Source organism: Pelobates fuscus, chromosome 1 (genome assembly GCF_036172605.1).
Source record: "Pelobates fuscus isolate aPelFus1 chromosome 1, aPelFus1.pri, whole genome shotgun sequence".
In the NCBI taxonomy this organism is placed as follows: Eukaryota; Metazoa; Chordata; class Amphibia; order Anura; family Pelobatidae; genus Pelobates; species Pelobates fuscus.
Window position 1 is genome coordinate 390,866,843 of NC_086317.1, and position 56,045 is coordinate 390,922,887.

Consider the following 56,045-nt stretch of genomic DNA (forward strand, 5'->3'; position numbering starts at 1 on the left):
AATATTTTACCAGGATGGATATATTGAGATTTCTCTCGTTTTCAAGTATGTCCTGGGTCCACAAAACATTGCATTGTTACAATAGGATACAATAGTACTAAAAATACAATATACAAACTATATATATATATATATATACACACACACATATGTACATTTAATACACAACAGGTAATAAATATATTCAACCATGACAGGTGCATTCTCTGCTGAGGCATTTTGCCATTGATCTCTTAAAAGATTTTAGATTGAATGAAGATTTGACTGTGTCCCTGAGGTTATTCCATAATTGCGGCGCTCTGTAGGAAAAGGAGGATTGAGCCACCTTATTTTTGTATTGCGGTATGCTAAATATCGTGCTGGTACTGTATCAGAGGTTATAGGAGGTGGGAACAGCCGGGGAGAGTATTCTACTCAGGTAGGGTGGGAGCTTCCCAGAAATGCTCTTATGCACAAGGCTGGAAAAAAGATGAGTGCGTCGGGATTCCAGCGACAGCCAGTTTAGCTCTTTTAACATGTCACAGTGGTGGGTAAAGTAATTACATTCTAGTACAAAGTGGCAGAATGAATTATATAACGTATTAAGTTTATTGGGTGGGTTTGCGGTGCGGGTGCATACATCCCCATAATCAATGACCGGCATTAGCAATTGTTGCACTCACTGTAACATCTGTTTCCTTACTGTTTCCCCAAAAAAAAACACTCTCATAGAAAGTGACCAATAGGATCGAATCCCAGTCCAATCTAAAAAAAGAAAAAAGGTCTTGGAAAATAAGAAAATCTTTATTTATATCTCTTAAAATGCTGAAGTAAGACATCCACAAGACATACCCTAATAAGAAAAGGCAAACATAGGAGAGGTACTAAATGCCTACAGGATACACAATGTATCCAAAACAGAAACAAAACTAGTCAAAAGAAAATGGATCCAAAGATAGCAGATTGGACTATAGAGCATAAGGCAGTTGCTACATAAAACAACCTAAATCCTATCCATGACTATTAGATAATGAATATAGTTGTATAAACATGGCTAAACAAAGCCTAATAATAGTTACTAGAATCCAATGACAGGATAAGTGGTGAACTAAAGATTGACTACACAGTGAACTGTGGGGTCAAGGAGCAACTGTGAAAGTAATGTAACAAGGCAGGATTTGTTTCTATACAGGGCACCTAGTTTTGGGAGATATTTTTTCAATGTGAAGGCCAAAGGATAGATCGGGGTCTAGTAACATACCTAGATATTTGAAAGAGCAGACTGCTGTCAGCGTGCTATTTGAATTTGTTCTGATACACACATGTTGATTTTGTTGTTTGTGTAATTTAGGTACAGTTTCAAAGATCATTGTAGCAGTTTTGTCAGTGTTTAGGAAGAGTTTGTTATCCGCTATCCGCTGTTCTACCTCTGTGAATTGGTTTTGGAGCACAGCCTCAAGCTGCGGTAGGTTGGGTTTACTAGCGTAGATTACAGTGTCGTCTGCATACATGTGTACAGTTGAAGATTTGCAGACATTAGGCAGATCATTTATAAATAATGTGAATAGCAGGGGGCCGAGTATGGAGCCTTGGGGAACACCACACGTGACTGGAAGAGGGAGGGAAGCGCTATGAGAAATGGCCACATATTGCAATCGGTCTGAAACATACGATAGAAACCATGTTAGCTGACTAAATATTGCCATGGTCTACTGTGTCAAAGGCCTTGGTAAAAATCAAAGAAAATAGCTCCAGTTAAGTCTCCATGTTCCATGCCAATTTGGATGTCATTGCAAACTTTAGAGGGCAGTTAAAGTTAAGGGATTTGGATGAAAGCCTGATGGATAGGTACAACTTTTACAGTCTTCCAAAGTTTGGGTATGTATCCTGACACCAGGAATTCATTGATTAGGGTGGTAATTGCTGGCTCACTGAGCTTCAGCAACATTGCTGGGATTTGATCTGGTCCACACTGGTTTTTCCATTTTTAAATTATTAAGATGTTTATTAACGACACTAACGGGCACAGGTCTAAAATTGAATTTCTCTATATGAGGATTTTGAAGATTTGGCAGGGCCTGATCTTTATTTGCGGTCTGAAAATGAGTGTCATTTGTTATATTAGCAACCAGGGTGGTAGCACATTCAACAACATAATTATTAAAGGCATTTGCTACATCTAGGGGGTGTTGCAGTGTTTGTCCATTTTGACAGTGGAGGGTTGGGAGTGGATTGTGGGGGTTTGTATCCTATTTATGAATTTCCAGAAGTTTCTTGGGTTTGATAGGTTGTTCAAATTTTCACATAAATATTGGGCCTTTGCCATTTTAGGAGGTAAGTTTTTGGAACTTTACCACGCTGTGTAAAATGACACAGAGCACTCTGATTGGTTGGATTTCAAGCCAACCAGAGTGCTGTGGCAGGTAAATGTAGAGACTTACCTGTCAGAGCACTCAAACCAACCAATCAGTGTTCTCTGAGCCTAATTGCAGGGCGGGGCAAGGCATTATAAGCCTTCCCCCGCCCTGTGGAGCTCAGTCTGCGTGGTGCCCTGCATGGGTGAAGATGGATTAATTGTTTAGCATCAGGGGTTTTTTTTTGTCAGATTTTTTTGTACTTGTTTTTTTTTTTTTTTTACAAAGTGCAACGGGTATTATGTTTTTTTTATTTGGCTTTTTTGGGGGCTGAAAAAAGAAGATTTTATAAAAAAGAAGACATCAAATGGTAATTTTTATTTCTTTTTTTACAGGTACTTAGTTATTGTCCCCCCCCCCCTCACTATTTTTTGGTGAGGGGGGTAGGTAGGGGTTTATAATTTTTTTGGGGGGGAGAGGGGTGACTAGGGGTTTGGGAACCCCTAGTCACCTGAGGGTGTAACATTTTTATTTAGGGCCCCCACCTGCCGCTCAGGGGTGGGGACCGGAAAATAGGTGTCCCCCCTTATTGGTATTTAGGGCCCCCACCCACCACAACTCTATTGCAGTCTGCCTGCTCGGCCACGCTACTTGCAGTGACCGGCAGGAGGGGAGCGCTGTGCAGTGCCCTCCCCTCCTGCCGGTCAGTGGGAGATTGGGCATCCTGTATTGAAGAGTGACAGCATGTCCATTAGGTAACAGTTGCAGTTTTTCTCTACAATTTGTTTTTGTTTTACAGAAAATAAGAAATAGATTCTTTAGAGACCTCTCCCACACTATTATTATTATTGTGCATTCGGTTTCAAACAAACTGGTATTTGTCTGAATTTTGGGAAACCAGTGGGTCATCTGAATTCTGTAACTCTGAAGCGACATATGGGCGTATCATGAACAAATTAACTGGAGATTAGACAAACAGGTTAATTTGTTTCATGATTCAAAGTTCTGTCCTTGGTGCCAAAAAAGTGATGATTGATGGGAGAAAAATTGATGGTTAGAGGACAGCCCTGAGAAGTGACCAATAGGGGAGCAGTAAAAATAGAACAATCATATATATTTATATACAATATATAAATATATATTGTTTTAATTCTCCTCCTTTTTCCCCGTTTATTGATCACTTTTTATCACTTGATCTGTGAAAGAAATGATGGGGAAATGTGCCTGTGTGCTGGGAAATGTATGCATATGTTATGCCTTTTTTCATGCCCTTTTTCAGTCGTCCAAATTATTTTCTCAAATTATTTGCATGGATGAAAATCACCAAACTAAATATCAGAATCAAAAACAACATTACAGATTTGTACTTTTAATTTTTTTTTTAATGCAGACAGGAATTACAGTACCAGGTAACTATGTCATTAAACTGATCTATGTTAAGTCACTGAGGGAAAATATTTTTGTAAATGTTAGTTATCAATACGTCAATGTTCTGATCCTATGTAACATACCTTAAATAGGGTAATGTACCTTAAATAGGGTAAAGAAGGTTTAATAAGGAAGCATTATATACATTGAATATAATCAGAAGTGTGTCTAATTTTCATGATTGATACTGTACAAACAAATCACAGAATACTGTATATTTTCTTGTAGCTAAACTATCACCACAAGCAGAAAATGTCTATAGATCCGGTGTGGCCAACATGCAGGTGTCTACACTCTACAGCATCTTTGATGCTCAGGGTGTCTGCATTATGTATGTATTCTGCAGTTTGCTTTAATTGTACCTGAACCCTTCCTGGGTTTTCATAAAGTGTGAATGGTCAGAAATTGACAAATATAAGGGTAAAATAGCAAAAATAGTATACTGAGATAATTTTTTCCAATTTTACAATCATGGCCTAAAATTGTAAATTAACTTTTAATTCCTGACAATTCACACTAGTGTATAACCCGCCTTGAAAGAAAATTCTCCATGTTGAACCTATATATATATATATATATATATATATATATATATATATATATATATATATATATATATATATATTCTGAGTTTTATTGTTCGGTTTCAAACTGCATCACCTGCCAGCAGGTGGCAGTACTGACTCACTGATTTTAAAACCCGTATTTTAAATCCACTTTCCTTGAATTTCATTGAATCTAGCCCAGTGCACAACCCATCTTTTCTTCTGTTTTATACAACTTGTGGGCCAGAGTCTGCCCACACATAATCTAATCCAATGAATACAACAGTATTGTATGCAGTTAGTAACAGTTTCCCCTAAATTCTAGACCATGAATATTTTTTTGGCTTCAAAGAAGCAAATGGCACACTCGTTGATGCCAGTATAAATAGCTGTAAAGACTGCTGAGCCATTTTCTAGGTTAAGGGAGCTACCACTTGTAGAGTTTATTGAAAATTATTCTGGAAACAAATGTTTAGTCTTTTATTTCCATTGGCAGATGGGAGTTAGGAAAGTAGATTAGTTCATAACGTTGCTAATTAATTTTTTATCAACTTTCGATTTAACCCCTTAAGGACACATGACATGTGTGACATGTCATGATTCCCTTTTATTCTAGAAGTTTGGTCCTTAAGGGGTTAAAGACTCACATTTTTTTTCAATATGAGTTTTAATATAAATGTACAAAAAATGATAAGTGATGTCATTTCCTGGATGCATGCTTTAGGCCATACATCTAGACTTTTTTGTGAGCTTTAGAACATAATTAGCTTAAGGATTAGAATAGGCCATTGTGGCTTGCTTATGGGGGTGGCATAGCCACAGTTCTCAACTCCCGACTATACTAACAATACTCTCATTTGGTATTTTGTTTAATTTAATAAATACATTTTCAGTTAAGTACAGTAGGTGGAGCTAATGAGGGACATTTATTTAAACAAATTCACATACTGATTCCAACCTTATATTTACTAAGCAGTAAGTCATACTGAGCTGTAATTATATTTAAAATCTAAATTCTTTCTCTAGGATATTTGACCTACATTCTGCAGATCAGATGTCAACTCAGCACAACTCATTGCATAGAATCTAGTTTAGTGGTGGCTTAATTGTGGTACGAAGCCTCATCTGAATAAAAGTGTGTAAAGAGTCTCAGTTGTCTGAAACCTTCTGAATGCAGAACACAATGCTACATGTCTGTGTCAATTCGGTTGAATAGGGAGGTCTGTATTTTACAGGGCAGTTGGGTGCCACAGGCCACAGGGATGAATAATATGAGCCCCTGGCTTTTTTTTTTTTTTTTTAATGTAGTACCACATATTGCCACTGGAGGTGATAGACAAGTACCACTCATTGGAAGTATTTGTATTACATACAAAGACTGATGTTGGAATATATGCGTTTGTTGAAAAAAAGTCTAGAGCAATCTCCAGATTATGCACTTTGCCATGTTACTCAGGAAATAGTCAGGCTTTGTATGAATTCATGACAGACAGATTAATCAAAATACAAATCTCTCGTGCACATTATTTAAAAACTGACCATTGACCATATAACATGCAAAAAAAGATATTTACATTTTTACTTCTAATTGGCTTCATGAATAGCTCTTTAAGTCAAGAGCTGTAAAGTAGTCAGTATGACATCATGATAGTAAGTGCAGATTGTAGTTGACTGGGTGGCAAGTCTCAGGAACCTTTTTCTTCTATAGAGCTGCCATTATGTGTTTTCCTGACTTTATGGCAGTCTGCGCCACAGTGTACAGTGTACATGTTACTTTAATTTGTTCCAAAGTATCCATATTTAGCTTCACTAAACAGTCAAAAGTTACATTGGACATGTCTGACAGTATCAAACTGACAGGTGCTGTGAAAGAACCTATGTAGATATAATTTGGCATGCCCTCAATCAAAATGGTGACACTGCATCCAGCGTTCTGATACGCTAAGGGGGTATCCCTTCTCCACTCTCAGTTGCTTGTTCACGCGCCAGTACTTGTCTCCTTTGAAGAAATAAATCTTGCTGTTCTTCCAGGTCAGAGCAGCGTCCACCTGAGACGGGACGCCAGTGAATAAACTGGAGATTTTTTTTGAGGCAAGGTTACTCCATCCCAACTCGTCCCACTGCCAATAATTCTCTCCCTTAAAGAAAGAAAAATAAAGAGTTCAACAGAACAGCAATACATTGTACACAGAGTTCTAAACAAAACAAGTCTTTCTTTACAGTTAAAAAGCTGCCTAAAATGCTTACCGAAGAGTCATTTTCAACTTTAGGACCTCATTCTATTGGGTGCAAGTTGCTAAAACCATGCAAAATTGATCAAATATTATATGCTTTCTAACATTATTAACCTTTAAAAGCCTTTTTCACATGCTGGGAAAATATATTGGACAATATTGTACCTAGTATCCACAAAGAAAAAAAAATGGGACCTACAATAAATATCACACTTACATTGCTAACTGATAATTATTGTGAATGCGATAAACCTTACTTTATATTAATTTTTTTTGTAGATGAATCTGGGAAGAGCAGGTTTAAACCATGATCACATCAAAACATGTAGCAAGACAGAGCATGGTCATGCACAGGAAACTGCCTTGAATGCCTTGGATCTAACTCAAATTGATAATTACTGAAGTTTCTATCAGAAAATGCCAACAAGCAATAAAGGTGAGCACCAGCCAATCCTCAGAAATTATATAAGAATATTAATATTTTCCTTTCCCTTCTTCTCTTTAGATGCACAGCGAGCGGCATTGAAATTATAGTCCTGAGGGAGATCGTTACATAGTTACATAGCTGAAAAGAGACTTGCGTCCATCAAGTTCAGCCTTCCTCACATATGTTTTTTGCTGTTGATCCAAAAGAAGGCAAAACAAAACCCAGTTTGAAGCACTTCCAATTTTGCAACAAGCTAGGAAAAAAATCCTTCTTGACCCCAGAATGGCAGTCAGATTTATCCTTGGATCAAGCAGTTATTACCCTACATTGAAAGATTATATCCTTGAATATTCTGTTTTTGCAATTATGCATCTAGTAGCTGTTTGAACATCTGTATGGACTCTGATAAAACCACTTCTTCAGGCAGAGAATTCCACATCCTGATTGTTCTTACAGTAAAAAAAACCTTTCCTTTGCCTTAGACGAAATCTTCTTTCTTCTAGTCTAAACGCATGACCTCGTGTTCTCTCAGGATATTTTACTGAGGCACCGCCTGCCGTGAGCTCTAATAGAGCAGGTATATAACATCAAAGGAAAAAGGGGGAAGAAAATATTAATATTTCTATACTGTCTGTATACCCGCTGGGGATATCTCAGGTGGAAGAGGCACTTGCCCTGGGTCACCCTCTGGATCCGCGTCTGCTAGGTGTAAGTAAGAAGTATATCCAGAAAAATAAAGCCACTGCTGGACAAAACTACATTATGGAAAGCACAGAAACTAGAAGGTCGAAACAAATTTAACAAATGGCTTTGTGGAGTGCTTGGGTGTAGACTTGTCCATTTCCAAGATAGATTCTATGGTTAATTGAATTATATCTAGGATAGGCAATAAGGAGGACAAACACTCCTTCGTGTAACCTTCCTGGGTGCAGTGTCCAATGTTTTTTTTATGTCCTTAAATTAAGTACTTTTCTTTGATACATTCAATATGTTAAACCAGACTACCGGACTTCTATAAGAGAAGGCTAGGACCATGGTTGGCTGAGAGATCTCAGGAACACTATGGTGTTTAACTATTTAGGTTACTGTCCCCCTTCCAATCGCATGGGAAAAGTGAGTTTACTTACCTTTTTACCAACGCCACGCTGGTCTCACCGCGGTTAACCCCACCTCCATGGCTGAGATCATCAATCTTGATGATCTCAGTCAATCCAATGCTTTCCAATAGGAAAGCATTGGGAGGCTATTGTGCATGTAAAGGCAAAACACCAGTCTGCGGCTCGTACAGATGTATTCAATGAATGCATCTCTGTGGGGAATGTTCAGCATGGAGACGATGAACATCTTGATGAACATCTAGAGCAGGGCTGCTCAAAAGGTAGATCCCCAGATGTTGTAGAACTATAACTTCTATGGTGCTTTGCATGCCTTCAGAATGGCAAAGCATCATGAAAGCTGTATTTTTAAAAGATCTGGGGATCCACCTTTTGGGCACCCCTAATCTAGAGGAAGCACCTCTAGTGGTCATCTGAGAGACTGTTACTGGAGGTGTCTCTGAAAAGGCAGTGTTTACAGTGCTAATACTGTAGTGACATGCTATAGACACCAAACACTACATTAAGCTGCAGTTGTTCTGGTGACTGTAGTGTCTCTTTAAACATTTACTAGTTAAGTAGGATGGCAGTGTAAGATGATCAAAGCTCAAGATTTTGCAACGAAATAGGAACATTCTTAAGGGAATATTTGTATGCGTAAAATCTAGGAGTCTCCCTTATACTACACAGGAGTCTTTGCTTCAGAAAATGGAATTGTCAAACTCTTTGAAAACATTACATAAAAATATTTTAAGCCCTGTAATTTAGAAGAAAAATAGATTTATGGTGCATAACAGCTTGCATTTACTTCAAATGGCTATTGCACAAAAAATGCAGAAGTTTAAACCCACAAATGCAAAAGTATAATATATAATTCATGCAAAGGCATATACTATGAGGTGAATTGCCATTTATATAGACCCATCATACTTCACCAGGGAATGAAAAAAGGTATTTAGTCCATCCTCCCTCACACCATCACCCACCTCCCACACATTATTAGCCCCCTCCCTCCCTCTCACCATCACCCCTCTCACTCACACCAACATCAACACCCCCCCCTCCTTCACACCATCACCCCCCTCCTTTACACCATCATCCCCTCCTGTCAGTCACTGAGTGTAGCAAGGGCCAAACGGAACGTGGGTAGAGGGGCCTCTGTTTGGATGGGGGGCGGGGGGATGGGGGGCGGGGGGATTGTAAGGTTTAGGGGGGAATTGAGACATATGGAAGGACTGGGGGGGGGATTGACAGCTGGAAGGGACTGGGGGGGGGGGGTTGGGAATTCAGACACAAGGCAGGGCAGCATAATTTTTGCAGTGGGGCCTGGTGATTTTTAGTTACGTCTCTGCATGTGTTGTTCATCTAAGGTTGTATTTTACCTTATTTTAAGACCTGCTAAGGAACAGATGATTGTTATTATGTTCCGATATGTAAAACCATAGAATTCAAAGAGGCTGTACTTTCTTTTTCCTTTGGCTGTATATTTCAGGCATTTAGTAACTTGTTTAAACTAGCAGATTTAGATAAGCATGTATATTAATCTTTCAATTGTTTGTGTTATATATGTGACTTTGTTGCTTACTCCTGCTACTTGGTCTCCACATGCCCTTACATCATATGTAATGAGTGCAGGTTTGAAGAGACACTATAGTCACCAGAACACCTACAGCTTATTATATTTGTTCTGTTGAGTAGAATCATTCCCTTCAGGAGTTTTGCAGTAAATACTGCATGTTCATAGAAAATGCAGTGTTTACATTACAGCCTACTCCACTGGCCACTCCTCAGATGGCTTCTAAAAGGTGCTCCCTGGGGCAGTGCTGCTCACTGTGTAATACTGTCATTCAGTGTCTCCACTCTCTGCATGCAGACACTGAACTTTCCTTATAGAGATGCATTGGTTAATTTCATCTCTATGAGGAGATGCTGATTGGCCAGGGTTGTTTTTGACTTGTGCTAGCTCTGCCCCTAATCTACCTCCTTGACAATCTCAGCCAATCCTATGGGGAAGCATTGTGATTGGCTCAGACCATCACTTCTGATGATTTCAGCAGACAGCAGGCAGGTCAGGGGCAGAGGCAGACTTGAATACAAGTAAGATTTTACTATATTTAGGGCGGTAAAGGGGGATTGGGGGGCTGGTTGGTAGTTTTAATACAGGGTCAGGAATACATGTTTGTGTTCCTGACCCTATAGTGTTCCTTTAAACTACGTAGCATAGAGCATGCAGACTGGCTATCATCCGGGGTTGACCTTCTTAGTTTCCCTACTGAACCGTCAAGCATTGTGTGGTGGAGCAATGAATAGTTAGCCATGAGTTTGCCTTTAGTTCCCATTCCTTATGTGTGGTTGTATTTTTGGTTAAGTGAATTAACAAGTGTGCTTAGGTGTGCTCTCCTGCTCCTTTCCTAACTTATGTACCTATTGCCCTGGCATAAATGTTCAAAAATAAAATCGATACCTCTGAAATATATTTAGGTGCTTGGAGTGCCTTATTTAACCTTTCTCTGTGAAAACAATACATTGTAGTTCACCAAATCCAGCATTATAATATAATGCCTATGTTATGGACTTACGCCCATTAAAATAGGCATCCAAAAAAGAGAACATCAGTTTTAGCTAGATAAAAATTTGTAATATAATTAAAAAAAAAAGTTTTATATGTCTGATAGCAGTACGAAAAAAACAATATGACACTGTAACGCAAAGGATTTTTTTTGTTCAGCCAATAACACAGGGATTTCGGCTTTTACGGAACATGATAATCATTCTTTTTCATGCAGCTGTCTGTCGGCTGCACCAGGTTGTAGAGGGTTTTATGCAATTCTGCTATTTATTATTTACCTTCTCACCTATCCGCACACTGGATGAGGAGTAAGGGGAAGACTCATTTTAGAGGTATTTCAAGGTTGATCGATATCTCACTCAGTCCTATTCTGTTGGGATGGGGAATGTGCTCTTTACTCAGTAGTCATAAATTCTTAGTCTTTTTTTTACCAAAATTATGTATATCTCTTGTCTTAGAATCAATGCCTCAGACTGATCTTACCTTAAACAAGAAGATTTTCTGATTTCCATCCCAGTACAAAGCTGCATTGAGATTGGCTGGCACCCTGCTTAACAGTTTAGGGTATCCATAGTTTAACTTGAAATCTGTGTACCTCCAGAGTTTATCCCCTGGAGATAAGAGACAGATAAAAAAAAAAAAAAAAAACAACAACAAAGAATTAATATTTCAATTACCTATAGAACTTTAATTTAATTTAAAAAAATGGTATGTTTATATCAATTCAAAATACATAACAAGCCTCGTAATTGACACCTTAAAGTGTATATGAGGTTCTATATATTCTGGATAAATGGTAAGATGTCACCATGACAACCGTTACACTGTTCAGTTGATTGCTCAACTTTTAGAACTCTTTCACAGAATAGGTTATGTTACAATACAATCTTATACAGTACATAGATACAAACTTACAAGTTCAATATAACATCCCACATATCTATGAATTCATCCCATCCATTATCTTTTCAGTGACTTACACTAGAGAATGTGAAATGAATTTGGAGGATATTTCTATTTACCAAAAACTTTCTATTGTTAAAATAATTTTAATACATTTCAAGTTTTTCTTTTCACTTAGAAAGAAAAGAATACAACATACCATTATGTCGGTCAATTGTGTACAAACATTTGTGTCTGTCTGCCTGTCTGTCTATCTAATAATCTTATTTATTCTTCTGATTACACTGTAAACTATAAATTATTCTGTTTGTGCTTGTCTAATTATTTTTTATAATGTAGCCACCTCTCCAGCATTTTTCAATACCCTTGCACTTCAGTCCACCTAGAAGTTTAACTACTGTTGAAAACAAATTGCTCTAATTGAATGGGAGTAGCATGACGTGGGCAGCAGTAGGAATAAAGAGATCTTTTGCAAGTTGTGTTCTCTGTGCTGCTGTTCATTTACATATTGGAAAATTGAAGGAACATTGGATCTGATTTGGGCGATGTGTGGACTGTCTGCTGGAAAAAGTGCTTTTCATATTATTTATCAGGTGTGACAAGCAATATACAAGGTGGTCTTGAAAATATTTATTTTATTTAATGTCTGCAAAGAAAAGTTCACACATCATTTACCTTTGAAGAAATAAGTCCTTTTTGTGCGTGGTGAGTGAACTGCTGCATCCAAATTCCCCGGCAACCCTTTCCAGAGGGATTGGATTTTCACGAGAGGACCAGTTCCAAAATCGGTAATAGTCCATACGTAATCCCCTTTAAATGCATAGGTTTTCTTATGAGGTCCTGTATGGTACAAGAGGTAATTTTAATGTGTTGCAATGCATTTTGCATTTATTGTATCTCCTTTATCTATGGCAATGCTGTCCCATACAAATAATACCTTTTCCAAATAAGGTAGCCAAAGATCCATGTTTGTGGCACACTGAAGACTTCTGTATTCTATTAAGCAAGTACTTTGTGAAGAGTTCTGTATATTCATATTGTGGACAGAAGGTATGAAGGAGTCAGCTTCAATCTTTGTCTTTGAGATTGAAGAACAACCCCTGACATGTTCCCAAGAGAGATAACATATCCCTTGGGTTGCTTTCTCCTTTATTTATATGGAACAGCATAAATGGACATGCCTTTTTAATAATTAAGGCAATGAAGTGGCCCGGTTGCAGTGCCCATGTCCTTTTGATCTTGCAATTGCCATTTCTCTAGATACAGCATTGTTTTCATTTCAGGGCAAACACACCTCTAGTGGCTTTCTTTTTGACAGCCAACTGAGAGTGCTTCCACTGGTACAACCGAGTTTGACACTGTAATTTCACATTCAACAGCAAACGTCCTCAAATGCTTATCATATGGAAGGATGGGACTCACTGCTTCCTTACGAGAAGCATTTGATTGGGTAAGTATGGCACTCACAATGCTTACATTTCTCTTCCCTAATGCTTCTATGTGAGAAGCATTGGATTGGATAAGAAGATGAAAATGGGACAGCCTGCAGCATAATGTCATTGAAAGCAGAGTGTGTGGCTGAACGAACATGCTAAACAGATAATGCTGCAGGCAGGATTATACATATATGTTTTTTTGATATATATATTTTTTTATCTATTCGGTGCTATTCAGATTCCAGCAATATGTACTCTTACCCAGTATGATGGCATCAAGGTTGTCACTGCATGGGTCAGGCATGGGACTGGTTGGAGTTGGAGCTGGTACTAGCACTGGAACCTCTGTATCAAAAGCTGTTTCTTCCTCCTCTACATGTGCCTTCTTACCTAAAATATAAATCACACTTGTCATAAAATGTACTAAACTCAGTGCATAATCTATATACACCTAACATACGTACAGGGATACCTTTCATTTATAATTGAAGGTCAGTCACAAAAGATTTAGGGTTCTTAAAGTAAATTACAATGAACTGATGACTACATTGCATAATTTAGAGATACATGCTACTCGTGTGTTCTGTATCAACATCACATGAATCTGAGAGTGTTGTTCAGTCAGTGAAATTATTCCATTCATCCCTAACCTTAAAGGGACACTATAGTCACCTGAACAACTTTAGCTTAATGAAGCAGTTTTGGTGTATAGAACATGCCCCTGCAGCCTCACTGCTCAATCCTCTGCCATTTAGGAGTTAAATCCCTTTGTTTATGAACCCTAGTCACACCTCCCTGCATGTGACTTGCACAGCCTTCCATAAACACTTCCTGTAAAGAGAGCCCTATTTAGGCTTTCTTTATTGCAAGTTCTGTTTAATTAAGATTTTCTTATCCCCTGCTATGTTAATAGCTCGCTAGACCCTGCAAGAGCCTCCTGTATGTGATTAAAGTTCAATTTAGAGATTGAGATACAATTATTTAAGGTAAATTACATCGGTTTGAAAGTGAAACCAGTGTTTGTTTTCATGCAGGCTCTGTCAATCAGAGCCAGGGGAGGTGTGGCTAGGGCTGCATAAACAGAAACAAATTGATTTAACTCCTAAATGACAGTGAATTGAGCAGTGAAATTGCAGGGGAATAATCTATACACTAAAACTGCTTTATTTAGCTAAAGTAATTTAGGTGACTATAGTATTCCTTTAAGACAAGACTTCCTACAATGAACTAGTTGGAATGTTTAATCACAGTGCTAGTCACATTATTTGGTATTGCTATATATCTGTATTACATCGGTTATTGTAGAGATATTCATTCTTTGACAAACGTCCACTCACATTTATGGAACTTTGAGAGTATTTCTTACCATAAAGTGCTTGAATCCCCCGAATATCATCATCATGGAGACGAAAGTTGGGTCTGTATCCATTATAGACAGGGGCCATCAGGGCAGAAGTATACCGAGAGTGTCCAAGACCCAAGGCATGGCCTAACTCATGTGCTGCGATTATGCGCAAATTCATACCAACGTATGATCCCTCTGTCCAGTACTCATCCTGATCAAAATGTACGGTGCCCAACTCAGGGATATCAGCATGTGCCAGCACTTTTCCTGCAACATCAAACAGGCCAATGATTCTGACTATAACATTGTCAACATGCTCTTTAGCTGTGCACATAGTTTTTCATTTAGAACTCTTGGGAAAAAAAAATACTTAATTATTAAATCTGTCATTCAGAAATAATGATTTACTAAAAGCTGAATATAAAACATCTAAAACTGAGTAAAATTTATTTATATAGATGCAAAATGACACATATTATAGATATGTAATTTAAGAATGTATCAGAAATTATCTAAATCAGGTCCTGAATAACAGGCCTGCTAAATAGATACATAATATATAAAAAATAAATTGGGGTCCGCAAGAGGTGGCCCTGTACACCAGGGAAAGGGGCATTTAAATGCCCATAACAATTCCAAACAGTAGGTTGTGGGTAAATAATACAATGTGAATACATCTTCCTACCCACTCCTCCCCGAACCAACGAGGTTTGTATCCAGTCATCCAGTGTTGGTGAGTGGTTAATGTTCAATTAAATTGGTCCACAAGACCGACCAATAACCAGGAAGGAACCCATGAGTTTTGAAGTGTAGATTAAAGTATTTAGCTTCTAGAATACCAGACCAGATAGTGTGTTAATAAGTTCTGCTAATTAATGATAAAGTGGTTTACTGGGAGCTGTGCATCATGATAAAGAGAGTTTCTTATGTAGAACATATCCTGTCCTCATGTGCCACTAGCGGGACGTATTTATACATATTTCGCACTGACTAAGTTAATAAACAATAACTCAGCCAGTGTTTGAGTCATTGAAGATCAAGAACTGATGTTTCCAAAATACATTCACTCGCTGACTCTCAATTCTTCGTATCGCCTCCATCTTTCTGGAATTTTAGTTCGTTATTACTACAGTTTCCTTCCCAGAGCACAAACACCACATCATGTGTTATTTTAAAGCAGCGGTTGTTGGGTTACCTCCAGTGACCATAATAGGGAGAGCAAGACTCCCAAAATAAATATTCAGTAAACTATGTGCTTGCTTTGGCAAGGGTGGCAGCATGAATGAACTGCTGGACTACATTCCCCATAACCATTAACCAGCTAAATTCAGAACCCCAGATCATCCATGATGTGTATAATTCAGAACAAAAACGTGAAGATTATAAAAAATAACTTTCCTCTATAAAAAATGTCTCTTACAGCATTCTATGAGACGGCCTGCACTGCAACCATGTGTTAGTCATAAACAGCTTCATTTATTAAAAAATATGGATGAAGAATTCTTATGGCAGGTCGACAGGAACAGTGCCATGGCTTAAAATAGAGTACTTCCATCTATTTACTTTATGAAAAAAAACTTTGTATCGTATAAAACTTGCACCATTTTAGTATATTGGGAGGATAGAGATTGATGAAATAATCCCAGCCACTTTCTGGTTAACCAGAATCTACAGATTTTCAGCAAATGAAGGGTATTAAGAGAGATGTATAATTTTTACATTTATTTGTTTCTAATATAATTAATATACAGTGTGACGGACCGCCTGGCACCCCGAGCGGATGCCTCCGTCTATCACTGCTTCCTAGTACTTGCAAGCACCATAAGCACTGCACTGGAACACCATAGCCACCGTAAACCCCACAAACCGCCACAGCTTGGTTGGGTCTCGCTGTCCTCCACCCACCCTGGACCCAAGACCAGGATCCAGCTTCCAGTGGGTAGACATCTCCCAGTCCAGATAGCAAAGCAGGCTGCTCTTATAAGAGCAAGTGTTGTGATCCAAGGGATTATAGTAATTATAGCAATCCCCAGAGTGTGAATATAGCTCTCCAATCCTCCAAACATGAGCCTAGACTTCATGAAGTGTAAAACGAATATCAGTTTAATGGTAGCCACAACTGGCCTTTTATGACAGTCTCCATGCAAGGAGCACCCCCCTGGACCTGAGAGTAAACCATAGTAGAAATAAATACACAATCACATTGGCTGTCAGGTCCAGGATACTTCCATACAAAATCAGATAATCCCACCTCTGTGCCTGGGAGATAATTGGATCAGGAACTGTACTAATCTAATCCAATTATCTCCAAGCACAGAAAAAACACACATTTTTACAAACCCCCCAAAATACCTTAACACACACAAAACCCCCACAGAAGTTACATCCCCTGATAGCCCTTATCTGGGTGACCAACATATCCTTAAAATCACCCAGATCAGTTCAGGGGTTCAGGAGTTCAGGAATTTCCTGGAAATCTTATTTTTGACCGACCTTGCACATGGTTCTATGCCCAAAACAGTTCCAGGGAATCAGGGCTAACTGTTGGTCTCTCTGTCTGGAGTACAAAAGTACATAACTCACATGAACAGAGCCTTTTAAAGTGCATTGGGCAAGGTCTATTGCAGGGCCCATAGTCCTGAGGCAAGAGGCTGGCCAGCAGGTCCCTCCAAGAACCCGTGACAAGGTTCAGATCGTCACATACAGTATTATTTATTTCACATCTTAATATTTTTAAAACATGAAGATGCTGTTGGGTAACCACATTTTAACTCCATGTGGGTTATCCAGTAATGTAAGAATTGTTGGGAATTCAAAGCAAATTCAAAGTGAATATAAAAGGAACAACAATATAAATTAAAGGAACACTCCAAAGCCTCCAACAAAGTTTTATAAATCACTATTAATTATATATACCTCAAACTAAAACATGCATTTAGTTATTCAATCTAAAACCAGCCTGCAGGAGCTGCAGATCTCTAATGTGCATTCTTTGCAATAGCTCAAAGGTTCCCATTGAGAATCCTCTGTGTTAGAGAAGCGAGCATGTGTGCACACATGGTCTCAGCTTACCAGTGCTCCTCAATTATACACCTCATTGAGAAGAAGGAAGACGTGCACACCAGCACAGCATGCATGCCACTTCCGTAAGAAAATCTCCCTGGCTTTCTGAATGGCAGCAAGGTAGGGGTTCCTGCCCCCAATTCTAAGTACTGATTTCTATTGAAATTTGCACTTTTATAAACAAATATGACAGGCTCCAGACCATGAACGGTGCAAGGATTTTTGACTGCACAGGCAAAGACGCATTTTGATACTCCCCTGACACCCCCTTCAAAAAAAATGTGTCTTCACCCGTGTGTCTTGTAACTCCCCTTTTGAATTTCTTACCCTCTTTAGTGTATTTTATCCCCCCATTACCATGTCTTACGCCCTGTTGGGTGTCTCTTACAGCCCCTTTTGTGTATCTGTGACTTTCCCCAGCCCCTTTGTGTTTCTCTTTCCAGGGGCACATGAGTTGTAGAGGGGGGACAGATGCTGGAGGGGTGGGTGAACAGGAGCAGGAGTTGGGTGGACAGGAGCTGGAGAGTGGGATGGACAGGGGCTGTGCTGAGGGGGGGGGGGCACAGGGGCAAGGGCTGTGGTGAGGGGTGGGGCAGGGGCTGAGAGGAAGAGGACAGGGGCTGAAAGAGTGGGCAGGATAGCAGGAGCTGTGTTGGGGGGACAGGGGCTGAAAGGGAGGGGACAGGGGCTGAGAGGGAGGAGACAGGGGCTGAAAGAGGGGGCAGGGGAGCAGGGGCTGTGGTGGGGGGGAGAAGGGGCTGTGGTGGGGGGGAGAATGGGCTGTGGTGGGGGGCACAGGGGCTGAGAGCGAAGGACAGGAGCTGAGAGGGGGGGCACAGGGGCTGAGACGGGGACAGGAGCTAAAAATGGGGAGGCTGGAGATGTAAAGGGGGTGAAACAAGTTGGAGAGCACTGGGAAAAGGTGCTGGAGATGGGGGGGGGAGTAGCTGGACATGGTGTGGAAGGAGCTAGGATGGGTATAGGAGCTGGAGTGGGAGGGGGGACAGGAGCTGGAGTGGGAGGGGAGACAGGAGCTGGAGTGGGGGGAGACAAGAGCTGGAGTGGGGGGGGGCAGGAGCTGGAGTGGGGGGGACAGGAGCTGGAGTGGAGGTGGGACAGGAGCTGGAGTGGGGGTGGGACAGGAGCTGGAGTGGGGGTGGGACAGGAGCTGGAGTGGGGGGGCAGGAACTGGAGGGGGCACAGGAGCTAGAGTGGGGGGACAGGATCTGGAGTGGGGGGGAGGACAGGAGCTGGAGAGAGGTGGGCACAGGGGCTGAGAGAGGGGACAGAAGCTCTAGAAGGATGATAGGAGCTGTGGAGTGAGACAGGGGCTGTGGTGGGGTGGACAGGAGCTCTAGAGGGGGGACAGGGCTATTGTGGGGGCACAGGGGCTGTGGTATGGGGGGCGCACAGGAGCTGAGAGGGGGACAGTGACACACAGGGGTGAGAGGGGGACACAGGAGCTGGAGGGGGACACGGGAGCTGGAGAGGGACAGTAGCTGGAGAGGAGGGCACAGGGGCAGAAATGGGACAGGAGCTCTAGAGGGGTGATAGAATATGTGGAGGGGGCAGGGACTATGGTGGGGTGGACAGGGGCTGAGAGGGGAACATACAGGGGCTGAGAGGGGGACACACAGGGACTGAGAGGGGGACACAGGAGCTGGAGAGGGGGCAGGAGCTATAGAGGGGTAATAGGATATGTGGAGGGGGCACGGGCTCTAGAGGAGGATACAGGGGGTGTGGTGGGGACACAAGGGGCTAGGAAAGGAACTGCTTAAAAAAATGGATTACATTTTTTTCCCACCCTCCCTGAGGCTTACCTTGGGCCAGGGAAGGGTGAGACAGGAGTTGGAGCCTGCATCCAGCAGCCATTGAAGTCAGCCAGCCTCTCCTAATGATGTCAGGAGGAGGGCGCATGACTTACATTGCTCTTTTCCCAGACTCCCCAGCGGTCCTGGGAAAAGAGCAATGTAAGTCATGCCCCCGCCTTCTGACATCATTAGGAGAGGCCGTCCGACTTCAATGGCTGCAGGCTGCAGGGAGAGTGAGGTGAGATGAAAAATTTAAATCCCAAGCCAGAGGCAGGGGATTTGGATTTTTGCACCCCCCCTGCTCAGGTGCCTTAAGGCGGCCATCTGAGCAGCCTTATGGATGCGCCGGCCCTGCTCAAGACATATAAATCACTTCAGTGTTTGATAGGTTTTGGTCTCATATTTGTGCTGTGTTTTCTTCCTCACTGGTCTCTTTAGTTTTGTTTAAAAACACAGGTTTATTGAATAGGTACTGTTGTGAGTTATATGTGTAATTTCAGAGTAACTTGTTACTTGACTATTGATGCCATGATATAATGTTTATGGAAAAATCCCCCCCGCTCTCCCTTCCCCTTCTCTTTTTTCCTTTTTTCTTTCTTATGTTTATAGCTTTAAGTTTGAACTCCATATATTTTATAAGTTATAAAAGATTCACTGCCGTTATATTATTAAGGTGTATTGTAAAGAAGACGAGATTGGAAACAATTGAAACAAAGTTAATTATGTTCCGGAGAATAAGATATTTTGTATTTATAGATCGTTACATTGTTTTATTGTCATATTAATAACTATAAGTGAATTTGAAAATTCTAAAGAAAAAAAGAAAAAAAAAGAAAGCTATTTTGCAGTGTTTTGCAAAATAACCCTGTAGATTTAGCCATGCTCCATCTCTTCACCACATACTTTTTTTTACAGCTATTCTGAGTACATACTCAGCCTAGCCAATGAGAGACAAGTGTGAGCTGAGCTTCAGTCTTGACTCCCCCGCCAATCACTGTCCTCTTATTATCTGTATATAATTTCAGTATTCACTCTCCAGTGTTTTATTATTTTTTTTTTTTTTTTTATTCTTTATTTTGGTTGCGCAAGTGAGTACAATAGCAATACAGACGCCACAACAGCGTACTCGTGTATACCAAACATTCAAAACAGTGGCACGGGCAGTAGCGCATTTTTTTTTTTTTTTTATTACAGGCTTATTTGAAAAGTTGAACTCACAACAGTGGCAGAAACAATCACATATGCTAAGAGTTACAGGCTTTATAAATTCAATGTTAAACACTAGCTTAGTGAGAGGGGGAGAGGGGGACACAGGGGTGAGAGGGGGACACAGGAGCTGGAGGGGGACACGGGAGCTGGAGAGGGACAGTAGCTGGAGAGGAGGGCACAGGGGCAGAAATGGGACAGGAGCTCTAGAGGGGTGATAGAATATGTGGAGGGGGCAGGGACTATGGTGGGGTGGACAGGGGCTGAGAGGGGAACATACAGGGGCTGAGAGGGGGACACACAGGGACAGAGAGGGGGACACAGGAGCTGGAGAGGGGGCAGGAGCTATAGAGGGGTAATAGGATATGTGGAGGGGGCACGGGCTCTAGAGGAGGATACAGGGGGTGTGGTGGGGACACAAGGGGCTAGGAAAGGAACTGCTTAAAAAAATGGATTACATTTTTTTCCCACCCTCCCTGAGGCTTACCTTGGGCCAGGGAAGGGTGAGACAGGAGTTGGAGCCTGCATCCAGCAGCCATTGAAGTCAGCCAGCCTCTCCTAATGATGTCAGGAGGAGGGCGCATGACTTACATTGCTCTTTTCCCAGACTCCCCAGCGGTCCTGGGAAAAGAGCAATGTAAGTCATGCCCCCGCCTTCTGACATCATTAGGAGAGGCCGGCCGACTTCAATGTCTGCAGGCTGCAGGGAGAGTGAGGTGAGATGAAAAATTTAAATCCCAAGCCAGAGGCAGGGGATTTGGATTTTTGCACCCCCCCTGCTCAGGTGCCTTAAGGCGGCCATCTGAGCAGCCTTATGGATGCGCCGGCCCTGCTCAAGACATATAAATCACTTCAGTGTTTGATAGGTTTTGGTCTCATATTTGTGCTGTGTTTTCTTCCTCACTGGTCTCTTTAGTTTTGTTTAAAAACACAGGTTTATTGAATAGGTACTGTTGTGAGTTATATGTGTAATTTCAGAGTAACTTGTTACTTGACTATTGATGCCATGATATAATGTTTATGGAAAAATCCCCCCCGCTCTCCCTTCCCCTTCTCTTTTTTCCTTTTTTCTTTCTTATGTTTATAGCTTTAAGTTTGAACTCCATATATTTTATAAGTTATAAAAGATTCACTGCCGTTATATTATTAAGGTGTATTGTAAAGAAGACGAGATTGGAAACAATTGAAACAAAGTTAATTATGTTCCGGAGAATAAGATATTTTGTATTTATAGATCGTTACATTGTTTTATTGTCATATTAATAACTATAAGTGAATTTGAAAATTCTAAAGAAAAAAAGAAAAAAAAAGAAAACTATTTTGCAGTGTTTTGCAAAATAACCCTGTAGATTTAGCCATGCTCCATCTCTTCACCACATACTTTTTTTTACAGCTATTCTGAGTACATACTCAGCCTAGCCAATGAGAGACAAGTGTGAGCTGAGCTTCAGTCTTGACTCCCCCGCCAATCACTGTCCTCTTATTATCTGTATATAATTTCAGTATTCACTCTCCAGTGTTTTAATATTTTTTTTTTTTTTTTTTTTTATTCTTTATTTTGGTTGCGCAAGTGAGTACAATAGCAATACAGACGCCACAACAGCGTACTCGTGTATACCAAACATTCAAAACAGTGGCACGGGCAGTAGCGCATTTTTTTTTTTTTTGATTACAGGCTTATTTGAAAAGTTGAACTCACAACAGTGGCAGAAACAATCACATATGCTAAGAGTTACAGGCTTTATAAATTCAATGTTAAACACTAGCTTAGACGTTGTGTCAAAGGCAGGTAAGTAAATACGTCAGGTCAGACAGTCCAGCAGTATAATGTTTAGAGAGCGGGCTAGTTATCACAGTATGTTTAGTTAGTTCCTAATCTTTCCTGCCTCAATTATGTTAGTAGATATGCTATAAACATGCAGGTTTTCATAGTTGTACCAGTAGCTAATAATCAGGCGTGCTCAATTTTTGAGGAATCTAATCTGTAAACATATTTAAGCACAGCAGCGGTCTGAGTGTGATGATGGTTAAGTAGATTAGGCCAGGATATTCAAGTGGAGTAGGTACGGTACACAGAAAGTAAAACCCAAATAAAAAACATATTGCCTACGTTTGTGGCATACGGTCCACTATGCACGGTTGAAACTTCAAACACATAATGCGCATTAGGGTGGACAGAATAGTGTTACATAGGCTAAACAAGCTAGGCAGGCTAAACAATACCTGAATAATTATAAGTGTACATTTCAATTCTGTAATATTTAATATTAACAGGCTAAGCCATACCATGCAGTATAACTTCGGCTTAAAGTGTTTTATTAAGCTGCAAACAGGCTAGATCTATTCGTCGATCTGGCAATATCATGAGATAGACAGGCTTACTTAGGTAACGCTAGGTAATTACACAGGTTAGTGCTAAGCGCTAAGTGTATAGTAGCGATATGTGCGAGGCCCAGAGGCAACCCTCAGAGAGGAGCCGGACACCTATCACCTAGCCCATGAAAAATCAACGTATATCTGAACGGATCCACTACAGAGGTCTCTAGCCGGAGTGTGATAAAGCTAAGCCGTTATGTGTGGGTAGGCTAATTAAACAGTACGTTGTAAAAACAAATCATAACCTTTCTATCATTCGCCTGTCGCAGGGATGTAAGGCATGAAAAATTAAAATTAAAAATTAAAAATTGGCGGGACATAGTCCTCAATGGCTGCATAGATGTGGTAGCATGACAGCAGTCCAGGCCGCCATGCGGCAGTGAGAGTTAGTGAGTGTCAGCCTACACCAGTGTTCGGCTCTGGCCGGGCACATACCGAAAAGTCCCCTGGGGTCTTGGCGTTGTCGATCATGGTTGCTGGTCTCCGGTAGGCAGCCGTGCTGTGAGAGGGAATATGCGGGTCTGGTTGGACGTCAGCTCTTGGAGCTTGTGAGCAGCTTGTGCGGGAGGCCGGCTTAGCAGCCTTGTTCTCTCTGGTGCAGGGGTCCGGGTGTTTGCTCATGCGGTATGGCGCTGCTTTGCAGGTTTCAGATGTCCCTGGGCGAAAAGGGGTTCTGGCTTGAAGGGTGATCCCCTTCTGGTGTACTTGCAAGCGGGAGCTGGTGCCCGGGAGCTGTATTGATGTTTTCTGCCGTTTGGGTGCTTGGCGTAGCCACCGTCGGGTGGCTGTCCTGGGAGCCGCTGGCAGGTGTCTGTTTAAGTGGCGTCGGGTCGTAGGGCGTATCCACGCCGCTGTTTGTTTCAGTACCATCTTGAAGGTCTGGCCTTTAGTGTGGAGTGCCGACCAGAGGCTTGCGCCAAGCCGGTCAAAGAACTCTAGAGTGTGTATAGGCGGTTTGATGCGGGTTCTCCCCTTCGCGGGCCGCTTCTGAGTCGCCATCTTGGGTGAGCCCATGCATGGTTGCCTTTCTGCTGACTTTGTCGCTTGGTTGGGGGTGGTGACCGTCCCCAGCGTGGACCGGGATAACCCCCGCCGGTCCATGGGGGGGGGGGGGGGGGGGTAGCAGGGCTGTGCGTGTGTCTCGTGTGGGAGCGGGTCCCTTGCCGGGTGATCGTCCGTCTCCCTCATGCTGCAGGCTCCGCTCCGTTTTAGGCCGCATGGCCGGTTCAGGCTTTACCAGGTCGGATCGGTGCCGGACTGGTATCGCTTTGATTCCTGCGAGGTACTGCATCTTGCTCCAAGCACCATAAGTTGCTAGCCCCTGTGGTTTGGGCAGGATTAGTGGATTCGTGTCTGCTGGTGTTGGAGGATTCAGAATGCACGTCCAGCCATCTTGGCTGTCAGGCCCCGCCCCCCCCCCCCGTGTTTTAATATTTAATAACACACCCAGGTGTATTTTATTAGACTTGTGCAAAAATATGTTTGGAGCAGTTCGTCCAAACCAAATTTGTTTAATCCATACTCAAACGAATAGATCAGTCCAGAATTTAGGTATGGAGTCTCATTCAATAAATTAAATCCTAGACCAGGCATAGGCAACCTTTGGCACTCTAGATGTTTTGGACTACACCTCACATAATGCCTTGCCGGGGTGTTATAGCATTGTGGGGGATGTAGTCCACAACATCTGGAGTGCCGAAGGTTGCCTATCCCTGTCCTAGATAGTTCAATCAATTCAGGTGTGGATTAAAAGGAATATGGTTTTGAGGAAACAAACACGTTTTTGCACAAGTCTAATAAAAGATGTCAGGGTGTATTATTAAATATTAAAACACTGCAGATTTAATACAGTTATGATGTTTCATGGAGTGCATTCATTGGCTTAAGGATGGACATGGATTTTTCTTGAGTTTATAGTCCAAGGTCTAGTATTCTCACTGCTATGCTCTAAGGCTTCCACTCTATGGTATGATGTCCCACTGCTATGTTCTAAGGTTCCCACTCTATAGTCTCAGGTCTCCACTGCTATGCTCTAAGGTTCCCACTCTATAGTCTCAGGTCTCCACTGCTATGCTCTAAGGTTCCCACTCTATAGTCTCAGGTCTCCACTGCTATGCTCTAAGGTTCCCACTCTATAGTCTCAGGTCTCACCTGCTATCCTCTAAGGTTCCCACTCTATATTCTCTGGCCGAATGACCCACTGCTTAGAAAACACAGCAGCTAGAGATGCACAGTTGTCCAAACTCAACATTAAGTATACATTTTCATGCTTACCAGGTCCATCAAAAGGTCGGGAGCATCCGACACCACGCTTGTGAAAAGAAATGCGTATATCTGCTCTTCCATAACTGATCTCCTTGAATGTCAACGGAGTGACATCACTCCAGTATTTGAAAGCTGATTTGATGGCAGTGGTGACAGCATCTGGTGTCATGTCTGGAGTGTAATTGTATATCCGATAAGTCAAGTTCTTTTTTCTCCATCGACCTTTTGAAAAGGAAGAAGATCCAAAGTTGCCTACCATATTAAGTTAACACACCACAGAATATTACAAACATAGTCACTGCATAAGACTCACACCTCTGTTATCTTTCACAACACTAAATTGCCTAACATTTAGTTCATTAATGGTGAGCACTCTTTCCATACCTTAGTGTTGTGGACTATGGATTAACTTTATAATGAGTGATGGGCATGGTGCTGGAAGTCTGTACGTGCTCAGTTTCTCTATGGAACACTGCACATGCGGAGTTTAACCCCTGCAGCATCATTGGGGCGTAAATTATTTGTATATTTTAATGCACAGATGGTTATTCATTGACTGAAAGCTCTCAGCTGATCAAGGCTCTAGATTTGTTGTTACTTTCTAAATGCCAGAAATAATAATGAATGAGTGGAAGAATCAGTATCTGGTTTCTACAGTTCTGCAAAAGCCTGATGTCCCAGCTCAGCACCCAGTGTGGACCCAGGTAAGAGGGCAAAACATTATAAAACAGTTTGCCCTGTTTCCGGAGAATGGCACCAGGGTACCTCTATCATCATAACAACTACAGAAGACTTATGATGGTTGGAGTAACCCTTTATCCAGGAGTTTCTTTTCAAATTACATTTTAAATATAGTTTAAATCAAGGATGGCACACAGTGATAATTTTTTCTCTGTAATTCCAAGTCAAAGATTTACCTAACAATAGGTATCGTAGAGTCTTCTGGTTGAAAGGGTCTTCAAGTCCACATCGAGGCTCCCTCATCATTTCCAAAGTGCTTCTATCCAATAATCCTGTTTGAGGTAGGTTAAACGATTGCTGGAAGACACTATGTGTACACAGAAAGGTATGTTTTAAACCAATGTTTATACAAAGCTTCTATATAATACATAAAGCAATTTTAGAATTGAACATGAAAAAAATCCCCACAAAAAATGAGCCAACCTCATTCTAAAGAAATTGAATATGTATAGTAAAATAAATGAATGCCAACAATTTAAAGATTAAAATACAATCAATGATATCAAGTAACAGATTACCAGAAAAAGCTTGGCAAATCTATTAAAACAATTGTATTGTAATTGCTCTGTCCACGTAAGAGCACCTTTGTCTTATGTCTTTGTAAATCTGTATCAAAATGAGTGAATGAGCTTAAAATGATTTTAGCACTAGCCTTATTTCAAATGTTAAGCAATGAGAAATTCAGATACATAATATCCCTTAATCAGCTGGGAATTTCGATGGCAAATCAAATTATGGTATGGGTTTTATTGTCAAAGGAACACTATAGTGTTAGGAACAAAAAGCTGTATTCCTATAGAGTCCCTCCCATAGACCCCTTGACCGTTACAATAAGTTATAGTGATTAAGGCCTTTAAACCTGAGAATGTGCATCAAACACTCTGATTGTACAATATATGATATTCTGAATGTCTTCTATGTAATTTCAGCCAATCAGGATACAAATAGAAACCCACTAGCAAATCACTGTCCTTTCACCTATAAGAATAGATGAGAAAATATTACTTTTGCCTGATTTGCTGAAAAGCTGGATTCCTGCAGCAATAGATGAGAGACTGTACAAATTCACATTTACTTGAATAAAGAGGCTTTTCAGTTATTTATTCTGATATATTTTAATTATTTTACTTGTGCTGCCAAACTATAGAGAATGAGAAATATGGACATCTCCTGCCAACATTATTTGCACATAACGGCTGTACTTTGTATTACATGACATATCAGCAACTCTCGGACATTCTAAAACCAGTTTCAAAGACAGGATGTTTATACATCACAAATGTTATTGCCGGGGAGCTATGTGCTATGTCAATACACTCAGCATATTACTGTGAGTTTATTTCAGGTGGAGTTCCCACTGTACAACAAAAAAATGTCCAAGTTATAAGCATTATGTGTGAGGAAATCCCAATGCTCAAAAGATGTGAGGTGTGTGCATAGAGACACAAGGGGCGAAGTTATTTTTTTTAATTATTATTCCAACAGAGCAGAGGGGATGCCAGCCAAATATCCGAAGGATACCTCTGGCTTAGCTATATTATTGCTGGACATTCGGGGTGAATTGCCACTCACGATTCCAATGCTGTATGTGCATTAAATCCAAAATTATTACCGTGTGGCCTCCTGCACTTCCTCTGGACTGAAATCCTCACTCTCACTTTCCAGCGGCTTTTGTAAATATCCATATGTTTTCAGGTATTCCTATTAAAGGGGGAAAGAGAGATCATTACCAGCTTTGATAACATAGCCAGGTTTGTTCATTGATCAGCAAACTGAAGTGATTTGGAAGCTGAACTACAACATGTTGGTAGTCTATCTATTTACCATCTTTCTGCTCTTGTGCTGGGCTGCTGGCAAATTCTTTTTATCCTCTCTAAATATTAAAACATTTTGAAATCCTTTTCCTTGTGAGTTACAGAATCCCATTGTTTGCCTTATGTAGCCATTGGTTTGACAAGACAGAGGCCAAGTACATTTTATACACAGTTTCCTACTTGCTCTGTCTTATTGTTTATTTTTTTGTTATTGCAAGAGAGCTACATTTTATTGGAGATATTTATAAAAGTGAAAATGGGAGTAGTAAGCAGAAACATACATTCCAATGGTTTCCTTGAAGATACTCTAATTATAAGAATTGTGTATTTGCCCTAAAGTTACCCTTTATACTTAAATGAATACTATATCATCTTATTTCCTTTTTCAAATAGTTTGGCTTCAAAATGTGAAAATCTGCAGAAGTAAAACTTTTTAGATGATTGGGTTCAGATGGTTTGGATAAACCATGTGGTGAGTGACTCAACGCACTGATATATGAGATGAATCATATATTGGGCTCAGTTTTCAAGGAGAGATGCCATTAATGCTCATTTTTTCAAATCCAAATGTACTACAATATTGATAGATGTGTGATGGTGGCAATAGAACATATTTCTGGATAGCTACTTAGAAATCAGCTCTCAGCTCCAAATAAGGTCATTTTGAGGCAAGTAGTTTGTTGTTGCTAGACCAATATCAGCTAAAGGAATACTCCACTCCAATACTCAGACTGAAGTGCTTTATATATGAAGAGTGTGTCCCTTTTTTCATTTAATAAAAGTGTTGATTTCAGTAGATTCCTTGATTCCTGTTACACCTCCCCGGCTGTCAAACAGACAATTGGGAGATGTTTCTTTTGGCTAGCTTAAAGGGATACTATAGTCACCAAAACAATGTTAGCCTAATGAATCAGTTTTGGTGTATATATCATGCCCCTGCAGTCTCACTGCTCAATTCTCTGCCATTTTGGTTTTGAATAACTTTGTTTATGTCACACCTCCATGCGTGTAATGCACTTCCTAAACACTTCCTGTAGAGTGAGAGCTAACGTTTATACTTTCTTTATTGCACAGATTTTCAAAACGTAAATCCATCAAAAGCAAATTCATAAATAATACTACATGCAAATTGTACATATTCTTCTTGTATACATATCACATACATTTATTAGATTCGTTAGTACATTTTGGAGTTTCACAACACACATATCTGTTCATTGAATGAATGTGTGCTTTGTTCACAGAGGTCTTGCTATAGATATGGTAAAATATAAAAATCTCCTATTCAGCGTACAGTCACTTTAAACATCACCAGGTCTAGTTTAGGTCTAGGTTTAGTGAGTCAGGATAAAAATCATAGCATCATGCTTTGTGTGACAGGGTATACACATAACTGGGTGACATACTTAGGGTACCACAGCATGTGTTTATACTGCACAAACACATATGTAATTATCCCAAGTTATATAACAGATCTTTAATGGACCTGATTATAATAATTAAAGCAAATAAAAAAAATATAATATTGTCCTAATAATAATAAAAAACATTATAAAAAATAAAGGTCTGTCATCTCTATGCTGTGACAGGAAACCTTCAGTACTTTCAGAGAAAGGGACACAGAGAAAGTTGCTCAGTGTGATATCCATCATGAGCATTGCTAGAGGGGGGTGCTGAAGCCCCAGACATGGGACTCTCTAGCCCTGGATCTTTACAGTTGTTGAAGGGGTCAGGTGTATATTAGTGTTTTTTGTTTTTAATTCTACATCAGGCAATTGCTTCTCATAGACCTTTAATATATTGCTCCATCATGTCAGAAGGGGATGCTGTGAATGAAAATGTTTCTGTATTTCCTCCTTATATTAGTTAGGCAGCCGGGTGGCATCAAACTGAATGTGCAACATGTGCTTGTCTCCAGCTATGCTTTCATTGAGATCCCAGAGAGCATCAGTAGCATGCTGTTCATGGGTAGAGGAGGAGGGGAGGGGAGTTAACTCAGAAAGGTAAGGGTATATAATGACATAGCCCCACCTCTCTGTTAGAGTAGGGGTCATCATGTTTTCCTGTGGGCTGAACCTCCAGAACCAAGCATCACCTTGGTATCCCCAGAAATAAAGCCTTGAAGAAATCTTATGGTTATAATAACTAATACGACCTTCTCCAGTCCCTTCTGTGTGTGGATATGTGGATATAAGAAGGCTGCATTATAGAAAGCTGCATTATAGAAATCTAACTATACGTTCTCCTATTTTCAAAATCGCTTCAATATTTTGCTATATTTAAGTTAAGCAGTAAAGCAGCCAACTTTGCAATGATTGATTTCAGTGGTTTAAGGTCAGTGGAATACATTTTCAACAAATCTTCCTAAACAGTGACATATAGCCACACATCACACTATACATCACCAGCCCTGGTACAACATAGACATGTCTAGCTGTTAACAGACCAGTAGTCCACAACAACTAGAGTGCTGAAGGCTGCCAATCCCTGGCCTAAACTATTACTATTATTAAATACACATATGCAGACCATTGATTACTTTATTGCATCTGCAAATGTAATACTTGTGTGATACAAAGTTTAATCATTGTGAGATGCAAAGATTTATTTCCTGTTATCTAGCGCAGTTAAAGGTATAACTGAATGCTACATTATTCCAATGTAGTAATATAAGTCTAGTCCTTAAATATCCTTCTCTGACAGGGAACACCCTTTTTATTTAGTAATAGAAGTATTCTGTACAAATTCTGATTCTTAATAATAGCATTTTCCATGAGGCTACATAGTGTCTGCACAAAGCAAATTGCCATGATAATAAACAATGTTAATGGTACTTAAGGAGTTAAGGTTCCATTTGAGAGTTAGCACAGCTTCTAAACAACTGGACTTGGGCACAAAATCTTATAGACCATGTCACAACACAAAACATTAACCTACCCAACACCAACACACACAGAGAAACTTATTCAAGTTACCATTCACTCATCACTAGCAGGCCACTACTTTTAGATTTGAAATTGTGAATTACCCACCATGGCCTCAACCTCGGTACTGTAGGTATTCTTTTCAGAGCTGTAGGTATCCTCTTCAGAGCTGTAGGTATCATCCTTGGAGCTGTAGGTGTACTCTACAACCATTGCACAGGCTGAGAGGGAGAATGTTGCAAGCAGTGGAAAAATCAGCATTTTGTAAAATTGAATTATTTTTTTAGTGCAGTTTGGCTCAGTTGTTCAGTTTGCTGCTGGCTGTCTGCTGCGGGTTCCCCTTCCCAAGCAGTTAAGAACTCTGAAAGAATGACTCACAAACTTCGTCCTCCTTTCTTCCTCCCATACTACCCCCCCTGAATCTTTCCCCTTGAGAAATAGCTATGGAATGCAAAGTTAACTCTCTGCTGCAGACTCAGCATGAATAATTTTAGGAAAAAGTTAAAACATCGTAGATTTTTTGCCTTTGAAAACCTTAATCTACTTTTTCTGTTATTAACTGTTTTGATATATTGGGTCTGTAAATAACCAAATGAATCACATATTGAGTAACTGCAGTAACGGATCCAAGATGTATTCACTGTCCTGATGACACAAAAGATGAGATGCAATGCCTTCACTAGATACTCTCACTGATGTCCAGTCACTTCATCTTTGGTCTTTCACAATGGGTACAAGTTTGAGCAAGATTTACATGTGGCGAATGAATAGTCAAATGCCAATGGTATCATAGTCTGAGATGTACTTTTTCTATGTTCAGTGAATTCTGGTAAAATTGCAACACAGTCAAGACATTTGTTGGATGAAGGGGTTTGAGATGTATGTATAACATGCTTAAATAGAACTTATGAATTCAGTATGTTCTGAAAACTTCCAAATTGCTCCAACAATACTAAAAGCAAGGCATTGATCAATAGTAGTAGCTAGTGGGTCCTGGCTTTTTTCATTATTCTCTACTTGGTCTTAAACAAACCCAACATGACTGTTTACTACAAAAACAGGGATGTCAGCATTAAAGTGTGCTGCAAAAAAACTCCTAATTAGATTTTCTTTCTGCCATCTGGATATCAATGTATTTACAGACTTCATACATTCCCAAACAGCTTTCTTCTTAAAACTCCTAGAATAATGGGATGATCAATGATGACGCCTCATTTACCCCATTATTTCTGCCTCTCTTGAACCAGAAAGATCCAAAGAAAACTCTCTCTCTGATTTATAAAATACAGAGGCTTTAGATAGTAGTTCCAGTTCTAGTATAGGTGATATAGTATAGGGCCTTATGGGTAAGAGAGAATATCATTAAATATGAAACTAGCACAACCATCGAAAAAAAAAAAAAGAAAATTTCTTAGCACTTTTTTTTATTATAAAATCAAGGATATTATCTTGCAGAGATGTGGGCAGATAACCAAGTTTTAAAGGTGGACATGGTCATATGCACAGCTAAGGAGACACAAGACATAGATAGAAGACAGCTCTGATAGACATCTCATGAAGTTCACAATAGACTCTGGGGAGTGGAATTGGCCAATAGCACCTTACCAGAATATCACAGTTTTTATTTGATTTGTAAGTGCACTGCTCTTCACTGACTTATAAGAATTAGATATCTTCTCTTTACCTCTCCATTCTTTCCCCTCTCACTCTATGCAACTCTGAATGCATTTCTTCAAGTTCTTCTTTTTTAATTATGTACATAGTTATGCCTCCCACTATTCCCACTTTAATTTTTAGCTTTCCCTCCCACTTCTCCTATTATTGACCTGTTTCCTTCTCCTGTTCCTCGTTAGCTCACCTTCTCTTTTTGTACTTATTTATGTTTATTGGGACATTCATTTTCCTGTAAAGATTCTACCTATATTTTGGGAATTTTGCTTTGGTCTTTAGACCAATATAGACAATGCTTCTAAGAGTCCTCTATATACTTTGGAATAAGAGTGTTGTTTTGTCTATGTTCAATTATTATTGTAAAGTTTGTTCTTTACTGTTGCCTGCCAAAATCTTTGAAAATAAGTTTTTTTTTTTAATTGACCAGTAGGAATAATTTACAATATATTAAATAGTTTGGATATGTTTTTAGGAAACCCCAATGTTTGCCAATAAGAGAAATAAAAACATCAGTGTTATGGTATAAATTTAGAATACCAAGAGATAATGTTTTTTGTAAAAATGAACTGTAAATGGAACATACCCCTGCTTTAAGTGCATCAGTTTTAATGGGGTTATCATTAATGAAGCGTGTGCTCCATTTCATTAGACATGTGCAATTTGTTTCAAGCCGAATATGAATTCGGACGAATTTTGGGCAATTTGGACATTCGGGTACTTCCGAATGTCCGAATAGCTGAAGTGCCAAATTACAGAGGTCCTGAATTTCCGAAATTAACGAAATTCCGAAGTGCTGAAGTTCCAAAGTGCTGAAGTGCCGAATCACAGTATTGCCTAAGTACTAATATACTTACCCAGTGGTTGAAGAAGAATGTTACACTGTATAACATTTTAAATAAAAAGTATACAAACATAGCCAGGATTCAGCTGTAAGCATTTGCAACACTTACAACAATCAAGTAACATACATTCATATAAAATGTAAGTTACTTGGCCAGTCAGTGTAATGACAGGAATGAATAAGTAGATAACTCCCTAATTCCCACGGTATAAGGGAGCTATATACTAAAAGGCTGAAAGACCTGAATTGGTCTTTCAGACAAATTTACTAATACTAAGTAAAGATTACTTAGTATTAGTAATATATGCCCCTACTCGCTATACCGATACCGCGAGTAGGGGCATGTCTATTAAACAGTGAGCAGCCTGTGACTGCTCACTGTAAAAAACAAAAAACGTCCCCATCCCCCTTCTAACCTGAAGGGGGGACCTATTGCCCCCCCGGCCCCCACCCCTGAAGGGCGGATGGGGGTCCTAAAGTAAAATAAGGGGGGGACCTATTGTCCTCCCCCGACCCCCACCCATGAGCGGCGGGTGGGGGCCCTAAAGTAAAGTAATGAGGGGGACCTAATGTCCTCCCCCTGGCCCCCACCCCTGAGCGGTGGGTGGGGGCCCTAAATACTAATTAGGAGGGGGACCTAATGTCCTCCCCCCTGGCCCCCACACCTGAGCGGTGGGTGGGGGCCCTAAATACTAATGGGGGGGCTAATGTCCCCCCCCCTGGCTCCCACCCCTGAGCGGTGGGTGGGGTCCCTAAATACTAATTGGGGGGGACACCTAATGTCCTCCCCCCTGGCCCCCACCCCTGAGCGGTGGGTGGGGGCCCTAAAATACTAATTGGGGGGGACCTAATGTCCTCCTTCCTGGCCCCCATCCCTGAGCGGTGGGTGGGGGCCCTAAATTAGAATAAGAGGAGAGGACCTAATGTCCTCCCCCTGGCCCCCACCCCTGAGTGGTGGGTGGGGGCCCTAAATTAGAATGAGGGGGGAGAACCTAATGTCCTCCCCCCTGGCCCCCACCCCTGAGCGGTGGGTGGGGGCCCTAAATACTAATTAGGAGGGGGACCTAATGTCCTCCCCCCTGGCCCCCACCCCTGAGCGGTGGGTGGGGGCCCTAAATACTAATGGGGGGGCTAATGTCCCCCCCTTGGCTCCCAACCCTGAGCGGTGGGTGGGGTCCCTAAATACTAATTGGGGGGGACACCTAATGTCCTCCCCCCTGGCCCCCACCCCTGAGCGGTGGGTGGGGGCCCTAAATTAGAATGAGAGGGGTGGACCTAATGTCCTCCTCCCTGACCCCCACCCCTGAGCGGTGGGTGGGGGCCCTAAAATACTAATTAGGGGGGACCTAATGTACTCCCCCGTGGCCTCCACCCCTGAGCGGTGGGTGGGGGCCCTAAATTAGAATGAGGGGGGAGAACCTAATGTCCTCCCCCCTGGCCCCCACCCCTGAGCGGTGGGTGGGGGCCCTAAAATACTAATTAGGGGGGGACCTAATGTCCTCCCCCCTGGCCCCCACCCCTGAGCGGTGGGTGGGGGCCCTAAATACTAATTAGGAGGGGGACCTAATGTCCTCCGCCCTGGCCCCCACCCCTGAGCGGTGGGTGGAGGCCCTAAATTAGAATGAGGGGGGAGGACCTAATGTCCTCCCCCCTGGCCCCCACCCCTGAGCGGTGGGTGGGGGCCCTAAAATACTAATTAGGGGGGGACCTAATGTCCTCCTTCCTGGCCCCCATCCCTGAGCGGTGGGTGGGGGCCCTAAATTAGAATAAGAGGAGAGGACCTAATGTCCTCCCCCTGGCCCCCACCCCTGAGTGGTGGGTGGGGGCCCTAAATTAGAATGAGGGGGGAAACCCTAATGTCCTCCCCCCTGGCCCCCACCCCTGAGCGGTGGGTGGGGGCCCTAAAATACTAATTGGGGGGGGACCTAATGTCCTCCCACCTGGCCCCCACCCCTGAGCGGTGGGTGGGGGCCCTAAATAAAAAAAATTAGCCCCTCCCCCGGGTGACTAGAGGTCCCCAAACCCCTAGTCACCCCCCTCCCCCCAAAAATTAACCCCTACCTACCCCCCTCACCTTAAAAATAATGAGTGGGACCATTTAACTATGTACCTGAAAAAAGACAAAAGAAAACTTACCATTTGATGTTTTCTTTCTTCTAAAATCTTTTTTCAGCGCCAAAAAAGGCCAAATAGAAAGCCATAATAACCAACGCACTTAAGTCCGTGCAGACTGAGCTCTGCAGGACGGGGGAAGGCTTATAAAGCCTTGCCCCGCCCTGCAATTAGGCTCAGAGCACTCTGATTGGTGTGTTTAAGCCATCCAATCAGAGTGCTCTGACAGGTAAATGAAGAGACTGACAGGTAAGTCTCTACATTTACCTGTCACAGCACTCTGATTGGTTGGTTTGAAATCCACCAATCAGAGTGTTCTGTGTCATTTTACACAGCGTGGGAAAGTTCTTTGGAATTTTCCCACGCTGTGTAATTTGACTCATAACTCTCTAAATGGTGGCTGCTCACTGTTTAATAGACATGCCCCTACTCACGGTATAGCGAGTAGGGGCACAATTTACTAATACTAAGTAATTTTTACTTAGTATTAGTAAATTTGTCTGAAAGACCAATTTAGGTCTTTCAGCCTTTTGGTAGATAACTCCCTAATACCGTGGGAATTAGGGAGTTATCTACCAAGCAGCCGCAAGAGACGTTCCGAAATTCCGAAGTGCCGAAGTTGCTGAGGTCCCGAAGTTCCGAAATTACCGAATCTCCGAAGTGTCGAAGTGTCGAAGTGCCGAAGTTCCGAATGCCGAACCGAACCGAAAATTTTTCCCATGCACATGCCTACATTTCATTCATGTACTGACAATAATTTTTAGGGACACTCTAAACTCAAACTATTTTAGCTTAAAACATTAAGGAGTGTGACAATATCCTGGTCAATATATCAATGAAAAGAGGAATCCTTCTATATTTTCTTGGCATGGCAATCATGATGATAAACGTAGAAAGGAGCTTTTTGAAAGTTTTATCTTATTAGTATCCAGGACAAGATGGAACACTTTATACAAAAGTCATATATTTATTTTGAAAACAGTAGTGTGGAAACACTTTTATAATTCTCATAAGGAATTGATAGTGTGCAGCCAATTGAGTAAGGACTCCTGCTCAGAGGTTCATCAGGCAGAACCAATAGACAAAAACTCATCAAGATGTTTTAAGGTGAGCACATTTTAAATACAGATCCAAGTGAATGGGCCAGGGAATGTTCTGACTCTTCATTCCATTACAAAGGGAGTTGTACAAATGAGGCAATTATAATACCAGCAATCAAACATTGAAAGGGAAATAGAAAAGGTGGAATAAGGAGTGTGCAACAGATTGGGTGTTGAGGAACAACCAAAAAATGTTTTTTGTGATGAAACAGAAATAACCTGTTGTTCCCTACTCTTCGAGGACCTGGAATAAAAATTAGGTTTCAAGCATTCTCCATGTCAATTCTGCATTTCTAGAGCTCAGGATCCTATGGGTGCTCTTTTTCACTAGGTATCAGGAAATGATGAGGAGAAGATTGCCTGATACAGCAGAGAGTAACTTTAAACTAGAACCATACTTATCTAAAGGGGATAGATACATCAGCTGATGGGTAAAAAGAAGAGAAAATGGAATATCAAATAGAAGTGGATTATTGGATTTAATTCCACCTGGTTTACATATGTTAAAATGAATTAGAACTATATTTGATAACTAATCAAATGGAAACTGGAATAATTACTTTTTGAGAATTTTGTTTTATATTGATCTACTTGCATTGATTTAGATTTTTAATAAGATAAGTAGTATATTACTATTCCAGTGTACTTGGGAAGAGGGGGTGGTACTGACAGGTGTCTATTTACAAGGGGTGCTGGAGTGCTGGTGCTCATTGAGAAGCCTCTGACTTGGTCCCCACGTATACCAGACCATGCAAGTGCGCAAACGCAGCAAACGCGTGCAGGGATGAAGCTGTCGAGCTGGTCTGAGGTCTGTGAGGGAGGGGGAGGCAAGCACACTCAAGTAGAACGAGTCTGCCACTTCCGTTAGCACAGGCGAGCTAACGGAAGTAGGAAGGAATCCTCCCTGGCTGTTTGATTGACAGCCAGGGGGGAGTTTCCTAGTTAATTTTAAAAAGTGCTGATAGAAATCAGCATTTTTATAAACTGGGGTTAAATGAAGTGCTTTTGGGGTGTGGAGTGGTCCTGTAAGATGCTGGAAAGTATCAGCAACACGCTGTTTATAGCGATAGTGGAGAGGATATAACATAGAAAGTGGGGATAGGTCATAACATCCTTACCTCTCTTTTAGTGTAAGGGTCATTAAGTTTTCCTTTGGTCTCCAGATTCGTGTTACTGGAACCTTGCAAACGCCCCTGCAGGGAAGTATATCATGTCTTGAAACACTGGTCACAACCCTTTAAACACGATGAGTCTTCAGGTTCAGTGAAAGTATTGAATATACATTCTGTGGAACATCTTACACTGTCTGTGATTAGGAAATTATGTACATAACTGTATGAAATATAAGAAATTTAGTGGCACGAAACTCCCTGTGACATCATAGACTGTTGGTTTATGCATTATGTACGGCAGATCTAAAAATTTCAAGTTCTCTCTTACTAAACATGCCTAAAAGTTACGTGTTTCAGGATTACTAGTTGATCCAGCACGTAGAATTGTGTCACACAGATGACTAATAGGTAATGTATTACCGGGCCTTAGAATGGCCGGACTTAACGTACCAAAGAGTAGTCAGGATACTTGCCAAGGTCAGGGGATACAGAAAGAGACACAACGATAAGAGAAAGCCAGAAGTTAGGGATACAGAATACAGGGAAGTCAAAATCAAAGCCAAAGTCAAAAACCAAAAGAAAGTTGAATCAGGAACGTGCTCTCGGACAACCACCAGGGAAACCATGACAGGGCACTGAGCAGGATGAGAACTGGGCCTAAATACCCCTCCTCTGGATCTGATAGGCTGTAATCGGCCTTTGACCCCAAAGGCAATTACCAGGTTGCCATTTGCATAATTGCTGCTTAGCATTAACCCTTCTGTGGATTTGGTTGCTGCTCGGCACAACTTTTCCTGTGTGGACAGTAAATGCCATTAACCACATTTTTACAAGCGGATGAATACGTGACAACATGAGGCTGCAAGCCTGGATGGTCTATGGCACACTCACCAGGGGTGAATTTATATTTGCCAGGTTTACATTTTCACTCCCCCAATGGCTAGTGGACAAGTGGAGATTTTGATCCCTGATAAACAGTATATAGCTATACATGCTAAACAGATTTTTTTAGTTTGTTTTATTTTGACTCATCTAGCAAAAAGAATACAATGCCATAAAACAATGAGTGTCAGCATACAATACAAATAATAGTAAGTACAGACATTCCTCACTTACCAATCGGGATCTACTTCTTCTTACTACTTGGTCGCAAAACGAATCGAATTGGTTGGTAAGTGAAGATGTGCTTGAGAGCATGAACTAGAGAGCAGGTCTATCTTCGGTGGAATTCCCTGAACACAGATCAGCTCACGAGCGCAGGGAATCCCCCAAATCTATGTTCAGGGAAAATTCCTGCGTCTGGAAGATAATTGAGTCAGAAACTATAACTAATTTATCTCTCAGTTACAGTGAAACATACATAGTATTTATACAACACCCCAAAAGTACCCCCAATATTAACAGGAACACAAGAGTATATATATCCCCGTAAAAAGCCCTGATCTGAGCGCTCAACTTGGCCAAATAGCGCTCAGATCCGTTTGGTAGAATAGAATCGCCACCGAGGTAAAGTTCTGATCGTCCGGTCACGAGGTGAAAGCCCAAAATAGTTCCAGGAAAAAGGGTGCAATGACTGGTCTTCATTCAGGGGTTCCTGTGCGAACACAATAAAAGATATTCCCTTGGTTTCAGGGAGCTAATGGTCCCCCCAGTCGGTAGTTCCTATCTCCTGAATGTTTTTCGCATTGCTGGTTGGGAAGTGGGATGGGCAGCGGTACAATCTTTTCCAGGGTTCGTGGGAGTGCATAGCCAAAAAGAGTTCCAGGCACTCAACGACCAAGTCCTGCTGCCTGTGTTTGGGAGACAAAATGGTTGCCATCCTTTTGTCTACCATGTGCATTCGGTTACACAAAATAACGGCCACCCAGGGGAAGCACTCATTCGTTATTTCCCTTGCTGTTTCACACTTATGTTAACTGGTGTTAAGGTTCTAATGAAGTACAGGGGTGGTCCTCGTTCAAGAGCCGAATAAAGTGGGTTCGGGTACAATAACTACCGAATGTATGCAAGGAAAATATAGTCGAAAGGAATGGTACTTTCCGCCACAGGTTCAATTCTAGCCTGGATGTCCCTTTAATTGAAGCATGTGTCAAAAGCAATGCACCAAGTATTGCAATAAAATGCCATGTACTTTAGAAGACACATGCTATTTTTTATGCTGCTCTGGGGATTAAATTGTGTGGGATTTATCTTGGCAGTCTCTGGACCAGAAATGTGAGAATTAAGATCATTGTGTACTAAGATTTAATAAAGGAGACTCTTCCATTATATATGAATTTCCTTTGCTTGATTAGACATTTCACTAGCTTCATCGGAAAAGCTTGGTTATATAGCAAAACAGTAGTTTTGTCAGTATTCATTAAATCTTGAAATGGCCTTCACATGTCTTCGAAGACATCAAGTGGGAGTAGATTGTAATTATAATTTCCACCTCTGCCTTGTGTCACTGCTCTGGTATGTCCTATAATGTGTTAATGTTTGCCGGGACCCAAAGAGGAAATATAATGGTTTTATTTCTTCCACTGCCGTGATTTTCTTACTTAAGCATGTTTAAAAGAGGATCAGTTTATTATCCGTGTCTGCTAAGAAGGGCCATGAAGATTTTGTCAAAGAGTATGACGGTGATGTAAAGACATCCTGAGAGTCTCAAAACCCAGTCTGATATTTTTTGTATAAAGTCGAACTTTTACAATTCAGCATACTTTTCTAGGGTGTTTTTTAAATGAGTCCTGGGATTTAACAGATGTACATCGAATGGCATACGCAAGAACAAAGGTGTGAAGATAGTGCCTATGTCCAAACATCTGATGCTTATCTTTTAGATAACTTTACTATAAAATGAGCTCAAAAATAAAAGTCAAGCTTGTTAATCTTTCAATTAACAAATTATGGCACCACATGAAAAACACAACCGCACATTTCTTGCTTTCACTAATGCAAATTGGTTTATGATGTGCTCAAAGTCAATTTTTTTTTAGTTTCTCCTCTTTCTACACTCAACAGAGCAGGATCGCAGAGTCTGTGTTGACTCATGGAGGCTCTCACATATGCAAGTATTAGTTTTAAATTCAGTGAGCCTCCCCTCAGGTTCCCTTTAAACTTGTGATTTTGGAACAAGTGTATTGATTGGCTGCCTACGTGCAGCACTGCAACCAATCAGGACACTTGTATCAAGATTTAAATACTGAGTCCTCTGGTTGGAGAACAAAGACTGACTTTAGTCCTTGCAGTCTCCCTATTTAGCGGCTGGTGATGTTGTCATTTACCAGTCTCCTTTGCCGCAAAGTATGCAGTCAGTCAGCTACATCCGTACATCTCATCCTGATTCTGATTCCTCACTGTGCAATCACTTGCTTTGCTGGAACTTCAGTGAATTATCTGAGATGTTTGGATGTTCATTGCACACCTGAAAATAACTTCCTACTAGATTCTATACTGGTGTGTTCTGGCACAAAACTGTTGTATATGATAAAAAAACAAAAAAAAACGAAAAACTTGTGATTCTCAATGTTATTTTTATTTTTTTATGTTTTCTCAGCTTATTACTTCTCGAAAGAGTTTGTTAAGTTGTGTGTCCATGGTATTTTAAGCAATTGGTGGCATTAGGAAGGAGGCAAGAAGGGCAAATACCATTGCAATCTGATTACAATTTGTTGGATACTTTTAAAGCTATGATCTTTCTGTTCGTATAAACCAAATAAACATTTCCTAATTAAAGGCAGGAAATTGTTTGGACATGTCAGCAGGGGGTTATTCTTGGCCTCTGGCTAGGGGTGATAGATGTTATGTTTTACAGTCCCCAATTATGCCATTGTACAGAGCTGAATACAATATAAATGTGACTTGGAAAATGTTGTTTAGCAGGATATTTGTTATAGGGCAAGAAAAATTACCTCTTTTGCTGCTGACGGTTTTGATTTCCCTCATCCCAATAAAAATTACTGAAGTATTAATGAAGGTGAAGTTTGTAGTGAAGTGTACCTATGGGTGTTCTTTCGGACAAGCTGTGCATGACATCTAACAATACAGGTGGCATGCAGTGAATTATGTGACATTTCAATTTTGCCTCAGAGCTAGCAGCGATCTGACACAAACTCAGAATGCACTATAATGCCCTGCTCTAAGCTATTAGAGTGTATCATATAACACACACACACAGTCCGGTCCCCTAAGACTAAACACCATGGACTACAACACCTGTAATTTAATAACTGTGTGCATGTAACTGTGTGTACATGATTGTGTGCCTGTAACTATGAGTGTGTGTAATTATGCGCTTGTGACTGAGTGTGCTTAATTATGTGTCTGTGTGAGCTTGTGACTGTCTGCGTCTGCATTCTACTGTATGTGACAGAATGTATGTGTGCGACTGTGTGCGTGTGTCTGTAAGTGACAGTGTATGTGTGTGACAGTGTGAATATGACTGTGTGTATGAGACTGTGTATGTCTAGGTATATATATATACATATACATGTTTGTATATACATGGGTACTTACTGGGTACTTACTAAAAGAGCAGCTTCATTGTTCTAAATTAGTGTTGAAAATACAAAGTTATCTTACCTAATATCTGCGTTATCTTATCTCGGTAAAATATCTTATATTTTCTGCTTTGTTTATTCTGTGCTGAGCAAGAAACCTTATGCTTCCATGCTCTAGGCCAGGCAACCTTTGGCACTCCAGATGCATTAGACTATATCTCCCATAATGCTCTTACAGCCATAATGCTGGCAAAGCTTCATGGGAGATGTAGTCCACAACATCTGGAGTACCGAAGGTTGCCTCTCACTGCACAATCTAGACATAGGTTGCTGAAGAAAGAGTTATGAGAGCAAAAGGATAGGTTAAAGAGATAAACTAGCCACTATAGTGTGCTGTAGAGGTTATGGTACCATAAGCACTATTCCATAGTAAGTTGCCCCAATTATGGGCCCAAATCCCTCTGTCCCTCTCTCTCCTAATGTCCCTCTATTCTAGGAGCTTCATATTTTTAGTGTGTCTCAGTGTATAACAGAGCCCCACAGCAATAATACTCACGCTAATATGTCTATAAACTGCAATAAATATATTTAGAAAGCATTCAGTGTAAATTGTTTTTGTTCTGAATTACATTTTAGTTCCATAAATTGCTATTAGTAAATCACCTAAAATTTCTCAGAACAGAATCCCATCTCTGGCCATACACCCACTCACACTCATGGTTCGGTTAAAGCGCAGTAATCGCATCTACATTGTAAGCCCAGCTTGACAGTAGCTGTCTGTAAAGGATGCTTTGATAATCCAGGATGTAAAATTGTGAGATAGCAGGTTTTTAAATGTAGTTAATTCAAATAGCAGTTAGGACCCTTCTTTACTTGCCCTAACACACCTAATCACCCCATTCTACGAAAGCAATAACTGAAGCTACATAGTTACATAGTTACATAGCTGAAAAGAGACTTGCGTCCATCAAGTTCAGCCTTCCTCACATGTTTTTTGCTGTTGATCCAAAAGAAGGCAAAAAACCCAGTTTGAAGCAAACAGAGCTAATATGTTTTATGTTAAATTAAGTAAAAAAAGGTAAGATAAAATATAAACAATACTGTGTAATAACTAACTAACAGACTATACAAATACCTGGACTGTATGAGATTAATTTGAATGACACTTTGAGTCCAGCTTAATATAATCACATTTTCTGGTAATGAAAAGTCATGTTCCCAAGTTTGTTACATATTAGAAAATAAATAAAGAATAACTCATGCTAACACCATCTTCATAAATTGTGGAATTTTTTATTACCAGTTCATCAAGAGGTACTTGAAGGTGGTACATTAATTAAAAACTGATGCTAAGAATTACCAGTCTGGGAGAGTGGGATGTTTTGCTGCTTAGTCCCGGGAACTAGTAATAGCTAATCAAACTCAAACCTGCTTGCTAAACAGGCCAGTTCCCCATTTCTGTGTGATATTACCTCTTTGGAACTCCATTCAGATAAGTTACTAAAGAGCTAAACTAGAATTATTAATCCAATGACTCAATAAAAAGACAAAATAAAACAACATTTTTAAACTGAAGGGACTTGTACAAAGGGAAATGTGATGGCACTCCTAGGACACTTACTAAAACTCTCAATGGAGTTAATGAGCCAATGGTCAATGGCCACCAGGCAAACCTACCTAATCACCGCAGCGTCTGGAGGAAGGAAGAGAGGAGGCAGAGTTGATGGGCTAAACCTGAATGATCATCTGCCTTATTAAACTAAATTTCTCAAAAAAATTCATTATTTATCTGTTTAACTACACACTCTAATAGTTCAATCTCTCTTCAGCTCAAAGTTTCTACCCTCAAAGATTGTTTTTGGCTTTGGACTCTTCCACTCATCACTGCCAGTTATGGTTCACACATGGTTGCTTTCATCTTAAAACTACAGTTCTCATTCCAACCCTACCTACCTAACTAACTACCCTACCTAACACAGAATGCCCCTTATGTATTTCTTTACACACACTCTGCCAGCATTGCATGGGCACGTGGTACCCACCTGTATCTTCTATAGTGCAGTCATAATACTTAGCTTCAAAGTAAAAACAATAAACATTTAACAATACAGAATGCACACCATAACAAATGTCATAACAGTTTCCTTTTATAAATAAATACAACTAGGCTCTTAGTTGTGGACATGACTACTGCCTGACCTTTCAATATTCTCTTGACATTCATGGTCAGCATAACCACTTCATAGAGGATTGCAGCGTCCTGTGAAGCATTTCAGTAACGCATACAGATACATCTTCCCTTATCTCATCTATGGTTCTTTGTGGGAAAATGAAAATGTTTGTAGAATAATGGAGACTTGTCCAGACAAAGGGTATGCAGAAAAAAAAAGTATTAAAAATATATATTTCTCATTGCATTTAAAGGGGCATTCTAGGATGCATAACCACTACAGTGCACTACCACTATCATAATCCAAGAATCGACACACTGAGGCAAGTGTTTAACCATTCGTAAATAGGGTCTACTGGCACCATAACTACTACAGTGTGATCTAGTGAGCATGGTGCCTAGAGAGTCCCTTTAAGTAAATAGTGATTATTGGAAGAATCTGACTTACCAGAAATTACACCAAATGCAATATTACATTCAGACTTGAGAAATGACATAAAGGAATTTAAAAATCCCCAGTATAGCTTAGTGCGTGAATTTATCTGTAATAGTGAATGAGTTATGGCAAACTTTTTATATGCAGTTTTAATTAAATTCAGCGTTAACTCACTTAACTTGGAAATGCTGGTTATTGGCCAGGGGATTTCAGATTTTAGGCTTTTACAATTTACATTTCCCAGCTCAGTTATATTTCAAGCTTAACTGTTTTGACCTAAAATATTAAATATACTTTTTCTTTTTTATTTAATTTTAAAGATTTTATTTTTAAGCTAAATCTGTCAATCCTTGTCACAAATGAGTAAGTGTGAGATATGGACATATTTAAATTTTACATAAGGCATGGGGAATATCACAGCAGGAAGTGTGGTGATGACCCCTTTTAATGTGAGAGCGACTTTCTATACCTTGTGTTAATCATTATTCCGTTTTTGTTTTTTAGCAAAATGAATAAACTGTTTTTAATTGGCTCCTATCTCCCATGGGCACTGACTATTCGTCATAGAACCAGAGTCACCCAGGGTGAATATGAATGTTGATACCCCATAGATTTGTAAATATGTTTGCCACTTTGTATCCCCTTGTCCCTCCGTGTGCATCTCCTGTTCCTTTTTTGCGTGTTTTTCCTAATCCTACTTTCCACCTTATGTGTATTTTAATCCTTTTCAATCTCCAGTGCCTCTTCCCACCACATGCATGCGCAGTGACGTGCATCTCATACATAAACATGCAAGTACATCTTTAGGTAAATTATATAAATATAGGTAGATGTGGATCCCTTGGACCAGCTATATGGCAGGATACCGGACACGGGACACACTGAGGAGACACTTACACACGGATACACACATTGATTCTGCGGTACCTCTGGAGTATACAGGAGGAAAGAAATAGAAACCCACGCAGACACACCTTCATTGTTTGGGGCCATCTCCTTAGGTAAACTCCCAATAAAGTAATTTGACTCTAGCAAGGGCCACATCCTATTTTAGATTATATCGCAAACTACTAAATAAATACATATTGATTAAACTGTGCCCTACTATGGAACAAACGACATTCACTGGATTATACAAAACTTCATCACTCTCAATTAAGTTGTCTCATGAAAATCCTTAATATTGATATCCGGTGGGACATCCCAATATGAGACAATATAATACCCACGGTCTCTGTTTGAAGGCGACTGATACACCATTTTTTTTTTTACCAAATAATGATTTTGTAGGTTTAATGCAACCAAAACAAATCATGGTTAATTTACTTATAACAAACAAGTCTTTGATCACCTCTCTACCTGTAAGGCGACCTAGGCAGTCGCCTAGGGTGCACCTTAGCAGGGGGCGCCGGATCCCTGCACTAGGAATCACTGGTGCGGCTCCTCATGCTGCGCCGCCTGAGCACTTTAGCAAGCCTCAGGCGGCACAGCACTGCTGTAAAGAGGGCGGCCGGATTTGAGTGACCAGAAGGAGGGAAGCGAAGAGCGGGAGCGCTCCCTCCTGCCGGTCTCTCAATGTAGCGTATGGACATTGTAGCGTATGGAACGCGGAACAGGAACCTCTGTTTCCTGTACCCGGCCGCCGGCGGACTGACAGGAAGTGAGCACTCAGTGAGCGCTTCCCTTCAGTCCGCCGGCGGCTGGGTACAGGAAACAGAAGTTCCTGTCCCGCATTCTGCGCTGCCCGGCCACGCTACATAGGCAGGAAGGAAGAGAAGGGTAAGGACAAGGGGGGGGGAGGGGGGAGGGAGTAAGGACCATAAGGGGAGGGGGGTAAGGACCACTAGGGGAGGGAAAGGGGGGAGAGTAAGGACCATTAGGGGAATGGGGGGGAGTAAGGACCACTAGGAGAGGGGAGGGGAGGGGGGAGTAAGGACCACTAGGAGAGGGGAGGGGAAGGGGGAAAGGATCATTGGGGAGGGGGGGGGGCAAGTAAGGACCACTAAGGGGTTTAGGAGAGGGAGGACCACTAAGGGGGTGAAGGACCACCAAAGGGGGGTAAGGAGGGAGGACCACTAAGGAGAGGGGAGGAGGGTAAGGATCACTAGGGGGGGGGGAGATTACCACTAAGGGGGTGGGGGGAGGAGGGGAAGGTCTACTAAGGGGTTTGGGAGAGGGAGGACCACTATGGGGAGGGATGGAGGACCACTAAGGGGGAGAGGGGGGAGTGAGAAGACCACCAAGGGGGGACTGCAGAGGGACAGGGGGCCAAGGGAGAGCACTAAGGGACAGAAGGGGAGAACACGGAGGGACAGGAGGGAAGGGGAAATCAATAATTGACAGGAGGGGAGAGCACTATGAAATTTTTTTAGAAAAAAAAGAGCTGATCCCCTCTCAGTCCCTATCCTACCCCACAAACCCTCTCTTTTACACTACACACATACATAATGCATCCCCACACACACACACACAGAAACATACAATGCATGGGGGCCCAGACCTTGAGCTGTGTAAGGGGCCCTAAAAAATGGAGCTGCTTCCTGTTTGTTAATGGTTGTGAGCACTGTTAAAAACAGTCTCCAGAGAGCCTCTTCTACACCAGACCTGTGGAGCCAGACTGAGCCCATCATCAGCCTCTTGTCCTCATCTGGTGGTAAGTAGGCAATCCAATATATTATTAGTGGCACTAATTTCTAATTTACCTCACATTAAATGGATACTATAGTCACCAGAAGCATAATGTAGTGGTTCTGGTGTCTATAGCCTGTGCCTGTAGGCTTTTTAATGTACACACACTGTCTTTTCAGATAAAAGACACTTTGTGAAGACTGGCGTTGGCCCATATGGCAGAGCATATGGGTGGGGCATTGTGATGTCACATGGTGGGCAGGACATATGAGGGGGACAACATTTTTTTTGCCTAGGGAGGCAAAAATCCTTGTACCAGCCCTGTCTCTCTCTCTCTCTCTAAATTATTGCTGTTATTACTGTTATTACTATATTGCTGTTATTACTGTTATTGCTGGCACCTAATGTAAATCAGGCCCTGAAAGCACCTGGACAATTAACATATTACAGTTGTTTATAGAAAAATTATTTTAAAAAAATGTTAACATGTTAGTTCTGTGGTTAAAACTTATAAGATTTAGCTCTACTTTAGACTCCGGTTTCCAACAAAAAAGAATAGTGAGGGCATTTAGGTATTCCCCATGTGCAGCAGAAGTAAATTCACGCACTCAAAGAAGTCAATGAAAGTATTGAAATTAAATCTTCTGCGGACCTACACATGTTGTTATAGTTGCACAGTACACGTGTGTGTAGAATGACACTCACATACATGCTCAGTGACATTTGACGGGGATCGCACTGGTCGGCTGAGATTTGTTTATCTAATTCCATGCTGTGAATGAGTGACAGCAACAAGGAAGAGAACATTCTATTTTATATTTTAATTCTCTTTGCATATATATATAAAGTGGCACTGCCACCCCCACATTTAAAAAGAAATAAGCATTTCATTAAGATAGAATATTTATGAAATACCCATTATGACCGTGTTGGAATTTCACTGAAATTCCAACCCAGTCAAGAGATATACAGAGACAAAGTCACCCTGACTTTTTTTGACACAAGGCAGAGTCTAAGGGGTTTGGATGTGTGTATGTAGGATCCTGTTGTCTTGCGGGATCACTCATAGACCTCAATATTGTACTCTTGCGTGTGTGAGAGTATAACAGTGACCGCATCGCCACAAAGAGGGCCTTGCCAGATAAAGATGGGGACAGGTTTAAGGAAGTAAACTCACCTTTACATGCCAGCCCAGCTATCAGACCACCAGAAGAAGGCCCTCTCATGTTTTTAATTACAGTGAGCAGTTACTGGCTGCTCACTGTTTAGTAGACATTAATCCACCTGTGGAATTGCGAGTGGAGACATAAGTGAGGTATTATACCTCCCTTATACAAATACAGGATCATATTGACCCACACCTCCCCTATTCTTTTTTTTTTATTTATTTTTTTACATTTTAATGTGCTGACTAGCTAACACGATAAAAAAAACTAACCGTCTCATCCTTTACCCATCTAGCTTGTTACGTGATATGTCCATATGGGGTTTTGGAGCTGTGGAATACGGACAACTCACTGAATGCACTGAAAGTATACTATTTCTCACTCCATCCAGTGATTGGCTGATGGTTGTGAGGAACCACTGAAGAATATCAGGCTACGAGGAGAGTAGTGCTGAGGTCACTCTTGGAGGACTCTGGTGGCATGGTGAATGGATGGACACAGAAGCAGGTTCAAGTCTGGATCCAATTTTGGGGACCAGGCACTCTGACATTCTTACAAACATTAAATAAGAAACCAACTATTATACATATTAACAGGAAACAATGTTTTAAATGAAAAACTGCAATGTTTACATTGCTGGCTAAGACAGCTTCTAGCACTAGAGGCGCTTCCAGCCACCAGAGGGGCTTTCGGTAGTTTACCAGACTCAGTGTCGCCTAACTGACACTGGACATCCTCGCGCTTTGCATGTGGACATTCAGCATTAGCGAAATCCCCATAGGAAAGCATTCAGTCAATGCTTTCCTACAGGGAGGGCTTCTAGGGCATTTTGCTGGGGAGTAAATGGCAGAGTATTCTGATAGACAGCATTGCATGTAATACTTCACATACATCTGGGAAGCACAACTATTGCTTTATATATCAAGAACTAACAAAAATATATGACCACATAACCTAGTGTCATCGCTTCTTCCAATGCCTGTAGGTTCTGTGAATACTCACAGGCAAAAAAACACTCTTTATTCTTAGAAAAACTGGGAACAAGGTTTACATTCTGTAACTGGCACAGAGCAAGAACAAAGACTTCTCAGGCGCAGCCAGATGCGATAAAAAGATACTTTAATAATCCAGTGCCAACGAGTTTCACGTTTCTAATACAATAGATTATCTCCCCTTTCCCAGGAACTGGAAGTCCGTGGCAGGTAATATTCCAGACCTCTTACCCCCAGAGTATGCAGGTCACAATACAATCTGTATGTCAGACATGTGAAAAGTTTGTGCATGGATTATCAATTTTTTTATACTTTGTGAAAAGACTTTACACTGCTGCTTTGATATTGTAAATTGCAGTATTACAAGAGCTTTGTAAAAATGTTATGTTTTAGAAACTACAGTACAAAGATCCTGACTTTCTTCATTTTGCAACATTCATAAGACCTTGTACGCAGTTCTGCCTTGTGTCTGCTTGACATCTTTTGTGTTTGTCATTAGCTGTTCTGTGGTTAGTTACGAAGCAGCACAAGGATAGTGTTCCAGGAAGTGAGGAACATGCAGCATCTGGAACTTGGCCAGTGAGCTCCAGCTGTTCCACATATATAGTTCTCAGAGTGTTTTGCCAGTTCATTGAGGTGAGTGGATTTTGAAAAGTATTTTTTCTTTCAAGGTTAAAAAAAACACAATGAAAGGGACGACTTATGTTCATTATATAGATTAATGCACACAATGTCTTATATACATATATATATATATATATATAAACTCTCCGCATGTGCCACCCAATCTACTCACTCAAAGAAGTCTCTGGGGAGCTGCGCTTACCTCTAACCATACAAGTGTTTGTTCTATCCTGATAGCTTGTACACATGGTATTTCTGGTAGGTTTTCCACAGTATAAATATGACATCTAAATTACAATTTACAGAAACTCCAATAAAGCCCTGTTGTTTAGGGTTTTCGGAGGTAGGCCAAAATTGACAAAGAAAATTATAAGAGTGTCTTGATTGTCATACTTCCTGGTGTAATGAACTCACTTCAACTGCTGAGATGCAAAAACCTGATATTTATTTGCAAGTGCAGGAACTTCAAATGTGAGTATCTTCTAATAATATATATAGATTTGACATTAGCCTCATGGCATTAGATCAAAATAGAAGCACAACACAGTCAGACTGATACAGAGAACAGGAAACTGAGAAACCTCAAGCTATATTATATATATAATGCTTGCATTCCAATAAAAAAGAAAATATACGTGCCCAGTGCTTATCGGCAAAAATATGCCCCGATTTCAAAGGACAGCACTCAAGGGACTTAGCTTTTATTCAGTGATTGCCAGTACAAATTGACATTTCAGTTCATCACGGAAGATTCATCAGGATCCTGAAACGTCAATTTTTACTGGCTACATTAGGCAGCAAGTGAACAGTCTGTTCTTGAATTTCATGTGCTGGAATAAGAAAAAATGGACAAGCGAAAGGATCTGAGTAAATTTGACAAGGGAGAAATAATTATGGCTATGCGACTGTCAGGATACTACTAGTTGATCAAGCATGCAGAATTGTATCACACCTAGGACTAAAGGTAACTTCTTACCGGGCCATCTAAAATGGCCGGACTTAACGTACCAGAGAATAGTCAGGATACTTGCCGAGGTCAGGAACACAGAGAGAGACACAACGATGAGGGAAAGCCGAAAGTCAAGGATACCAGAAAACAGGGAAGTCAAACGAAGCCAAAGTCAATAACCAGAAATAAACGTTTAGGAACACTCTCTCGGATAACCTACTAAGGGAAACCACGACAGGGCAATGAGGAAAAGGAAAAAGGAGTTTAAATAAGCCTCCTTCAAATCCGATTGGCCGTACCCGACCTTTGGCCCCAGAACATGCATGCGTGTCCTTTGCGTGACTCTCATGGGGAGCATGATCTTTGGCAATGGGCAGTGCATGAGCAAAGTTCCTTATTAGTTGCTAAACTAATTTACCCACAATCCCTCAGTCAAAAGATTCCTACTGCAGACATCATAAACAGAGGAGAACAAGATGGAGGTGCCCAGGCATTAAGATCCTGCACATGGAAAAAAAGTTAATAAATATACGGCAAGTTATATCAATATAAGCAAGTTGCAAAGAAAGGAGCACAATTATTAAGATTCAAGGAGCATAAGGAAAGGAAAACTGAATCAAAACAAACATTGCAGCAGAGGTGGAACCTCCACTAAATGATCGTGCATTGGCACCATCCTTTTGGTCACTTCACAGTTGTACCTGTTATTACCACTTTCCCAATAGATATTAATTAGCTCCCGTTCTTTGAAACGCTTCAATAAAACGTTACATACATGTTTATCTCCACTGTGTTCCATGCTACCCAAATTGTATTACTTTTGGTGACAGTCTTAATATGATCATTACCATTATGTAGTTTTCTCAACATGTGCATTTGCATCTGTTATTTTGTCTACGGTAACAAACTAGCCATTTTGCAAGAGATGAGTTTCCTCAATGCTGTGATTAAGTGTCATTTTTTTATTTCCCGCTATTGTCACATGGATACAGTGATCAGTATTTGGGTGTTTTGGATATTAAATGACAAACTTATCAACCTATTAGCTAACAGCTTGCACACTGAAATAATGCTTAGAAAGTTTTTTTCGGATGTAAATCAAGTCTTTGGCTCAATTACAATAGTTATGACAAACTGACTCGCTTATTCATAAAAAGCCCACATCCTGATGCGTTAACTTAGTAAGGTCAAATCATGTAAAGACAGACGTGCATTAACGAGACATCTAGTGCAAACAAGTCAAATTATGACAGTGATTCAGAATCATGGAGAAGGAAGAAGCAAAGGGTTAAATATTGTGTAATATTTATACTTTTAGCTGATATTAATAAAATTAATAAAATCAGCAGTGGCAGCTGGTGATGTTTTAAGATGGTGGGGTGCAAGATTCCTTCCCCCATAATTTTTCTCCTCCCTATGCAGTACAGAGATACTAATACAATACAGAGAGCATATTAGAAAGATGCTCATCCAATAAAAGAAGCTTGGCACAACATAAAGATATCTATAAAATGCACAGAGTTGAGTACAATACAGAGCTTACCATACATAAACAAATACAGAGAAATAACACACAGAGCTGGGCACAATAATGAGATACTCATATCTATCCTAAACAGCCAGGTTCACTGTGATGGATTACATAGAGATGTAATACAAATATCTGTACACAGTACATGTGTTTAAAATGCTTTAGCTCAGTGTTCCCCAAACCAGTACTCAAGACCCACCAACAATTCACGTTTTTTCAGTATCTCCATCCACTGCTTTAGCTCGCTTCTTTCCTTAGCTCTAACTCTCATGATCTAATCTTCAGACGAGAGCCTGAGGAGGCGGTCAAAGGCTGGCCGGATAAGGGGCTTGTGTGGGTGTGGGAAAGTGTAGGTGTAACTGGGGGAGGAGCGTTAGGTAAATGGTGGGATAGAAGGGGAGGGGGCTGTGGTATATGTAGGCGGGCATTTTGCCCCCTTACCTCAGCCATTTTAAAATTCCGGCGTGGTAACGGCTTCCTTCCCTCCCTTTAAGCTTGGACGGTGTTCTTTGTGATGTTAACAGTTTTCTCGTCGCAGCTGGCAGGTAAGGTCCTTGCCAATCGAGATTGGATCAGGAGCACATGGGGAAGTAGGAAGGTCGGGGTTGATTCCTCCCCTAACCTCTGGTACATATTGTGGATAAATGGATGTGTCCACTGAGCCAAAGGCTGGCTAGTGGTTAGCAATGCATTGTGGTATTGTAAGGCCAAGTTGGAGGCCAGTTGGTGGTTAGGACAAGGAGGGAGGACAGGCCTCATGAGGATTCGGGATTAATGGTGGGACGAATTGGCAAGGACGAGTTACGTTAAATAATATATTAATATGTTACGTTATGGTTAACAATATTTGTTCAATTGTATATAAATCTGTGGCCTATTTTATACCATAAGTCTTCATTGGAAAGAGGGTGAATGGAACGGGGGATTCTGGTGTCACACTACACGATACCCACTACCTACACACATGCTCCTGCTCTGATAACTTTAGCTCTCAGCACACAGTGTAAGCTGGAGCTTACCTTTCTCCAGCGGCTCCCTCGGCGCTGGTGAACTCTCCTCCTAATGCCGACGTCAGCGGCGAATGTGCATGCGGGGCAAGAACCGCGCAAACATTCAAACCGCCCATAGGAAAGCATTACTCAATGCTTTCCTATGGACGTCCAGCATCTTCTCACTGTGATTTTCACAGTGTGAATCGCAGAAGCGGCCTCTAGTGGCTGTCAGGAAGACAGCCACTAGAAGCTGGATTAACCCTCAGTGTAAACATAGCAGTTTCAGAGCTGCAGGGTTAAAATTAGATGGACCTGGCACCCAGACCACTTCATTGAGCTGAAGTGGTCTGGGTGCCTATAGTGGTCCTTTAATAGTAGAGGATAGGTGTATAAATTATCCAATTGGTTAACCAGCATGCTTTATTTGTGTTGCTCAAAATGTATTACCCATAAATGATCCTATCCAATTAATATTAAAATAGTGGTAGTATTTTGGTCGGTACTTAGAGTCTCTCAATTGTCACATGTAAATGAGTACATCGGTTTGAAAAGGCAGATTCCCAAATAACATATGGTCTAATAAGACCTAGCTTTAATAGTCTAATCTCAAACCGTGGGACTCTGGGGTTAATAAGGGAGAGTACAACTAAGCGGTTGACTGGCTTAAAGGCACATTAGGGGGTGTACCGTTAGAATCCTGAAAAATTGGATCAGCGGTTGGAACTGGAGAAGCATATAACCCCAAATACTTGGGGCAAACAAATGAAAAAGTATATGTGTATTTGGTGATCCACATATATCGGACTAAATACAGCAGTGGTATAAGATACATCAACTTGTCCAGATCCCCCAAAAAGCTATTCTTATTAGGATGTCTAAATAGCTAGTGTATAAGGTAACTGGGTTCCTCCTCCTCCAGTGAGCTGTGCATACATACTGCTTTCCCCATGTATGCGTCTGAATATCAGCAGTTTTAGCTAGACAGTCCCTAAGACACATTCATGGGTGCCAGTTAAACTATAAGTCCCTACTGCTGCAGTCTACTCCAACAAACAAACAAACAAACAAAAAGGTGAAAAAAATAAGTGCATAGTACTGGGTGATGTGAAAAAAAGTATCCCCTATAGTATACTTTTTCATTTGTACATAAGTACAGAGTATTCAAACATTTGCACGTCACATTTACATTTTATTTCAGTTGCATTTATAACTGTGTATGTATGCTGCATGAGAAATTAGGCTATACTTGTATATTGTACAACAATGGATATGTTTTATCTTTATTTATCATTGTCCTTTAACCCCTTCCTGACCGCGGACATACTGGGCACATCCAACAAAAATGGTCCTTAACCCCTTAAGGACACATGACATGTGTGACATGTCATGATTCCCTTTTATTCCAGAAGTTTGGTCCTTAAGGGGTTAAGGATCGCGGACGTCTAATATATAATATAATATATATAACCTTGTTGTTGTCTTATCTTCTGATCCTGAAGAAGGTCCTGAGCGGGGACCGAAACGTTGGTCATATTTTAATATTAGCTGAATAAAATTTTCGTTTTAAGTCCGGAGAGCAGCCTTTCAATTGTATATATATATATATATATATATATATATATATATATATATATATATATATATATATATATATGTTTTTTATCCACGTGAGAAAGCCTGAAAGGGAGAATCGCGTTGAGGAAATGTTAACTATTTTAATAAAAGGTATTTTGCCCACTTTCTTTGTTGTGAGTTAGCCATTTTAACTTTTTTTTTTTAGCATTTTTAGTATTTTACTTGTTCCAGAGAGATACTACTCCAAAGTATCCTTGGTGGGGATTATACCACTTACGCCCTATCATTGAGCAGTGCGTCTACCGAATCATATATGAGTAACCATTTGGTATTTTTATATACTCTCCTGGTTTTAACACAGTGAGCACTATTGTTGTTTTTTATGTTACATGTGGTCCCCATCTGAGGAGATATCTACTTACAACACTCCCTCATGTATCCCATAAGTGGGGATTATACCACTATATGCTGTTTATACTAGAGCTAGTTTTTAGCTCTCAAAAACGTGAGTAGGACCATATAGACCTTTTTTTATTGACTACCATCTATTTGGGTTTTATTGCACTATTAGATTTTCTTTTCTCTTTCATACGGATCCCACAAACCCCTTGATGTCACTACTCCATAGACGTCTCTACCTTTAGATAGAACTGTGATTGTTCTCTCATCCCAAGGTTTTACTGGATTCTTTTTGGACTGTTCTTTATATATATATATATATATATATATATATATATATATAGAGCTCTGAACCAAAGCCCCCCCCCCGCCCCCCTTGGACTGGTGGGGGTGATCCCAGTCCACCCATTGGAGGAAGCCCTGAGATGGTGGAAGATGAAAGCAAAGCCATACCTACTCCTGCAAACTACGGCGACAAGCCCAAAATGGCGGCTGCTGCGGCTGCCCCCAGCAACCCTGAAGTCAAATATGACATCCTGTCCAGACTTGACAGTATTTTCAATGACTTCTGGTGCAAGCTGGAAACCAGCATGTGCCAACCAGCTCTGAACTACCCAGGCGACCACTCACCGCACAAGCCGTCCCCAAACATCCAGCTGAAGTCCACAGCCGCGACAAAGCATCGAGCCCTAACATGGCGGCGGGGCGGGAAACGGACCTCGCTGGGATGCACGGCTGCTCCACCGACAAAG

At 40.9% G+C, this 56,045-nt stretch overlaps 1 protein-coding gene across 1 annotated transcript; it reads right to left on the reverse strand.

Moving 5' to 3' along the window:
* Positions 1 to 4,947: 4,947 nt before the first annotated feature.
* MMP19 (matrix metallopeptidase 19) lies at positions 4,948 to 30,850 on the reverse strand. Its single transcript, XM_063444748.1, has 9 exons — positions 30,623 to 30,850; positions 27,389 to 27,477; positions 25,953 to 26,083; positions 25,045 to 25,257; positions 14,336 to 14,581; positions 13,231 to 13,359; positions 12,209 to 12,373; positions 11,114 to 11,241; positions 4,948 to 6,444 (listed from the first exon to the last, which is right to left on the reverse strand). The coding sequence occupies exons 1-9, from the start codon at positions 30,773 to 30,775 to the stop codon at positions 6,208 to 6,210; spliced, it is 1,491 nt and encodes a 496-aa protein (XP_063300818.1). The 5' UTR covers positions 30,776 to 30,850; the 3' UTR covers positions 4,948 to 6,207.
* Between the last annotated feature and the right edge of the window lie 25,195 nt (positions 30,851 to 56,045).

Bases quoted from the DNA above. Each gene is read 5' to 3' on its own strand.
- MMP19 (XM_063444748.1), bottom strand. From the start codon at position 30,775: ATGCTGATTTTTCCACTGCTTGCAACATTCTCCCTCTCAGCCTGTGCA. The intron at 27,478-30,622 runs GTGGGTAATTCA...CCCCTTTAATAG, and splicing joins GTACCGAGGTTGAGGCCATG to GAATACCTGAAAACATATGG. The intron at 13,360-14,335 runs GTAAGAAATACT...TTTATATTTTAG, and splicing joins GGGGATTCAAGCACTTTATG to GTAAGAAGGCACATGTAGAG.